At 47.3% G+C, this 72,089-nt stretch overlaps 2 protein-coding genes across 2 annotated transcripts; one reads left to right on the forward strand and one right to left on the reverse strand.

Moving 5' to 3' along the window:
• The first annotated feature begins 20,861 nt into the window (after positions 1 to 20,861).
• Positions 20,862 to 23,270, forward strand: ORG4 (OBP3-responsive protein 4 (ORG4)). Its single transcript, XM_048701670.2, has 4 exons — positions 20,862 to 21,139; positions 21,476 to 21,628; positions 22,686 to 22,861; positions 23,003 to 23,270. Exons 1-4 carry the CDS (start codon positions 20,978 to 20,980, stop codon positions 23,112 to 23,114), a joined length of 603 nt encoding a protein of 200 aa, XP_048557627.1. The 5' UTR covers positions 20,862 to 20,977; the 3' UTR covers positions 23,115 to 23,270.
• Positions 23,271 to 23,606: 336 nt separating this feature from the next.
• LOC125538414 (Microsomal signal peptidase 25 kDa subunit (SPC25)) lies at positions 23,607 to 26,260 on the reverse strand. The gene is made up of 5 exons (XM_048701672.1): positions 26,077 to 26,260; positions 25,806 to 25,957; positions 25,605 to 25,686; positions 24,568 to 24,710; positions 23,607 to 23,874 (listed from the first exon to the last, which is right to left on the reverse strand). Exons 1-5 carry the CDS (start codon positions 26,182 to 26,184, stop codon positions 23,781 to 23,783), a joined length of 579 nt encoding a protein of 192 aa, XP_048557629.1. The 5' UTR covers positions 26,185 to 26,260; the 3' UTR covers positions 23,607 to 23,780.
• Positions 26,261 to 72,089: the final 45,829 nt, after the last annotated feature.

Below are 72,089 nucleotides of genomic sequence, written 5' to 3' on the forward strand. Positions count from 1 at the left end.
TACTGGTAAGGTACACATCAATTACATGTATATCACATATACCTTTAGTGTTGCTGGCCTTCTTGTCCGCTAAGTATTTGGGGCAGTTCCGCTTCCAGTGACCACTTCCCTTGCAATAAAAACACTCAGTCTCGGGCTTGGGTCCATTCTTTGGCTTCTTCCCGGCAGCTTACTTACCGGGCGCGGCAACTCCCTTGCCGTCCTTCTTGAAGTTCTTCTTACCCTTGCCTTTCTTGAACTTAGTGGTTTTATTCACCATCAACACTTGATGTTCCTTTTTGATTTCCACCTCTGCTGATTTCAGCATTGAATACACCTCAGGAATGGTCTTTTCCATCCCCTACATATTGAAGTTCATCACAAAGCTCTTGTAGCTCGGTGGAAGCGACTAAAGTATTCTGTCAATGACCGCGTCATCCGGGAGATTAACTCCCAGCTGAGTCAAGCGGTTATGCAACCCAGACATTCTGAGTATGTGCTCATTGACAGAACTATTTTCCTCCATCTTACAGCTGAAGAACTTGTCGGAGACTTCATATCTCTTGACCCGGGCATGAGCTTGAAAAACCATTTTCAGCTCTTCGAACATCTCATATGCTCTGTGTCTCTCAAAACGCTTTTGGAGCCCCGGTTCTAAGCTGTAAAGCATGCCGCACTGAATGAGGGAGTAATCATCAGCACGTGACTGCCAAGCGTTCATAACGTCTTGGTTCTGTGGGACAGGTGCATCACCTAGCGGTGCTTCTAGGACATAATCTTTCTTGGCAGCTATGAGGATGATCCTCAGGTTCCGGACCCAGTCCATATAGTTGCTGCCATCGTCTTTCAGCTTGGTTTTCTCTAGGAACGCGTTGAAGTTGAGGACAACATGGGCCATTTGATCTACAAGACATATTGTAAAGATTTTAGACTAAGTTCATGATAATTAAGTTCATCTAATCAAATTACTCAATGAACTCCCACTCAGATAGACATCCCTCCAGTCATCTAAGTGAAACATGATCCGAGTTAACTAGGCCGTGTCCGATCATCACGTGAGACGGACTAGCCAACATCGGTGAACATCTTCATGTTGATCATATCTTCTATACGACTCATGCTTGACCTTTCGGTCTTCCGTGTTCCGAGGCCATGTCTGTACATGCTAGGCTCGTCAAGTCAACCTAAGTGTATTGCGTGTGTAAATCTGGCTTACACCCGTTGTATTCGAACGTTAGAATCTATCACACCCGATCATCACGTGGTGCTTCGAAACAACGAACCTTCGCAATGGTGCACAGTTAGGGGGAACACTTTCTTGAAATTATTGCGAGGGATCATCTTATTTAAGCTACCGTCGTTCTAAGCAAATAAGATGTAAAACATGATAAACATCACATGCAATCAAATAGTGACATGATATGGCCAATATCATTTGCTCCTTTTGATCTCCATCTTCGAGGCTCCATGATCATCGTTGTCACCGGCATGACACCATGATCTCCATCATCGTGTCTTCTTGAAGTTGTCTCGTCATCCATTACTTCTACTACTATGGCTAACGCTTTAGCAATAAAGTAAAGTAATTACATGACGTTTATGTTGACACGCAGGTCATAAATAAATAAAGACAACTCCTATGGCTCCTGCCAGTTGTCATACTCATCGACATGCAAGTCGTGATTCCTATTACAAGAACATGATCATCTCATACATCACATATATCATTCATCACATCCTTTGGCCATATCACATCACAAAACACTTGTTGCAAAAACAAGTTAGACATCCTCTAATTGTTGTTGCAAGTTTTTACGTGGCTGCTATAGGTTTCTAGCAAGAACGTTTCTTACCTACGCCAAAACCACAACGTGAATTGCCAATTTCTATTTACCCTTCATAAGGACCCTGTTCATCGAATCTGATCCGACTAAAGTGGGAGAGACAGACACCCGCCAGCCACCTTATGCAACTAGTGCATGTCAGTCGGTGGAACCAGTCTCACGTAAGCGTACATGTAAGGTCGGTCCGGGCCGCTTCATCCCATGATGCCGCCGAATCAAGATAAGACTAGTAACGGCAAGCAAATTGACAATATCAACGCCCACAACTGCTTTGTGTTCTACTTGTGCATAGTAACTACGCATAGACCTAGCTCATGATGCCACTGTTGGGGAACGTAGCAGAATTTTAAAATTTTCTACGCATCACCAAGATCAATCTATGGAGTCATCTAGCAACGAGGGAGAGAGGAGTGCATCTACATACCCTTGTAGATTGCGCACGGAAGCGTTCAAGAGAACGGGGTTGATGGAGTCGTACTCGACATGATTCAAATCACCAATGACCTAGTGCCGAACGGACGGTACCTCCGCGTTCAACACACGTATGGTTAGGAAGACGTCTCCTCCTTCTTGATCCAGCAAGGGGGAAGGAGAGGTTGATGAAGATCCAGCAGCACGATGGCGTGGTGGTGGATGCAGCAGGATCCCGGCAGGGCTTCGCCAAGCGCAAGCGGGGAGGAGAGGTGTTACAGAGGGAGAGGGAGGCGTCAAGAGCAAGGGGTGCAGCTGCCCTCCCTCCCCCCTCTTTATATAGGGGCCTTTGGGGGGGGGCGGCCCTAGGGAGATGGATCTCCAAGGGGGTGGCGGCCAAGGGTGGCTTCCCCCCCCCCAAGCCAAGTGGGGGGCGCCCCCACCCCTAGGGTTTCCCAACCCTAGGCGCAGGGCAGGCCCAATGGGGGGCGCACCAGCCCACTAGGGGCTGGTTCCCCACCCAATTCAGCCCATGGGGGCCTCCGGGATAGGTGGCCCCACCCGGTGGACCCCCGGGACCCTTCCGGTGGTCCCGGTACAATACCGGTAACCCCCGAAACCTTCCCGATGGCCAAAACTTGACTTCCCATATATAAATCTTTACCTCCGGACCATTCCGGAACTCCTCGTGACGTCCGTGATCTCATCCGGGACTCTGAACAACTTTTGGGTTACTGCATACTAATATCTCTACAACCCTAGCGTCACCGAACCTTAAGTGTGTAGACCCTACGGGTTCGGGAGACATGCAGACATGACCGAGACGCCTCTCCGGTCAATAACCAACAGCAGGATCTGGATACCCATGTTGGCTCCCACATGCTCCACGATGATCTCATCGGATGAACCACGATGTCGAGGATTCAATCAATCCATATACAATTCCCTTTGTCAATCGGTACGTTACTTGCCCAAGACTCGATCGTCGATATCCCAATACCTCGTTCAATCTCGTTATTGGCAAGTCACTTTACTCGTGCCGTAATGCATGATCTCGTGATCAACCACTTGGTCACATTGAGCTCATTATGATGATGCATTACCGAGTGGGCCCAGAGATACCTCTCCGTCATACGGAGTGACAAATCCCAGTCTCGATTCGTGCCAACCCAACAGATACTTTCGGAGATACCTGTAATGTACCTTTATAGTCACCCAGTTACGTTGTGACGTTTGGCACACCCAAGGCACTCCTACGGTGTCCGAGAGTTGCACAATCTCATGGTCTAAGGAAATGATACTTGACATTCGGAAAAGCTACAGGAAACGAACTACATGATCTTTGAGCTATGCTTAGGATTGGGTCTTGTCCATCACATCATTCTCCTAATGATGTGATCCCGTTGTCAATGACATCCAATGTCCATAGTCAGGAAACCATGACTATCTTTTGATCAACGAGCTAGTCAACTAGAGGCTCACTAGGGACGTGTTGTGGTCTATGTATTCACACATGTATTACGGTTTCCGGATAACATAATTATAGCATGAACAATAGACAATTATCATGAACAAAGAAATATAATAATAACCATTTTATTATTGCCTCTAGGGCATATTTCCAACAGGCCACACCAAAAAACCTTATCACCGATGGTGAAGATGGCTTTCTCGTGCTGCTCGTACCGAGAAACCTCGTCGCACCCAAAAACCTCATCGGCGAGGCCCTGTCGACAGCAGTCAAGATGGCGTTCTCATGCTGCTCTCGTCGATGGCGGTCACACGACGGAACCTTGTCGCTGCTGGCTGGCGGGGTGGACTCCTCAAAGACCTCATCACCGGGGGCGGCGGTCAAGATGCATCTAGCTACTCTGGCGAACACACGTGAGCTCATTACTAAGTGCCAACTCCAATTGCCCGTGTTGTAGAACTAATGCTATCATCAGAGTTTGGCATAACATATGACTACTAAAATGAACGCCTAGCATATCCGAGTCTGGAACCTACCACTGGACCATGCACGACTTAGCTAGTGATCGGAAGACCTACAACATGGGCATATCACATCATAGTATTCATCTCACACTCATGGTGATCGGAAGGGTGATCTGAAGGGTAACGCTATAGATCGAGCAGCTCGATTGATGCATCATTGCCGAGTGGCCGCACGGTTGCCGACGACAATCATCTGTCGCGCGGTCGCCCTAGATGAAGAGTTCGTCCAGCCACGGGGACGAGGTTTTGCCGTGCCGCCGCCGTAGACGAGGCGTCCGTCTAGCCACCAGCGACCAGGTCTTGTCGCGCGCCCACCATCAACGAAAGTACCACGAGAAAGCCGCAATAAAACAATAAGATGGAAATCATGACTGGGTAGTAGCATGCGTTTGGATTAGGGTTGCTAGGTATTGGTGAGGCGCCATGAAGTCTTGTTGGAGGCAAAGCTCCTTTTACCTAGTGCATCATGTAATCAAATCATATCGTGTCCTGATTTTTCTGGAAAACTTGCCTTACCAGAATACGAGGGACTGCATGCTGATTTTCTTTGTCGGTAGAAAAAAACTCAGTGGGGAGAGGAAGGAATCGATAGATTTTAGGCAAGTAAAAAATCACTAAAACCAGAACGTGGGGTGGAAAGGAATCGATTGGGATAAAAAATCGGTGGGATCGATCGGGGTGAGGTGCTAACAAACGAACGAAACGACGTACGGACTCCTCCTTTAGGAGTAGAGATATTGAGAGATTCGGTTGTGGATCTTTTTATCCAAATTTTCAATTAACTCTACGGTAGCAAGCTTATTTTCAATAATTTCAAGTCTTTGCATTACATGCTCCAAAGTTAATACGGTTCCATTAACCAAAAGAGGGGGTGAGCCAAACAAATCTATCATAGCATTATAAGAATCAAAAGTATGGCTACCCAAGAAGTTCCCTCCGGTAATAGTATCAAGGATATATATGTACCAAGGAGTAATGCCTACATAAAAATTGCGAAGAAGAACAGAAGTAGATTGCTTCCTGATGGATCTATTTTGAGCATTGCAAATTCTATACCAAGCATCTTTTAGATTTTCTCCCTCCCTTCGCTTAAAATTTAAAATTTCACTCTCGGGAGACAACGGAGAAGATAAGCGACTAGCCATAACGACAAGCAAACGAACTAACACACAAGCAAACAAAAAGCAAGCGGGCAAAAAGAGGCAAATAGAGAAAGAGAAGGGGGATAGAGAGAGAGGGCGAATAAAACGGCAAGGGTGAAGTGGGGGAGAGGAAAACAAGAGGCAAATGGCAAATAATGTAATGCGGGAGATAAGGGTATGTGATGGTTACTTGGTATGTTGACTTTTGCGTGGACCTCCCTGGCAAAGGCGCCAGAAATCCTTCTTGCTACCTCTTGAGCACTGCGTTGGTTTTCCCCGAAGAGGAAGGGATGATGCAGTAAAGTAGCGTAAGTATTTCCCTCAGTTTTTGAGAACCAAGGTATCAATCCAGTAGGAGGCTACGCGCGAGTCCCTCGTACCTGCACAAAACAAATAAATCCTCGCAACCAACGCGAATAGGGGTTGTCAATCCCTACACGGCCACTTACGAGAGTGAGATCTGATAGATATGATAAGATAATATTTTTGGTATTTTTATGATAAATATGCAAAGTAAAATAAAGGCAAAGTAAAAAGCAAAGGAAATAACTAAGTAGTAGGAGATTAATATGATAAAGATAGACCCGGGGGCCATAGGTTTCACTAGTGGCTTCTCTCAAGAGCATAAGTATTTTACGGTGGGTGAACGAATTATTGTTGAGAAATTGACAAAATTGAGCATAGTTATGAGAATATCTAGGTATGATCATGTATATAGGCATCACATTCGAGACAAGTAGACCGACTCCTACCTGCATCTACTACTATTACTCCACTCATCGACCACTATCCAGCATGCTTCTAGAGTATTAAGTTCATGAAAACAGAGTAATGCCTTAAGCAAGATGACATGATGTAGAGGGATAAATTCATGCAATATGATAAAAACCCCATCTTGTTATCCTCGATGGCAACAATACAATATGTGCCTTGCTGCCCCTACTGTCAGTGGGAAAGGACACCGCAAGATTGAACCCAAAGCTAAGCACTTCTCCCATTGCAAGAAAGATCAATATGGTAGGCCAAACCAAACTGATAATTCGAAGAGACTTGCAAAGATAACCAATCATACATAAAAGAATTCGGAGAAGATTCAAATATTGTTCATAGATAATCTTGATCATAAACCCACAATTCATCGGTCTCAACAAACACACCGCAAAAAGAAGATTACATCGAATAGTTCTCCACAAGAGAGGGGGAGAACATTGTATTGAGATCCAAAAAGAGAGAAGAAGCCATCTAGCTAATAACTATGGACCCGTAGGTCTGAGGTAAACTACTCACACTTCATCGAAGAGGCTATGGTGTCGACGTAGAAGCCCTCCGTGATCGATGCCCCCTCCGGCGGAGCTCTGGAACAGGCCCCAAGATGGGATCTCGTGGATACAGAAAGTTGCGGCGGTGGAATTAGGTTTTTGGCTCCGTATCTGATCGCTTGGGGGTACGTAGGTATATATAGGAGGAAGGAGTACGTCGGTGGAGCAACAGGGGGCCCACGAGGGTGGAGGGCGCGTTTGGTGGGGGTGGGCGCGCCCCCTACCTCGTGGCCTCCTCTTTTGTGTCTTGACGTAGGGTCCAAGTCTCCCGGGTCTTGTTTGTTGAGAAAATCACGTTCCCGAAGGTTTCATTCCGTTTGGACTCCGTTTGGTATTCCTTTTCTTCAAAAACCTAAAACAGGCAAAAAACAACAATTCTGGGTTGGGCCTCCGGTTAATAGGTTAGTCCCAAAAATAATATAAAAGTGGATAATAAAGCCCAATAATGTCCAAAACAGTAGATAATATAGCATGGAGCAATCAAAAATTATAGATACGTTGGAGACGTATCATCAAGCTACCTATTCTGCACAACTCCAAATGAGCTGAAACTTCACGAGGATTTTTATGGAATATATGAGGAATATTGGAGCCAATAAGTACCAGAGGGGCCCACCAGGTGGGCACAACCCACGTGGGCGCGCCAGGGAGCCCAAGCGCACCCTAGTGGGTTGTGCTCTCCTCGGCCCACCTCTGGTGCCCATCTTCTGGTATATAAGTCATTTTGACCTAGAAATAAGGAGAGGACTTCCGGGACGAAGCGCCACCGCCTCGAGGCGGAACTTGGGCAGGAGCACTTTTGCCCTCCAGCAGAGCGATTCCGCTGGGGGAACTTCCCTCCCCGAGGGGGAAATCATCGTCATCATCATCACCAACAACTCTCCCATCTTGGGGAGGGCAATCTCCATCAACATCTTCAATAGCACCATCTCATCTCAAACCCTAGTTCATCTCTTGTGTTCAATCTTGTTACCGGAACTATAGATTGGTGCTTGTGGGTGACTAGTAGTGTTGATTACATCTTGTAGTTGATTACTATATGGTTTATTCGGTGGAAGATTATATGCTCAGATCCAATATGCCATTTAATACCCCTCTGATCTTGAGCATGTTTATTATTTGTGAGTATTTACTTTTGTTCTTGAGGTCACAGGAGAAATCATGTTGCAAGTAATCATGCGAACTTGATATGTGTTTGATATTCTGATAGTATGTATGTTGTGATTCCCTTAGTGGTGTCATGTGAATGTCGACTACATGACACTTCACCATATTTGGGCCTAAGGGAATGCATTATGGAGTAGAAATTAGATGATGATTTGCGAGAGTGATAGAAGCTTAAACCCTAGTTTATGCGCTATTCCGTAAGGGACCGGTTGGATCCAAAAGCTTAATGCTATGGTTAGAATTTATTCTTAATACTTTTCTCGTAGTTGCGGATGCTTGCGGGAGGGTTAATCATAAGTAGGAGGTTGGTTCAAGTAAGAACAGCACCTAAGCACCGGTCCACCCACATATCAAATTATCAAAGTAGCGAACATGAATTAAGCCAACATGATGAAAGTGGCTAGATGAAATTCCCGTGTACCTTAAAGAACATTTTGTTTATCATAAGAGACCGTTTTGGCATGTCCTTTGCCTCAAAAGGATTGGGATACCTTGCTGCACTTTTATTACTACTATCGTTACTTGCTCGTTACAAATTATCTTGCTATCAAACTACTCTGTTACTTACAATTTTAGCACTTGCAGACATTACATTGCTGAAAACCACTTGTCATTTTCTTCTGCTTCTCATTGGGTTCGACACTCTTACTTATCGAAAAGAGCTACAATTGATCCCCTATAGTTGTGGGTCATCAATGTGCATTACCGAGCGGGCCCAGAGATACCTATCCGATACTCGGAGTGACAAATCCTAATCTTGATCTAGGCCAACCCAACAAACACCTTCGGAGATACATGTAGAGCATCTTTATAATCACCCAGTTACGTTGTGACGTTTGATAATACACAAGGTATTCCTCCGGTATCCGGGAGTTGCATAATCTCATAGTCAAAGTAATATGTATAAGTCATGAAGAAAGCAATAGCAATAAAACTTAACGATCATTATGCTAAGCTAACGGATGGGTCTTGTCCATCACATCATTCTCCTAATGATGTGATCCCATTAATCAAATGACAACACATGTCTATGGTTAGGAAACTTAACCATCTTTGATCAGCGAGCTAGTTTAGTAGAGGCTTACTAGGGACACGGTGTTTTGTCTATGTATCCACACATGTATCAAGTTTTCGGTTAATACAATTCTAGCATGAATAATAAACATTTATCATGATATAAGGAAATATAAAATAACAACTTTATTATTGCCTCTAGGGCATATTTCCTTCATAATTCTTCCCATAGGTTTTTTAATAGTAGAATCCGCCAAGTGCAAATTTCGAGAACACTCTTCAATATCGGTAAGACCAAGCACATCACATAAAGATTTCCGAATTGTAGGAACACTAGCACCCAAGTCACATAAAGCAAAACACTGATAATTTTTAATATTGACCTTGATAGTAGGTTCCATTCATCATGTAATTTTTGTTGGGTTTCGTAGTAATTTCAAAAAATTTCCTACGCACACGCAAGATCATGTGATGCATAGCAACGAGGGGGAGAGTGTTGTCTACGTACCCAACGCAGACCGACTGCGGAAGCGATGACACGACGTAGAGGAAGTAGTCGTACGTCTTCACGATCCAACCGATCAAGCACCGAAACTACGGCACCTCCGAGTTCGAGCACACGTTCAGCTCGATGACGATCCCCGGACTCCGATCCAGCAAAGTGTCGGGGAAGAGTTCCGTCAACACAACGGCGTGGTGACGATCTTGATGTACTACAGCAGCAGGGCTTCGCCTAAACTCCGCTACAGTATTATCGAGGTATATGGTGGCAGGGGGCACCGCACACGGCTAAGGAATAGATCACGTGGATCAACTTGTGTGTCTAGAGGTGCCCCCTGCCTCCGTATATAAAGGAGTAGAGGGGGGAGGCTGGCCGGCCAAGGAGGAGGGCGCAGGAGAGTCCTACTCCCTCTAGGAGTAGGATTCCCCCCCCCCCAATCCTAGTCGGAATAGGATTCGCGGAGGGGGAAAAGAGGAGGAGGGGGCCGGCCACCTCTCCTAGTCCTAATAGGACTAGGAGAAGGGGGAGGCGCACAGCCCATCTAGGGCAGCCTCTTCTCTTTTCCACCAAGGCCCACTATGGCCCATATAGCTCCCGGGGGGTTCCGGTAACCCTCCCGGTATTCCGGTAAAATCCCGATTTCACCCGGAACACATCCGATATCCAAACATAGGCTTCCAATATATCAATCTTTACGTCTCGACCATTTCGAGACTCCTTGTCATGTCCATGATCACATCCGGGACTCCGAACAACCTTCGGTACATCAAAATGCATAAACTCATAATATAACTGTCATCGTAACCTTAAGCGTGCGGACCCTACGGGTTAGAGAACAATGTAGACATGACCGAGACACGTCTCCGGTCAATAACCAATAGCGGGACCTGGATGCCCATATTGGCTCCTACATATTCTACGAAGATCTTTATCGGTCAGACCGCATAACAACATACGTTGTTCCCTTTGTCATCGGTATGTTACTTGCCCGAGATTCGATCGTCGGTATCCAATACCTAGTTCAATCTCGTTACCAGCAAGTCTCTTTACTCGTTCCGTAATACATCATCTCACAACTAACATATTAGTTGTAATGCTTGCAAGGCTTATGTGATGTGTATTACCGAGAGGGCCCAGAGATACCTCTCCGACAATCGGAGTGACAAATCCTAATCTCGATATACGCCAACCCAACATCTACCTTCGGAGACACCTGTAATGCTCCTTTATAATCACCCAGTTACGTTGTGACGTTTGGTAGCACCCAAAGTGTTCCTCCGGCAAACGGGAGTTGCATAATCTCATAGTCATAGGAACATGTATAAGTCATGAAGAAAGCAATAGCAACATACTAAACAATCGTGTGCTAAGCTAATGGAATGGGTCATGTCAATCAGATCATTCAACTAATGATGTGACCTCGTTAATCAAATAACAACTCATTGTTCATGGTTAGGAAACATAACCATCTTTGATTAACGAGCTAGTCAAGTAGAGGCATACTAGTGACACTTTGTTTGTCTATGTATTCACACATGTATTATGTTTCCGGTTAATACAATTCTAGCATGAATAATAAACATTTATCATGATTATAAGGAAATAAATAATAACTTTATTATTGCCTCTAGGGCATATTTCCTTCAGTCTCCCACTTGCACTAGAGTCAATAATCTAGATTACACTGTAATGATTCTAACACCCATGGAGCTTTGGTGCTGATCATGTTTTGCTCGTGGAAGAGGCTTAGTCAACGAGTCTGCAACATTCAGATCCGTATGTATCTTGCAAATCTCTATGTCTCCCACCTGGACTAGATTCCGGATGGAGTTGAAGCGTCTCTTGATGTGTTTGGTCCTTTTGTGAAATCTGGATTCCTTTGCCAAGGCAATTGCACCAGTATTGTCACAAAAGATTTTCATTGGACCCGATGCATTAGGTATGACACCTAGATCGGATATGAACTCCTTCATCCAGACTCCTTCGTTCGCTGCTTCCGAAGCAGCTATGTACTCCGCTTCACATGTAGATCCCGCTACGACGCTTTGTTTAGAACTGCACCAACTGACAGCTCCACCGTTTAATGTAAACACGTATCCGGTTTGCGATTTAGAATCGTCCGGATCAGTGTCAAAGCTTGCATCAACGTAACCTTTTACGGTGAGCTCTTTGTCACCTCCATATACGAGAAACATATCCTTAGTCCTTTTCAGGTATTTCAGGATGTTCTTGACCGCTGTCCAGTGATCCATTCCTGGATTACTTTGGTACCTCCCTGCTAAACTTATAGCAAGGCACACATCAGGTCTGGTACACAGCATTGCATACATGATAGATCCTATGGCTGACGCATAGGGAACATCTTTCATATTCTCTCTACCTTCTGCAGTGGTCGGGCATTGAGTCTTACTCAATTTCACACCTTGTAACACAGGCAAGAACCCTTTCTTTGCTTGATCCATTTTGAACTTCTTCAAAATTTTGTCAAGGTATGTGCTTTGTGAAAGTCCAATTAAGCGTCTTGATCTATCTCTATAGATCTTAATGCCTAATATGTAAGCAGCTTCACCAAGGTCTTTCATTGAAAAACTTTTATTCAAGTATCCCTTTATGCTATCCAGAAATTCTATATCATTTCCAATTAGCAATATGTCATCCACATATAATATCAGAAATGTCTTGCCTTCGGATCTATGATAGAAGGTGTACCCAACAGTCTCCTTTGGGTATCCTATGAAGACACATTTCTCTGATTTGGGTTCGAGCTTATCAGGTTGAAGTTTTTTCACATAAGCATCGCAGCCCCAAACTTTAAGAAACGACAACTTTGGTTTCTTGCCAAACAATAGTTCATAAGGCGTCGTCTCAATGGATTTTGATGGTGCCCTATTTAACGTGAATGCGGCCGTCTCTAAAGCATAACCCCAAAACGATAGCGGTAAATCTGTAAGAGACATCATAGATCGCACCATATCTAATAAAGTACGGTTATGACGTTCGGACACACCATTACGCTGTGGTGTTCCGGGTGGCGTGAGTTGCGAAACTATTCCACACTTTTTCAAATGTACACCAAACTCGTAACTCAAATATTCTCCTCCATGATCAGATCGCAGGAACTTTATTTTCTTGTTACGATGATTTTCAACTTCACTCTGAAATTCTTTGAACTTTTCAAATGTTTCAGACTTATGTTTCATTAAGTAGATATACCCACATCTGCTCAAATCATCTGTGAAGGTGAGAGAATAATGATATCCGCCACGAGCTTCAATATTCATCGGACCACATACATCTGTATGTATGATTTCCAACAAATCTGTTGCTCTCTCCATAGTACCGGAGAACGGCGTTTTGGTCATCTTGCCCATGAGGCACAGTTCGCAAGTACCAAGTGATTCATAATCAAGTGGTTCCAAAAGTCCATCAGTATGGAGTTTCTTCATGCGTTTTACACCGATATGACCTAAACGGTAGTGCCACAAATAAGTTGCTCTATCATTATCAACTTTGCATCTTTTGGCTTCAACATTATGAATATGTGTATTACTACTATCGAGATTCAACAAGAATAGACCACTCTTCAAGGGTGCATGACCATAAAATATATTACTCATATAAATAGAACAACCATTATTCTCTGATTTAAATGAATAACCGTCTCGCATCAAACAAGATCCAGAAATAATGTTCATGCTTAACGCTGGCACCAAATGACAATTATTTAGGTCTAATATTAATCCCGAAGGTAGATGTAGAGGTAGCGTGCCGACCACGATCACATCGACTTTGGAACCGTTTCCCACGCGCATCGTCACCTCGTCCTTTGCCAGTGTTCGCTTAATCTGTAGTCCCTGTTTCGAGTTGCAAATATTAGCTGTTTCGAGTTGCAAATATTAGCAACAGAACTAGTATCAAATACCCAGGTGCTACTGCGAGCTCTAGTAAGGTACACATCAATAACATGTATATCACATATACCTTTGTTCACCTTGCCATCCTTCTTATCCGCCAAATACTTGGGGCAGTTCCGCTTTCAGTGTCCAGTCTGCTTGCAGTAGAAGCACTTAGTTTCAGGCTTAGGTCCAGACTTGGGTTTCTTCTCTTGAGTAGCAACTTGCTTGCCGTTCTTTTGAAGTTCCCCTTCTTCTTCCCTTTGCCCTTTTTCTTGAAACTAGTGGTCTTGTTGACCATCAACACTTGATGCTCCTTCTTGATTTCTACCTCCGCAGCTTTCAGCATTGCGAAGAGCTCGGGAATAGTCTTGTTCATCCCTTGCATATTATAGTTCATCACGAAGCTCTTGTAGCTTGGTGGCAGTGATTGGAGAATTCTGTCAATGACGCAATCATCTGGAAGATTAACTCCCAATTGAATCAAGTGATTATTATACCCAGACATTTTGAGTATATGCTCACTGACATAACTGTTCTCCTCCATCTTGCAGCTATAGAACTTATTGGAGACTTTATATCTCTCAATCCGGGCATTTGCATGAAATATTAACTTCAACTCCTGGAACATCTCATATGCTCCATGACGTTCAAAACATCGTTGAAGTCCCGATTCTAAGCCGTAAAGCATGGCACACTGAACTATCGAGTAGTCATCAGCTTTGCTCTGCCAGACGTTCATAACATCTGGTGTTGCTCCTGCAGCAGGCCTGGCACCCAGCGGTGCTTCCAGGACGTAATTCTTCTGTGCAGCAATGAGGATAAACCTCAAGTTACGGACCCAGTCCGTGTAATTGCTACCATCATCTTTCAACTTTGCTTTCTCAAGGAACGCATTAAAATTCAACGGAACAACAGCACGAGCCATCTATCTACAATCAACATAAACAAGCAAGATACTATCAGGTACTAAGTTCATGATAAATTTAAGTTCAATTAATCATATTACTTAAGAACTCCCACTTAGATAGACATCCCTCTAATCCTCTAAGTGATCACGTGATCCAAATCAACTAAACCATGTCCGATCATCACGTGAGATGGAGTAGTTTCATCGGTGAACATCATTATGTTGATCATATCTACTATATGATTCACGCTCGACCTTTCGGTCTCCGTGTTCCGAGGCCATATCTGTATATGCTTGGCTCGTCAAGTATAACCTGAGTATTCTGCGTGCGCAACTGTTTTGCACCCGTTGTATTTGAACGTAGAGCCTATCACACCCGATCATCACGTGGTGTCTCAGCACGAAGAACTTTCGCAACGGTGCATACTCAGGGAGAACACTTCTTGATAATTTAGTGAGAGATCATCTTATAATGCTACCGTCAATCAAAGCAAGATAAGATGCATAAAAGATAAACATCACATGCAATCAATATAAGTGATATGATATGGCCATCATCATCTTGTGCCTGTGATCTCCATCTCCGAAGCACCGTCATGATCACCATCGTCACCGGCGCGACACCTTGATCTCCATCGTAGCATCGTTGTCGTCTCGCCAATCTTATGCTTCCACGACTATCAGCGTTTAGTAATAAAGTAAAGCATTACATCGCGATTGCATTGCATACAATAAAGCGACAACCATATGGCTCCTGCCAGTTGCCGATAACTCGGTTACAAAACATGATCATCTCATACAATAAAATTCAGCATCATGCCTTGACCATATCACATCACAACATGCCCTGCAAAAACAAGTTAGACGTCCTCTACTTTGTTGTTGCATGTTTTACGTGGCTGCTACGGGCTTAAGTAAGAACCAATCTCACCTACGCATCAAAACTACAACGATAGTTTGTCAAATAGACTCCGTTTTAACCTTCGCAAGGACCGGGCGTAGCCATACTTGGTTCAACTAAAGTTGGAGAGACAGTCGCCCGCAAGCCATCTCTGTGCAAAGCACGTCGAGGGAACCGGTCTCGCGTAAGCGTACGCGTAAGGTTGGTCTCGTCTAGTCCAACAATACCGCCGAACCAAAGTATGACATGCTGGTAGGCAGTATGACTTGTATCGTCCACAACTCACTTGTGTTCTACTCGTGCATATAACATCAACATAATTAACCTAGGCTCTGATGCCACTGTTGGGTTTCGTAGTAATTTCAAAAAATTTCCTACGCACACGCAAGATCATGTGATGCATAGCAACAAGGGGGAGAGTGTTGTCTATGTACCCAACGCAGACCGACTGCGGAAGCGATGGCACGACGTAGAGGAAGTAGTCGTACGTCTTCACGATCCAACCGATCAAGCACCGAAACTACGGCACCTCCGAGTTCGAGCACACGTTCAGCTCGATGACGATCCCCAGACTCCGATCCAGCAAAGTGTCGGGGAAGAGTTCCGTCAGCACAACGGCGTGGTGACGATCTTGATGTACTATAGCAGCAGGGCTTCGCCTAAACTCCGCTACAGTATTATCGAGGTATATGGTGGCAGGGGGCACAGCACACGGCTAAGGAATAGATCACGTGGATCAACTTGTGTGTCTAGAGGTGCCCCCTGCCTCCGTATATAAAGGAGTAGAGGGGGGAGGCTGGCCGGCCAAGGAGGAGGGCGCAGGAGAGTCCTACTCCCTCTAGGAGTAGGATCCCCCCCCCAATCCTAGTCGGAATAGGATTCGCGGAGGGGGAAAAGAGGAGGAGGGGGCCGGCCACCTCTCCTAGTCCTAATAGGACTAGGAGAAGGGGGAGGCGCACAGCCCATCTAGGGCAGCCTCTTCTCTTTTCCACCAAGGCCCACTATGGCCCATATAGCTCCCGGGGGGTTCCGGTAACCCTCCCGGTATTCCGGTAAAATCCCGATTTCACCCGGAACACATCCGATATCCAAACATAGGCTTCCAATATATCAATCTTTACGTCTCGACCATTTCGAGACTCCTCGTCATGTCCATGATCACATCCGGGACTCCGAACAACCTTCGGTACATCAAAATGCATAAACTCATAATATAACTGTCATCGTAACCTTAAGCGTGCGGACCCTACGGGTTAGAGAACAATGTAGACATGACCGAGACACGCCTCCGGTCAATAACCAATAGCGGGACCTGGATGCCCATATTGGCTCCTACATATTCTACGAAGATCTTTATCGGTCAGACCGCATAACAACATACGTTGTTCCCTTTGTCATCGGTATGTTACTTGCCCGAGATTCGATCGTCGGTATCCAATACCTAGTTCAATCTCGTTACCAGCAAGTCTCTTTACTCGTTCCGTAATACATCATCTCACAACTAACATATTAGTTGTAATGCTTGCAAGGCTTATGTGATGTGTATTACCGAGAGGGCCCAGAGATACCTCTCCGACAATCGGAGTGACAAATCCTAATCTCGATATACGCCAACCCAACATCTACCTCTGGAGACACCTGTAATGCTCCTTTATAATCACCCAGTTACGTTGTGACGTTTGGTAGCACCCAAAGTGTTCCTCCGGCAAACGGGAGTTGCATAATCTCATAGTCATAGGAACATGTATAAGTCATGAAGAAAGCAATAGCAACATACTAAACAATCGTGTGCTAAGCTAATGGAATGGGTCATGTCAATCAGATCATTCAACTAATGATGTGACCTCGTTAATCAAATAACAACTCATTGTTCATGGTTAGGAAACATAACCATCTTTGATTAACGAGCTAGTCAAGTAGAGGCATACTAGTGACACTTTGTTTGTCTATGTATTCACACATGTATTATGTTTCCGGTTAATACAATTCTAGCATGAATAATAAACATTTATCATGATTATAAGGAAATAAATAATAACTTTATTATTGCCTCTAGGGCATATTTCCTTCAATTTTATAGGAATTAAAATCTCTAATTCCAACTTTTCTTCCAAAGCTTTCATCATAGCATCAAAAATATGTTTAGAAAAAGCCTTATTTTGTTCATAAGCATGGGGTGAATTTATCATGGATTGCAACAAAGAAATACAATCAATCAAAGAGAAACTATCATAATTAAAGTCTTTGTAATCCAAAAGAGTGGTCACATCACTAGTTAAAGTTTTGACCTCTTCAAATCCACTTTTATCAATTTTATCAACAAGATTTTCACCCTCCGAATTACTAGGACGCCTTCTAGCTAAAGTTGACTCTTCTTCAGTCCCTTTATTATCAATCTTAATTTTCCTAAACAAGGAATCAATAAAGGAAACACCAATCATTTTTAGATCTTCATCACTTTTATCTTCTAACGAGATTGGTTTAGCGGCCATTTGATTTACTAGGGTAGCTTGTGCATCGGATATTTTACCTAGCAAACTTTTAGCAAAAGCATACTTTGATTGGAGATTGCAAACTTCTCTACTAATGTCATCAAGTTGTTTAGTTATAGCTTCCGCATAAGGTTTAGTCCTATTAAGAATAGGAGCATCATCAAGACTTAAATTTCCAACACAATTAAAAAAATCTTGGATACGTTCTTTTCCTATAACATTCCCTTGCCCCAAAATAAAATTTTTAGCATCCAGATTGCCATATCGTCCAATTTTAGGAGTTAGGCCATCATTTGTTTCTGCCATACTGAAATCACTCATGATTGCAAGCGAAAAGATAGATCTGGCAAGAAAATGGCGAATGAAAAGGCGAACGAATAAAATGGCAATTTTTTGTGAAGTGGGGGAGAGGAAATCGAGAGGCAAATGGTAAATAATCTAAATTGCAAGGAGATGAGATTTGTGATTAGGAACCTGGTAGATGTTGATGATGTCTCCCCGGCAACGGTGCTAGAAATTCCTTTTGATGCGGCTTGAACTACGTCGGTATTTCCCCAAGAGGAAGGGATGATGCAGCACAACTATGGTAGGTATTTCCCTCAGTGATGAGACCAAGATTATCGAACCAGTAGGAGAACCACGCAACACCACGTAAACAGCTCCTGCATAGAAAGAGCAAATACTTGCAACCCGACGTAAGAGAGGGATTGCCAATCCCTCACGGGTAAAAAGATAGATAAAATTGTAGTAGATTGGATAAATAGATCTCGCGGGAACGCGAGATAAAAAAAATAAAGAAAAATTGCAGCAAGGTGTTTTTGGGTTCTTGGATTAATAGATCTGAAAATAAAAGCAAATAAAAATAGATCGCGAAGGCAAATATAATAAAGAAGAGACCCGGGGGCCATAGATTTTAATAGTGGCTTCTCTCGAGAAAGATAGCAATGATGGGTAAACAAATTACTGTTGGGCAATCGATAGAACTTCAAATAATCATGACGATATCCAGGTAATGATCATTATATAGGCATCACGTCCAAGATTAGTAGACCGACTCCTGCCTGCATCTACTACTATTACTCCATACATCGACTGTTATCCAGCATGCATCTAGCGTATTAAGTTCATGGAGAAACGGAGTAATGCAATAAGAATGATGACATGATGTAGACAAGATATATTTATGTGGAAATAGACCCCATCTTGTTATCCTTAATAGCAACGATACATACGTGTCGGTTCCCCTTCTGTCACTGGGATCAAGCACCGTAAGATCGAACCCATCACAAAGCACCTCTTCCCATGGCAATAAAAATCGATCTAGTTGGCCTAACTAAACCAAAGATTCGAAGAATAAATACGAGGCTATAAGTAATCATGCATATAAGAGATCAAAAGACTCAAATAACTTCCATGGATAAAAACGTAGATCTGATCATAAACTCAAAGTTCATCGGATCCCAACAAACACACTGCAAAAAGAGTTACATCAAATAGATCTCCAAGAGACCATTGTATTGAGAATCAAGAAAGAGAGAGAGAGAGAGAGAGAGAGAGAGGAAGCCATCCAGCTACTAACTACGGACCCGAAGGTCTACAAAAGACTACTCACGCATCATCGGAGAGGCACCAATGAGGATGATGAACCCCTCTGTGATGGTGTTTAGATTGGATCTGGTGTTTTTGGAACTTGCGGTGGCTGGAATTGATTTTCGTCGACTCCCCTAGGGTTTCTGGAATATTGGGGTATTTATAGAGCAAAGAGGCGGTGCGGGAGGCCACCGAGGTGGGCATAACCCACTTGGGCGCACCTGGGGGTCCAGGCGCGCCCTGTTGGGTTGTGCCCCCCTCAGGGCACCCCCTAGGTGCTTCTTCGGCCCATTGGGTGTCTTCTGGTCCATAAAAATTCCACAAAAAGTTCTGCTGCAGTTGGACTTCGTTTGATATTGATTTTCTACGATGTAAACAACAAGCAAAAAACAACAGCTGGCACGGGGCACTATGTCAATAGGTTAGTCCCAAAAAATGATATAAAATGATTGTAAAACATCCAAGAATAATAATATAACAGCATGAAATAATAAAAAATTATAGATACATTGGAGACGTATCACGGTCACATTTTTCTGACCCAGACGCCCCCTCAAATGGGTTTCAAACGCCCGGGCTGACCGGCACCCCTCATATCCAATCCAAACATGGGACCTGTATGGGGGCGCCCGGGCACGCCCGCCACGTAGGACCGATGAAGGGGTCCCACGCGGACTCATCCAGAAACGTGGCAGTCCGACGGACGCCTCCTCCATCGTCGCGGTGTGAACGGCGCGTGGCGTCGCTCTGGCTCACCGCCCGAGAGCAAATCTGCCTATTTAACCCAGCTGGAGTACCGCAGCCCTACTCCATCCACCTCCCCATCTCCGTGCCGCCAGTCCGAACCCATCCACCTCCTCCCTCTCCCGCTCTGGCGCTCTGCCCACGCTCCAGTGGTCCGTCATGGTCCTAAGGAAGATCACCTACTACGCAATGCTCACGTCGGAGCGCCTCACCGAGATCCAGCAAGTGATCCGGGCAAGACAAGCCGCGCACGCAGCCCGCATCGCTGCCGGGCTGCCTCCGGACTCGACGAAGTCGGAGGAGGAGAAGGATCAGTCGGGGGAAGAGGAGGAGGAGTTGGCTCCGATGTAGGCAGAGGAGGCGGAGCAACCAGAGCAGCAGCTGGCGGGCTTCAACATGGAGCAGACGGAGGCGGAGTTTTCCATCGTCAAGTCCGACGAGATAGCGTAGTAGTAGGCCATCCCGGAGTCCATTCAGAATGAGGCCTATGTGGAGGCCAACCGGGCGTTCCTCCGGCAGGAGCAGGAGGCGCCCGACGCGCTATTCGCCGAACTCGACGCAGAGATAGAGGCAGAGGAGGCCGGAGCGGAGGAGCAGGAGGAGCCAGAGCTGCAGCTGCCGCCAATACTGTCGGAGCCGGGCACGGAGATCGTCGACATCTCCGACGATAAGTAGTTAGGTGATCGACGTAGTACACACGTTATTTCGTTTGCATGTTTTTGTATGGATTTAAGAATCTAGTATGAGATGTCTGGATGCAACAAGTGAAATTTAAGGCGTGTCTGGTCACTGCACGCGAACGCGTCCGTCGAGCGGGCGTTTGAGGGGCCATATTTGACATATCCGGCTATAGATGTTCTTAACACACGGGGAAGGCAAAGGGGAAAAAGACCTTTTTGTCCTCGTCCGCTGTATACAGAAACGCGAGGGTGCGACGTGCAAAAGCACTGCTCTAGTAGATGCGGCCGGGGTGGGCCGGCCGATCGCTCATTCGGCCTTTCCAGCCTCGCTGCCGCCACCCAAAATCCACCTGGGAAGAAGAAAAGAGGGGCCTCTTCTCCTCTCTCGCGTCCGATGGCCTCGAGCCCGGGCGTCGGCGGCGGAGGGGCGGACGGGGGCGTCGGTGATGGACCGACGACGCTGGACGAGCTGTACCACATCAACGTCGTGCCGGCCGAGCTGCACTTCAAGTTCCGCAAGGAGCTCCAGGGCCTCCGCGTCGGCCTCAACTTCGAGGTCGGTAACCCTGCTTAAACCCTAATTCCCGAGTGTTGGGCTGCCCGTAGATTTGTCCCCCAATTATTTCTCTCCAGTAGTCCAATGTATCTCGCAAGATTCCGTTAGGCCAAACGTTGGTGGTATGCGCGTACTGGAAATAATTTACTCTGCTGGTGTTGCTGCCTCCTTGCCCCTGGTGTACACTGGGACAGTATACGCCTGCTCACAATCTTGCCAATTTTAGTTATAGAGTTATATGTTGCCAATTTGCGATAGTGGTCGTTGGTACTCTCTGTGCTGTGCGTAACCAGTTCACCTGTGATCTGAGTGTCTAATGCCATATACCATTTTCAGTTCTACAACCTAGAGGTGAACGATTTTGAGGCAAAGGTAGTTCTGAAGCCCCTGGACTTCGACCGGAAGTGGAAGTTCCAGTACAAGCCCATCAGTGGTGACATACAGCTGCTCTCCAAGAAGATACCAGTCACAAAATATCTCAACCTCCAGGTTCCATGCTTAATTCAATCTTTCTATTCACATATCGTTTATGTGAGACCAAGAAGTGATTACATATTTGGCACGTCTCTCTGGTGAGACAACTGACAGCTAGTCCGCACTACTTGCAATATCACATGTTATGGCGCAATTAGATATGTTAAATTGCCTGCCCATGTACTAATTATGCATTTTGATGATTGGTATTAGTTTTTCTGACGGAAGAGATGCCAGTTTATGCATGTACTAGGTATCTGCTTGCTTGATGTGAATGTAGGCATAATTTAGAAATGAGAATAGAAGTGGATCAGTTCATATATCAGTTTTGGAATGCTAAAAGACTATTATCTTTTATGTACTTCTGTGACGGTTCTGATAACGGAATGTTAAGGACCAATATTTTGTTACAACACTATTAAACCTACTTGTTTTCTATAGAAAGTGTCGCTTGTATGCGTGACTGCTTTGATCTGAGTATTTTTCAGAAATTGCTCCTTGGTATACATCAACTTTATTACAAGAAACTAGAAGTGCATATGTTGCCCTCTCTTGTGATATAGAGATGTTCTTGGGCAGTTGGGATATTTAAGGATACATTTTCACTGCCGTATGCATTAGTTTGCAACAGCCATGTCGAAATATGACGCTTAGCCACACATGCCAAATTTTGGGCCGCTAAATTGAAAGCGTTTCTGGGGTTTTAACAGTATTCTTTGGTGATTAAGTATTGCTATTTGTCAGTTTTCAATCACAGCAGCAAATTGGTCATTCAAAATGGTACATGGAAGACTGTGCTGCATTTCTTCACATGTATATATACATCAGGATAAAACTTCAACACCATTTGCCTTGGCAAGGATGTCAGCTTTACCGTTACTTGATTACAAATGACATGTAATCCCCATCCGCATCTATCAAATATACGCGGTTAGCATCCCTGGTACACCAGTTTAGGTAGCCGCAACACATGGTCAAATTTGTAAAAGCTATGCTTAAGAGGCAATATGCCCTTTTTCTAGAGTTCATTCACTTTGATTACATGAGATTTCTAATAACATTGGTAATACAGGTCGGCATTGGTCACAATTTCCAACTGAAGGCAACTGGATGGAAGTGGAAGCTCTCTACTTGCTTGGGGGGAGATGGTGTTTCTCAGATAAGAAACAAATCAAAACTCAACCTGTTTCCAGGGTTTGATCTGAGGCTCGGGTGGAAAGCTGAATATGTGCTTCCTGAGATTCATGGGTATGTCTGAGTCAACACCAAAATATTCTTGTGAGACATCGTTGCAAGCAGGATAGCACTATGTATCAAAAGCCTGCTAACAGGGCGTTTTCAACTTGTGGACACTACAATTCAACTTGTTTTTATATTTGCTCTATGCAGGGCTGTTGGCACAGGAGAACCTGCCTTCAGTATGAACTATGGACGATTGCAAGCATCCATAGACCGTGTTGAGGCTATTGTGACCCAATCAGATCGGTGCTCAACCTCCTAGGATGAGAAGCACACCTGGACAGTGATGCTGTTATGGTCACGAAGCAAGGCAGTAATCCCATGGTTGTTTACTCATGTCTTTTGAGGCTTTGCATCTGATGTACAGAAATGAGCAAACTTTATTTTAACAACATAAAGGAGTATTTTTTTGAGTTTCTCTGGACCGTTTTGCAGCATTCTTGTTTCTAAGAGCATAATGAACGGTGCTCTTTGCTGCTTGTGGTTGGCACATAAAACCCCCTATTTCAGAGTTCATGCTCTGAACCTCATCTTGCTCATTAGATTTCACATTCATAGCAACCTAAAAGTTACATTCAACATACAGTGGCAGTAACCTGGGCTACATCTGATGGGAGGCTGGTACTCCCTCCGTTCCATATTACTTGTCGCTGATGGAGTACATGCCTCGCATAGAAGGATATGATAGAAAGGAAACGAGGTGAGATGTAAGGTGTAACAGCAGAACAAGATCAGGCAAGTCAAAACGCTGGGATACACGGTGATATAACCATTATAGATAGACCTGTATACCAAGAAAAAAAGACTGCAATGATGTATTATCTTAACGGTGCTTCATTCACCAGTTCAAACAGTACTGCTATCAAAAACACTGTCTATTTCGATTAGGCTAAGCTTCATCCTGATAATGATGACAATGGCCAGTAATTCATTTGCTCTTGCGCTCGTTGTTGTAGTCATCAATGAGTCTCTCAACATCCTTCCAGAACAGGCCCTCCACAAGAACACCTTCCTTTGTAAACCTGCCCAATAAGGCAAGAACAGTGTTAGTAATGGAGATAAAAAAAAGAATGTTATGATACAAGCATGCCCTTATACACCATATACATCAACAAAGACAAACATTGAACATACTATGTACACACCCTTAAGCTTGTATATTTTGCCAACTCAATTGCAATTTGCATCTAGTATCTGCAGACTGTGATATCGAAACATACAGAGGTTCTATTGCGCGCAATGAAGCTCGTACGTTTTTAAGGGCACCTGTGTAAGCTTTTCTAGTGTACTCCCTCTGTTCCTAAATATAAGTCTTTTTAGAGATTTCAATAAAGACTACATACGGATGTATATAGACATATTTTAGAGTGTAGATTCACTCATATTGCTCCGTATGTAGTCTGCATTGAAATCTCTAGAAAGACTTATATTTAGGAACGGAGGGTAATATTAAACCATAGAAAGATACACCAAGTATATTTGGAGCAGATATGAGTTGATAATTGATTATACAAGTAATCTGAATAGCATGGTAGAAGCATCAATCGGTTGCATGCTTTAAGGTTAGAATAACAGTCAGAACTACATAAACTTGAAATGTGTGAACAATGCTAAGTAAAAGAAGGTGCCTTCGGTATCGCTCAGATGTAATCATTTAAACAAGATAATGCATATTGATGGCTTATATTAGCCCAATAAACATAGGGCAAACATACCATTTTGTAACACTCTTAGTGAAGTGGACGGGCTTGTGAGCAGAGATAGACTCTGGATCTGCGCTGGCTATTGAAAGATTGTACATGTCCGAGAATCTTGGTAACTTTGAAGATATAACAAGGCCAGTGTTATTGAAAGAACCCTGTGGAAAGTATTTACAATCATAAGTTAACAAAGCTATTCAAATCATGACAGCAAATGTAATGAACATGAGCGTGAATCACAAAGAACATTTGTTCACCATTAGGTATATTCTAATATAAAATGTGCTCATAGCCTCATAGTCCAATGAGTAAGGCAACAAAACCGCATCCATCTTAATAAGAAAGGCACTGGCAAAAGAAGCTTTTTCTGGAACAACACAAGTACTTGGTGAAATATATGCTTCAGCGACTACAAATAACTCAACAGCCAGGTGCATTTGTCATTATAGTCAAGAAGCAAAATGGTCGAACACCTTGCCATTTCAGTTATTTCAAATGATGTCTTTATTTCTTCTGTTATTGACCACATATACAGTTTGTGAATTGTAACATCATACACTAGTGCTTGAGCATTCAATAAAAAATGGCAGCAAGTACAAAACAATGCAACTACTCAGCAGAGTGTATCGCAGTAAACTGCAACTAAACAGGTTAACATGATGCATCAGGGAGAATTGAATGGCACAGTTTAGAATGCATTACAGCGCATGCAATACAATATACAAAGTGGAGAAACTGCTCCCTGAGACGAGGGGGGATGAGTAAAACGGGCTTCATTTGCAACAAAAAATGGTGTGGCTCTTCAGAAACTGCAACATCTTTAGCGGAGATGGGAGGGGATCATATTTATCAAATTGCAATGTACAGAGTCATAATTCATTATACATCACATGTAACTATAATTTTCATTTAACTCGGTCTCAAAACTGCTTCCTAATCGTCGTACACAAGCTGACATGTATTAGTTCGATTTTTATTAGAAACGCAGAAATCATGATGGTATCTACAATTAGAATTCAGGACCAAAAAATCGAGATGAATGTAGAACTCACAGCAGGAGGGTGGGTGAAGATGATGGCATCCTTCTCCTTGGTGTAGCTAAGGATCAGCAGCACCACATTCATCACCACATACGTATCCACCATGAAGTCAAGGACCAACAGTAACAAACAACAAATTCCAAACAATTCCCAACAAAAAATCAGATCTAAAACCAATTCATCAGAACGAGAAATAATCACTGCAAAGGATATAGCGCGATGCAACCGAGAAGGAACTCGCGGTTCTGCGGGAACTTCTTCGGGTAGAACTGCGCGAGGAGCGCGATGGCTATCACGGCCGTCCCGATCAGGAGCTTCCAGTTGCCCAGCCGCGTGTTCTCCACATAGCCCTTGCCCTTCACGACCTGATCGCACCAAGGGACTGAATCATGGGTGACCAAATCTAGAGGAACCAAATGGGGGAGATGGATATAGATCTCGAACAGGAGATGGGGGGTAGGGTTTAGTGTGTATCTTGCAGTACCTCGGCGACGGTCTCGTCGAGGAGGTGTTTGATGGAGTGGGGGTCGAGGAGGTTGGCCTTCTTCGGGGTCACCTTCGCCGGCGTGGCCACCGCGCCGTCGCTCGCCATCTGCGCCGTCGTCGAGGGGGAGGAGATGGGCCGGTGCGGATCAATACGGATGAGCGGGATGCGGAGGCGCGGGCCTGTCAGTATATGCGGGATGTGTCGATGACGGGTGGGCGCGCTTTGTACCGGGACCCGCTTGTCAGTGGCGTGCTTATTTTGCTGATAGGTGGACCTGGTTTGCCACGTAGATCGTGGTGGGCTGGACCAATGGGAGAGATGGAGCGGCGTCACCAGAGCGCCATGTCATCACTGAAAGAACCGCAAAAGGTTACCATTTTTAAGCGGTGCAAAAGTCTACCAAGAGCATCTAAAACCGAGCTCCTCAAACACCCTATACATTTGGAATTTGGGACAGATGGTCCGGTCTGTCCACTCACAAAAAATGACCAAGACGAGCACCTCAAACTTCATATATGTTCGAGTTGAACGGCACCTCACATATCTCAATCAAATTTGGAATGAAGAGTCCCGGACGCGCCCGGTCCATCCTTCACGTCGAATCCGCCCCATGCTGGCCCACCCCAGCCCCATATTTACTCGTCTCCATCCGCATCACGGGCCAAACCCTAGCCACTCCACTCCGCTCTCAAGCTCCATTCCGATAATCTCCTGTTGGGGAACGTAGTAATTTCAAAAAAAAAATCCTAAGCACACGCAAGATCATGGTGATGCATAGCAACGAGAGGGGAGAGTGTTGTCCACGTACCCTCGTAGACCGTTAAGCGGAAGCGTTATAACAACGCGGTTGATGTAGTGTACGTCTTCACAATCGACCGATCCTCAGCACCGAACGTACGCCACCTCCGCGTTCAGCACACGTTCAGCTCGGTGACGTCCCGCGAACTCACGATCCAGTAGAGCCCGGGGAAGAGTTTCGTCAGCATGACGACGTGATGACGATGTTGATGAAGCTACCGACGCAGGGCTTCGCCTAAGCACCGCTATGATATAATCGAGGTGGATTATGGTGGAGGGGGGCACCGCACACGGCTAAGAGATCAACAGATCAATTGTTGTGTCCATGGGGTGCCCCCTGCCCCCGTATATAAAGGAGCTAGGGGGAGGCGGCCGGCCAAGGAGGAGTGCGCGCCAAGGGGGGAGTCCTACTCCCACCGGGAATAGGACTCCATCTTTTCCTAGTTGGAGTAGGAGAGGAGAAGGAAGGAAGAGAGGAAGAGAAGGAAAGGGGGGGGCGCCCCCCCTCCTTGTCCAATTCGGACTAGAGGGGGAGGGGGCGCACGGCTGCCCTTGGCCACCCCTCCTCTTCTCCCACTAAGGCCCATTAGGCCCAATATACTTCCCGGGGGGTTCCGGTAACCCCCCGTACTCCGATAAATGTCCGAAACCTCCCGAAACACTTCCGGTGTCTGAACATAGTCATCCAATATATCGATCTTTACGTCTCGACCATTTCGAGACTCCTCGTCATGTCCGTGATCATATCTGGGACTCCAAACTACCTTCGGTACATCAAAACACAAAAACTCATAATACCGATCGTCACAGAACTTTAAGCGTGCGGACCCTACGGGTTCGAGAACTATGTAGACATGACCGAGACATGTCTCCGGTCAATAACCAATAGCGGAACCTGGATGCTCATATTGGTTCCTACATATTTTACGAAGATCTTTATCGGTCAAACCGCATAACAACATATGTTGTTCCCTTTGTCATCGGTATGTTACTTGCCCGAGATTCGATCGTCGGTATCTCAATACCTAGTTCAATCTCGTTACCGGCAAGTCTCTTTACTCGTTCCGTAATGCAACATCCCGCAACTAACTCATTAGTCACATTGCTTGCAAGGCTTATAGTGATGTGCATTACCGAGAGGGCCCAGAGATACCTCTCTGACAATCAGAGTGACAAATCCTAATCTTGATCTATGCCAACTCAACAAGTACCATCGGAGACACCTGTAGAGCACCTTTATAATCACCCAGTTACGTTGTGACATTTGGTAGCACACAAAGTGTTCCTCTGGTAATCGGGAGTTGCATAATCTCATAGTCATAGGAACATGTATAAGTCATGAAGAAAGCAATAGCAGTAAACTAAAACGATCAAGTGCTAAGCTAACGGAATGGGTCAAGTCAATCACATCATTCTTCTAATGATGTGATCCCGTTTATCAAATGATAACTCATGTCTATGGTTAGGAAACATAACCATCTTTGATCAACGAGCTAGTCAAGCAGAGGCATACTAGTGACACTATGTTTGTCTATGTATTCACACATGTATTATGTTTCCGGTTTAATACAATTCTAGCATGAATAATAAACATTTATCATGAAATAAGGAAATAAATAATAACTTTATTATTGCCTCTAGGGCATATTTCCTTCAGTCTCCCACTTGCACTAGAGTCAATAATCTAGATTACACAGTAATGATTCTAACACCCATGGAGCCTTGGTGTTGATCATGTTTTGCTCATGAGAGAGGCTTAGTCAACGGGTCTGCAACATTTAGATTCGTATGTATCTTGCAAATCTCTATGTCTCCCACCTGGACTTGATCCCTGATGGAATTGAAGCGTCTCTTGATGTGCCTGGTTCTCTTGTGAAATCTGGATTCCTTTGCCAAGGCAATTGCACCAGTATTGTCACAAAAGATTTTCATTGGACCCGATGCACTAGGTATGACACCTAGATCGGATATGAACTCCTTCATCCAGACTCCTTCATTTGCTGCTTCCGAAGCAGCTATGTACTCCGCTTCACACGTAGATCCCGCCACGACGCTTTGTTTAGAAATGCACCAACTGACAGCTCCATCGTTCAATATAAACATGTATCCAGTTTGTGATTTAGAATCATCTGGATCAGTGTCAAAGCTTGCATCGACGTAACCACTTACGACGAGCTCTTTGTCACCTCCATAAATGAGAAACATATCCTTAGTCCTCTTTAGGTACTTCAGGATGTTCTTGACTACTGTCCAGTGATCCACCCCTGGATTACCTTGGTACCTCCCTGCCAAACTAATAGCATGGCACACATCAGGTCTGGTACATAGCATTGCATACATGATAGAGCCTATGGCTGAATCATAGGGAACACTTTTCATTTTCTCTATCTTCTGCAGTGGTCGGGCATTGAGTCTTACTCAACTTCACACCTTGTAACACAGGCAAGAACCCTTTCTTAGCTTGATCCATTTTGAACTTCTTCAAAACGTTATCAAGCTATGTGCTTTGTGAAAGTCCAATTAAGCGTCTTGATCTATCTCTATAGATCTTGATGCCCAATATATAAGCAGCTTCACCGAGGTCTTTCATTGAAAAACTCTTATCCAAGTATCCTTTTATGCTATCCAGAAATTCTATATCATTTCCAATCAACAATGTGTCATCTACATATAATATTAGAAATGCTACAGAGCTCCCACTCACTTTCTTGTAAATACAGGCTTCTCCAAAAGTCTGTATAAAACCATATTGTTTGATCACACTATCAAAACGTTTATTCCAACTCCAAGAGGCTTGCACCAGTCCATAAATGGATCGCTGGAGCTTGCACACTTTGTTAGTACCCTTTGGATCGATAAAACCTTCAGGTTGAATCATATACAACTCTTCTTCGAGAAACCATTCAGGAATGCAGTCTTTACATCCATTTGCCAAATTTCATAATCATAAATGCGGCAATTGCTAACATGATTCAGATGGATTTAAGCATCGCTACGGGTCAGAAGGTCTCATCGTAGTCAACTCCTTGAACTTGTCGAAAACCTTTCGCGACAAGTCGAGCTTTGTAGACAGTAATGTTACCGCCAGCGTCAGTCTTCTTCTTGAAGATCCATTTATTCTCGATGGCTTGTCGATCATCGGGCAAGTCAACCAAAGTCCATACTTTGTTCTCATACATGGATCCCATCTCAGATTTCATGGCTTCAAGCCATTTTGCAGAATCTGGGCTCATCATCGCTTCCTCATAGTTCGTAGGCTCGTCATGTTCAAGTAACATGACCTCCAGAATAGGATTACCGTACCACTCTGGTGCGGATCTTACTCTGGTTGACCTACGAGGTTCGGTAGTAACTTGATCTGAATTTTCATGATCATCATCATTAGCTTCCTCACTAATTGGTGTAGGTGTCACAGGAACCGGTTTCTGTGATGAACTACTCTCCAATAAGGGAGCAGGTACAGTTACCTCATCAAGTTCTACTATCCTCCCACTCAGTTCTTTCGAGAGAAACTCCTTCTCTAGAAAGGATCCATTCTTAGCAACAAATGTCTTGCCTTCGGATCTGTGATAGAAGGTGTACCCAACAGTCTCTTTTCGGTATCCTATGAAGACACATTTCTCCGGTTTGGGTTCGAGCTTATCAGGTTGAAGTTTTTTCACATAAGCATCGCAGCCCCAAACTTTAAGAAACGACAACTTTGGTTTCTTGCCAAACCACAGTTCATAAGGCGTCGTTTCAACGGATTTTGATGGTGCCCTATTTAACGTGAATGCAACCGTCTCTAAAGCATAACCCCAAAACAATAGCGGTAAATCAGTAAGAGACATCATAGATCGCACCATATCTAGTAAAGTACGATTACGACATTCGGACACACCATTACGCTGTGGTGTTCCGGGTGACGTGAGTTGCGAAACTATTCCACATTGTTTCAAATGTAGACCAAACTCGTAACTCAAATATTCTCCTCCACGATCAGATCGTAGAAACTTTCTTTTCTTGTTATGATGATTTTCCACTTCACTCTGAAATTCTTTGAACTTTTCAAATGTTTCAGACTTATGTTTCATTAAGTAGATATACCCATATCTGCTCAAATCATCTGTGAAGGTGAGAAAATAACGATACCCGCCGCGAGCCTCAATATTCATTGGACCACATACATCAGTATGTATGATTTCCAACAAATCCGTTGCTCGCTACATTGTCCCGGAGAACGGCATTTTAGTTATCTTGCCCATGAGGCATGGTTCGCAAGTACCAAGTGATTCATAATCAAGTGATTCCAGAAGTCCATCAGTATGGAGTTTCTTCATGCGCTTTACACCAATATGACCCAAACGGCAGTGCCACAAATAAGTTGCACTATCATTATCAACTCTACATCTTTTGGCTTCAACATTATGAATATGTGTATCACTACTACCGAGATTCAATACAAATAGACCACTCTTCAAGGGTGCATGACCATAAAAGATATTACTCATATAAATAGAACAACCATTATTCTCGGATTTAAATGAATAACCATCTCGCATCAAACAAGATCCAGATATAATGTTCATGCTTAATGCTAGCACCAAATAATAATTATTTAGGTCTAAAACTAATCCCGAAGGTAGATGTAGAGGTAGCGTGTCGACGGCGATCACATCGACTTTGGAACCATTTCCCACGTGCATCGTCACCTCGTCCTTAGTCAGTCTTCATTTAATCCGTAGTCCCCGTTTCGAGTTGCAAATATTAGCAACAGAACCAGTATCAAATACCCAGGTGCTACTACGAGCTCTAGTAAGGTACACATCAATAATATGTATATCACATATGTTGGGGAACGTAGCAGAAATTTAAAATTTTCTACGCATCACCAAGATCAATCTATGGAGTCATCTAGCAACGAGGGGAGAGGAGTGCATCTACATACCCTTGCAGATCGCGAGCGGAAGCGTTCAAGAGAACGGGGTTGATGGAGTCGTACTCGTCGTGATCCAAATCACCGAAGATCCTAGCGCCGAACGGACGGCACCTCCGCATTCAACACACGTACGGAGCGAGGATGTCTCCCGCACCTTGATCCAGCAAGGAGGAGGGAGAGGTTGAGGAAGAGGGCTCCAACAGCAGCACGACGCGCGTGGTGGTGGTGGAGCTGCAGTACTCTGGCAGGGCTTCGCCAAGCTCTTGCGGAGGAGGAGAGGTGTTGGGGAGGGGAGGGGCTGCGCCTTGGATGGTGTATGCAGCCCTCCCCTTGCCCCTCTATATATAGGGGAAGGAGGAAGGGGCCCGGCCCCCTCTAGATGAGATCTAGAGGGGGGGCGGCCAAGGGGAGGGGGCTTGCCCCCCAAGCAAGGGGGGCGCCCCCCTTAGGGTTTTCCCCCCAACCCTAGGCGCATGGGCCCAAGGGGGGGATGCGCCCATCCCATGTAGGGCTGGTTCCCTTTCCTCTACAGCCCATTAGGCCCTTCGAGAGAGGTGGCCCCTCTCGGTGGACCCCTGGAACCCCTCCGGTGGCCCCGGTACAATACCGATATGCCCCCGAACCTTTCCGATGACCGTATGACAACTTCCTACATATAAATCTTCACCTCCGGACCATTCCGGAACTCCTCGTGCCATCCGGGACTCCGAAAAACATTCGGTAATCACATACAAGTCTTCCTAATAACCCTAGCGTCATCGAACCTTAAGTGTGTAGACCCTACGGGTTCGGGAACCATGCAGACATGACCGAGACAACTCTTCGGCCAATAACCAACAACGGGATCTGGATACCCATGTTGGCTCCCACATGTTCCACGATGATCTCATTGGATGAACCACGATGTCGAGGATTCAAGCAATCCCGTATACAATTCCCTTTGTCAATCGGTACGTTACTTGCCCGAGATTCGATCGTCGGTATCCCAATACCTCGTTCAATCTCGTTACCGGCAAGTCACTTTACTCATTCCATAATGCATAATCCCGTGACCAACTACTTAGTCACACTGAGCTCATTATGATGATGCATTACCGAGTGGGCCCAGAGATACCTCTCCATCATACGGAGTGACAAATCCTAGTCTCGATTCATGCCAACCCAACAGACACTTTCGGAGATACCTGTAGTGTAACTTTATATCCACCCAGTTACGTTGTGACGTTTGGTACACCCAAAGCACTCCTACGGTATCCGGGAGTTGCACAATCTCATGGTCTAAGGAAATGATACTTGACACTTAGAAAAGCTCTAACAGACGAACTACACGATCTTGTGCTATGCTTAGGATTGGGTCTTGTCCATCACTCATCTTTTCTCTATCTTCTGCCATGGTCAGGCATTGAGCCGTGCTCAATCTCGTACCTTGCAACACAGGCAAGAACCCCTTCTTTGACTGATCCATATTGAACTTCTTCAATATCTTGTCAAGGTACGTACTCTGTGAAAGACCAATGAGGCGTCTCGATCTATCTCTATAGATCTTGATGCCTAATATATAAGCAGCTTCTCCAAGATCCTTCATTGAAAAACACTTGTTCAAGTAGGCCTTTATGCTTTCCAAGAATTCTATATCATTTCCCATCAATAGTATGTCATCCACATATAATATGAGAAATGCTACAGAGCTCCCACCCACTTTCTTGTAAACACATGCTTCTCCATAAGTCTGCGTAAACCCAAACGCTTTGATCATCTCATCAAATCAAATGTTCCAACTCTGAGATGCTTGCACCAGCCCATAGATTGAGCGTTGGAGCTTGCACACCTTGTCAGCATTCTTAGGATCGACAAAACCTTCCGGCTGCATCATATACAATTCTTCCTTAAGGAAACCATTAAGGAATGCCGTTTTGACGTCCATTTGCCATATCTCATAATCATAGAATGCAGCAATTGCTAACATGATTCGGACAGACTTCAGCTTCGCTACGGGTGAGAAAGTCTCATCGTAGTCAACCCCTTGAACTTGTCGATAACCCTTAGCGACAAGCCGAGCCTTATAGATGGTCACATTACCATCCGCGTCTGTCTTATTCTTAAAGATCCACTTATTTTCTATGGCTCGCCGATCATCGGGCAAGTCAGTCAAAGTCCATACTTCATTTTCATACATGGATCCTATCTTGGATTTCATGGCTTCCAGCCATTTGTCAGAATCTGGGCCCGCCATCGCTTCTTCATAGTTCGAAGGTTCACCATTGTCCAACAACATGATTTCCAGGACAGGGTTGTCGTACCACTCTGGTGCGGAACATGTCCTTGTGGACCTACGAAGTTCAGTAGCAACTTGATCTGAAGTTTCATGATCATCATCATTAACTTCCTCTCTAGTCGGTGCAGGCACCTCAGGAACATTTTCCTGAGCTATGCCACTCTCCGGTTCAAGAGGCAATACTTCATGAAGTTCTACTTTCCTCCCACTTACTTCTTTCGAGAGAAACTCTTTCTCTAGAAAGTATCCATTCTTGGCAACAAAGATCTTGCCTTCGGATCTAAGGTAGAAGGTATACCCAATAGTTTCTTTAGGGTATCCTATGAAGACGCATTTTTCCGATTTGGGTTCGAGCTTTTCAGGTTGAAGTTTCTTCACGTAAGCATCGCATCCCCCAACTTTTAGAAACGACAGCTTAGGTTTTTCCCAAACCATAATTCATACGGTGTCGTCTCAACGGATTTTGATGGAGCCCTATTTAAAGTGAATGCGGCAGTCTCTAAAGCATAGCCCCAAAATGACAGCGGTAGATCGGTAAGAGACATCATAGATCGCACCATATCCAATAGAGTGCAATTACAATGTTCGTACACACCATTACGCTGAGGTGTTCCAGGCGGCGTGAGTTGTGAAACTATTCCACATTTCCTTAAGTGCGTGCCAAATTCATGACTCAAATATTCTCCCCCACGATCTGATCGTAAGAACTTGATTTTTCTGTCACGTTGATTCTCAACCTCACTCTGAAATTCCTTGAACTTTTCAAAGGTCTCAGACTTGTGTTTCATTAAGTAGACATACCCATATCTACTCAAGTCATCAGTGAGGGAGAGAACATAACGATAGCCACCGCGAGCCTCAACACTCATTGAACTGCACACATCAGTATGTATGATTTCCAATAAGTTGGTTGCTCGCTCCATTGTTCCGGAGAACGGAGTCTTGGTCATTTTGCCCATGAGGCATGGTTCGCACGTGTCAAATGATTCATAATCAAGAGACTCCAAAAGTCCATCTGCATGGAGTTTCTTCATGCGTTTGACACCAATGTGACCAAGGCGGCAGTGCCACAAGTATGTGGGGCTATCATTATCAACCTTACATCTTTTGGTATTCACACTATGAATATGTGTAACATCACGTTCGAGATTAAATAAAAATAAACTATTGACCAGCGGGGCATGACCATAAAACATATCTCTCATATAAATAGAACAACCATTATTCTCGGATTTAAATGAGTAGCCATCTCGTATTAAACGAGATCCTGATACAATGTTCATGCTCAAAGCTGGCACTAAATAACAATTATTGAGGTTTAAAACTAATCCCGTAGGTAAATGTAGAGGTAGTGTGCCGACAGCGATCACATCGACCTTGGAACTATTCCCGACGCGCATCGTCACCTCGTCCTTCGCCAGTCTCTGCTTATTCCGCAGCTCCAGTTTTGAGTTACAAATATGAGCAACCGCACCGGTATCAAATACCCAGGAGCTACTACGAGTACTAGTAAGGTACACATCAATAACATGTATCACATATACCTTTGGTGTTGCCGGCCTTCTTGTCTGCTAAGTACTTGGGGCAGTTCCGCTTCCAGTGACCACTTCCCTTGCAATAATAACACTCAGTCTCGGGCTTGGGTCCATTCTTTGGCTTCTTCCCGACAGCTTGCTTACCGGGCGCGGCAACTCCCTTGCCATCCTTCTTGAAGTTCTTTTTACCCTTGCCCTTCTTAAACTTAGTGGTTTTATTCACCATCAACACTTGATGTTCCTTTTTGATTTCCACCTCCGCTGATTTCAACATTGAATATACCTCAGGAATGGTATTTTCCATCCCCTGCATATTGAAGTTCATCACAAAGCTTTTGTAGCTAGGTGGGAGCGACTGAAGGATTCTGTCAACGACCGCATCATCCGGGAGATTAACTCCCACCTGAGACAAGCGGTTGTGCAACCCAGACATTTTGAGTATGTGCTCGCTGACGGAACTATTCTCCTCCATCTTACAACTGTAGAAATTGTCGGAGACTTCATATCTCTCGACCCGGGCATGAGCTTGGAAAACCATTTTCAGCTCTTGGAACATCTCATATGCTCCGTGTTGCTCAAAACGCTTCTGGAGCCCCGGTTCTAAGCTCTAAAGCATGCCGCACTAAACCAGGGAGTAATCATCAGCACGGGACTGCCAAGCGTTCATAACGTCTTGGTTTGCTGGGGGTGGTGCTTCACCTAGCGGTGCTTCAAGGACATATGCTTTCTTGGCAGCTATGAGGATGATCCTCAAGTTCCGGACCCAGTCCGTATAGTTGCTACCATCGTCTTTCAGCTTGGTTTTCTCTAGGAACGCGTTGAAGTTGAGGACAACATTAGCGTGGGCCATTTGATCTACAAGACATATTGTAAATATTATAGACTAAGTTCATGATAATTAAGTTCATCTAATCAAATTATTTAATGAACTCCCACTCAGATAGACATCCCTCTTGTAAGTGCATCTAGTGCCACCCCTAGTTGGTTTTGGAGTATTGACGACAAACCTAGTTGAGGGACTAATGTGTTCGTGAGAATTGCAGGATAACACAGGTAGAAGTCCCTCATTGATTCGGTTTTCCTACCAGAGATGACCCCTAAAAATGTATGAAGACATTGAAGTCAAAGGTGGTATATGAAGATATTCACATTGAAGACTATGACAAGAGAAGACATCGCATGAAGCCTATGGAGCTCGAAGACTTAGATCTTTCGTAGTTCTTTTTCTTCCTCTTTGTTGAGTCATAGGAACCACCGTACTGTTAAGTGGGGTCCAAGAGAACCAGTCAGAATGACTGAAGTGATGCTTAAACAAAACCTATGTCTTCGAGTGAAGACTTTGAGAGCGAATCTTGTCCAGAGTCGGACAAGTCAGCTTTGCTTGTAGCCCAAGTAAAGTTGCCGTGTGAGTTTGAAATCTGACCGTTCGAACACGTGTCAGTTCCTTAGTGACCAAGGGTCATTTCGGATAAATTAGGTCGGGTTGCCAAGTGGCTATAAATAGCCCACCCCCTACAACCATAAACGGTTGGCTGCTCAGATTCAGAGTACGGCTTTTGTCGTTTGAGAGCAACCCACCTCGAAGCCTTTGAGAGAGAATTCCTTGTGAGGATAAAGCCCTAACCACCCAGAGCCAAATAGAATTAGGCATCACTTAAGTCTTCTTGTCTGTGTGATCTGAAGACCTGTTACACTTGAGGATTGTGCATCCTCCAGCCGGTTAGGCGTCGCGCTCTGAGCATCCAAGAGACATTGTGGATTGCCGGTGAACGAAGTCTGTGAAGGTTTGGGAGTCTACCTTGAGGACTTACCAGAGTGATTGGGCGAGGTCTGTGTGACCTTAGCTCAAGGGGAATACGGTGAGGACTGGGTGTCCTGAGCTGCGTGTTCAGGACTGGGTGTCCGGGACTGTCTGTCCTAAGGTTTAAATACCTAGCCGCCCTAACCAGACATACAGTTGTCACAGCAACTGGAACTGGTCCAACAAATCATTGTCTTCAACGAGTCACTGGTTTCATCTTCCCTTCCCTTTACTTACTGTTACTCCTTGTGAAGTCATTGTATGATTGCACTATCTTTTATCTTCACTGAGTGACTGCGTTTTCTGTTTGGCTTCATAATATCTTCCTACCTGATCCTTACTACATTGCTGCTATTAGTCATTGTGCTTTCACTCCATTGAATACTTGACTATGGCTTGCCTAGTGTAGTCTACCTTCCGCTGCAGGGTAATAGGTTTATTTCTATCGTTTGTCTTCATAACTTCCATGTTTTGAAGACTTTCATAAAAATCGCCTATTCACCCCCCTCTAGTCGATATAACGCACTTTCAATTGGTATCAGAGCGAGGTGCTCCCTTGTTCTGTGTGATTCGGTTTAACCACCTGGAGTTTTAGCTATGTCGACTGCAGGGATAATTAAAGTCTCTGCTGCATGCCCCGTCTTCGATGGAACTGAATATCCCTACTGGAAGAATAAGATGCGCATGCATCTTGAAGCCATTGATGTCGACCTATGGTATGTCGTCAAGAACGGCGTTCCCAAGGCTGGAGAAGGTGTCACTGCTGCTGATGTCAAGAAGTTCGTTCAACTGGACTCTACTGCCAAGAATATCATCTGTGGTCATCTGACCAAAGGACAGTATGGCCGTGTGAGTGCTTTGGAAACATCTAAGCTGGTCTGGGACTGGCTCTCCAAGGTCAATGAAGGCGTCTCAACCCAAAGAGATCAGAGAATTAGTGTCCTTCGCAACCTCTTCAACCGCTTCAAGCGAAATGACAATGAGAATGTCCAGCTCACATTTGACCGACTCACTGACATCACAAATGAGCTTCAAGCCCTCGGCGCTACTGAGACCACCAAGCATGAAGTCGTCAAGACACTACTGAGATCACTTGATAGTTCGTTTGACACCCTAGCCCTGATGATTCAAGAACGTCCTGATTTCAAGACACTCGATCCGTCTGACATACTTGAGAGGCTCAACACACATGAGTTTCAGCTTTCTGAGAAAAGAGATATCTACGGTCCAAACTATGGGCGAACTCGTGCCTTTAAGGCAAAAGCTGTCTCCTCATCTGAAGAAGAATCTGACAGCAGTTCGGATGATCCTGAAGACATTGGAAGGGAACTTGCTATGCTTGTGAAGAAGTTCCAAAAATTCACCAAGAAGAAAGGTTTCAGAAAGTCTTCCCGATCAAGCTCAAGGAATGATGAAGCTTCTGCTCATGACTACAAGAAGAAAACATGTCACAAGTGCAAGAAACCTGGCCACTTCATCTCTGAGTGTCCGCAGTGGGACAATGAGAACAAAAATAAGAAGAAGAGCAAGGAATATGACTCTGACGACAAGAAGAAGAAGAAGAAATACTCAAAGTCTTCTTCCAAGTCTTCCTCAAAGTCTTCATCACACAAGAAGAGCTCATCTGGCAAGGCACGTGCGTTTGTTGGCAAGGAAATGGATTCAGAGGAGGAGTCCGATTCAGGCGTCGCAAGTTTGGCTACAACATACGTTGCCAAGTCCATCTTCAACACTGAAGACAATGACTTCATCACCGACACCGATGCAAATGACAAGGACTACTCTGCTTCTACCTACTGCTTCATGGCACGCGGTGCCAAGGTAAACACACGCACTACTCACTATCAAACATCTAGTGACGATGACTCTGATTGTGGTTCAAAACCCAGCTACAAAACACTTGCTAAAATTGCAACTGAACACCAGAAAGCTATGGAACATATTCAAAAACTGTTAGACAGAAGCGATGATCTGTTAGGTGCTGAAATGACTCGATCTGAGTCCTTAATTGAAGACATAAAAAATCTTCACGTTAAGTATGAGGAACTTGAAAGTCGTCATGAAACGCTCTCAACAACTCATGAAAGCTTTCCTATGATTATCTTCAAAGGAAGCAAGATCTTGAGAAATTGAGAGCGGCTCATGAAGATCTTCAAAAGGAAAATGAGTCACTTCGCGCCGAACAGATCAGCTCCGCTCAGGAAGGATTTGAACCACCATGTCTTAAATGCATTGAGCGTGATAATGCTACTACTGTTGCTGAATGTTCTACTGCTGCTACTGTTGTAATATCTTCAACTGTTGATGTGGGAACTAACCCCTCTGCTGAGGATTCCACTGCTATTGCTGATGAGAATGCTAGGTTGAAGACATTGCTTGAAACAGGGATGTACAAAAGTCTTAAAGGGCATCAGACACTATGTGATGTCCTCAAAAAGCAGATCTTGAAACGAAACCCGAGGAAAGAGAGTGTTGGGTTCGTAAGGAAAATGAACGCTGATGGCTCTTACTGGAAACCTGAGCAGTACCCCAAAACCACATGGGTTGCCGCAAAGGAATTTTCAGCAGATCCATCCACTCTATCTGGGTTCACTTGTGCAAACCCCATTGTCATTGATGAATCCTTTGATGCAAACTATAAACTGTTTAAGAATCAGAATGGTGAAGTGTTTGCCAGGTATATTGGTACTAACTGCAAGAATGGACCGCCTATGGAGAAGATCTGGGTTCCGAAAAAGTGTCTGGAGAATCTTCCTGTGAATGTCATCATGACACCTCACGTGAAGAAGACAAACCTCAGACCAAAGGCTTCATACGGTCCAAAGGCTTCATACAGACAGAGGACTCACCTGAGTCGCACTAACGCAAATGTTTTGCAGGGAAACCATACTCAGGCCTATGAATATGAGAGCGGTTCATCAAACTGCCATGTTCATAAGACCAAGAACTATTCTGCTTATTCTTATGTGTACTATTGTCCGCCTGCAAGACTGTTTGCTAGGGCTCCAAAGCCAAAGTTCTCAGATGCTGCACTTAGACTTATTGCTTCTAAGCCACCCTTGAAGATGTGGGTGGCTAAGAAAGCTTAACTCTCTTTTGCAGGGAAAGGTCTCTAGCAGAAAACCAAAATCGTCTGACGCTATTGCTGGGGACCTTAAACATCTTGTAGGGCGCAAGATCAAATGCCCGAATGGTCTTACTATGTACTTCGTTCCTGAATCGCTTGCTACTCTCGCTATTAGTCCTAATCTGGATCTAAGCTTTCATAACCCACTAGTTCGTCAAATGTTTTTGCTTCACAATTCTCTTCGTGAAGTCTATCCCCCTAACTGCACTGTAGGGTACGACACCAGCGTCTTCAGAATGGATTATTGATAGTGGGTGTACAAATCACATTACTGGCAAAAGAAGCCTTCTTATGGACTCAACCTTACGTCCATCCGACAAGAGCCACATCACATTTGCTGACACTGGTAAAAGTAAGGTATTGGGTCTAGGTAGAGTTGCAATCTCAAGGGATCAACACATGGATAAAGTCATGCTTGTTGAATCCCTTGGCTTCAACTTAATGTCTGTCTCAATGCTTTGCACTTTAAACATGATCGTAATATTTAGAAAATATCGTTGCCTTGTTCTAATGGAATCTGACAAGTCTCTAGTATTTGAAGGGTATCGAAAAGATGATTTGTACGTGGTAGATTTCTCAGCAGGACCACAGCTTGCCATATGTCTTCTAGCAAAAGCTTCAGAATGCTGGCTCTGGCATCGGAGGCTTGGGCATGCTGGCATGAGGAACCTCCACACCCTGGCAAAGAAGAAGCATGTCATAGGCATCGAGGGCGTCAAGTTAAAGAAAGATCACTTATGCGGTGCCTGTGAGGCAGGAAAGATGACGAGGGCCAAACATCCCTCGAAGACAATCATGACTACTACTCGACCCTTCGAACTGCTTCACATGGATCTTTTCGGTCCCACTCATTACTCAACTCTTACTACTACTGCTTGTCTCTATGGCTTTGCCATTGTTGATGATTATTCTAGATATACTTGGGTGCACATAATCCTTTACAAGACTGAAGTGCAGGATGTCTTCAGACGCTTCGCCAATCGAGCAATGAACAACTATGGCGCCAAGATAAAGCATATCAGAAGTGACAATGGCACTGAATTCAAGAACACTGGCCTTGATACATATCTTGATACCTTGGGCATCACACATGAATTCTCAGCCCCGTACACGCCACAGCAGAATGGCGTCGTCGAACGCAAGAACAGAACACTCATTGAGATGGCCAGAACGATGCTAGATGAATACAAGACTCCAAGAAAATTCTGGCCTGAAGCCATTGATACTGCATGCCATACAATCAATCGTGTTTATCTTCACAAGCTTCTGAACAAGACATCTTATGAGCTCCTTACTGGCAAGAAGCCAAATGTCAGTTACTTCAGAGTATTTGGCGCCAGGTGCTGGATCAAGGACCCACATCACACCTCAAAGTTTGCACCAAAAGCACATGAGGGTTTTATGCTTGGATATGGAAAAGATTCGCACTCCTACAGAGTCTTCAATCTCTTTCATTATAAAGTGGTTGAAACAGTGAATGTGCGGTTCGATGAGACAAACGGTTCACAAAGAGAGCACCTGCCAAATGTGCTAGATGAAGTTCCATCCAGTGAATCAATCAAGCTAATGGGAACTGGAGAAATTATACCTTCTGAAGCTCATCCTGAAGAAGAACTTATCATCTCAGCACCTGATCAATCTGAAGACAATGCTCAGCCTGAAGACATTCCCTCTAACAACGACAATGATCAGCAAGAGCAAAATCTTCGCCCTGTACATCCTCGTGTTGCCAATGAAGTGCAGATTGAAAGAATAATTGATAACATCAATGCACCCGGTCCACTCACTCGTTCAAGGGAAACTCAGCTAGCAAATTTCTGCGGGCACTTCGCATTCGTCTCAATAACAGAACCCAAGAAAGTTGAAGAAGCCTTCATGGAACCTGAATGGATTCAAGCTATGCAAGAAGAGCTTCAACAGTTTGAGCTGAATAATGTATGGGAACTGGTTAAGCGTCCCGATCCTCGGAAGCACAACATAATAGGCACAAAATGGATATACCGCAACAAACAAGATGAGCACGGTCAAGTTGTCAGAAACAAAGCTCGTCTCGTTGCTCAAGGATATACTCAAGTGGAAGGTATTGACTTCGATGAAACATTTGCTCCTGTGGCTAGACTTGAAGCCATACGCATACTGCTGGCCTATGCAAATCATCACAACATACTCCTTTATCAAATGGATGTGAAGAGTGCCTTTCTCAATGGCAAGATTGAAGAAGTGTATGTTGCACAACCACCTGGCTTTGAAGATCCAAAACATCCTGACATGGTATACAAGCTCAACAAGGCACTGTATGGCCTCAAACAAGCCCCTCGGGCCTGGTATGACACACTCAAATACTTCCTGAAGAGCAAAGGCTTCATACCTGGTTCCCTCGACCCCACTCTCTTCACGAAGACATATGATGGTGAACTGTTTGTGTGCCAAATATATGTGGATGACATTATCTTCGGGTGCACCAATCAGAAGTACAGTGAAGAGTTTGGATTTATGATGCAAGAGCAATATCAAATGTCTATGATGGGAGAGCTGAAGTTCTTTCTCGGTCTTCAAATACGACAGCAACGCAACGACATCTTCATATCTCAAGAGAAGTATCTCAAAGATTGCCTGAAGAAGTTCGGTATGCAAGACTGCAAAGGCTTCACGACGCCAATGCCAGCCAAGCATCATCTGGGTCCTGACAACAATGGTAAAGAGTTCGATCAAAAGGTATACCGCTCCATGATTGATTCTTTACTTTATCTATGTGCATCTAGGCCAGATATTATGCTTAGTGTTTGCATGTGTGCTCGATTCCAAGCGACACCAAAGGAGTCGCATCACTTAGCTGTGAAGCGAATTCTTCGATATTTGGCTCACACCCCAACTCTAGGATTATGGTATCCAAAGGGCTCAAAGTTTGATCTGGTTGGATTCTCGGATGCTGATTATGCTGGTGACAAAGTGGATCGCAAGTCTACATCAGGCACATGTCATTTTCTGGGACGATCACTTGTATGTTGGTCTTCAAAGAAGCAGAACTGTGTATCTCTCTCCACTGCTGAATCTGAATACATTGCTGCTGGATCTTGCTGCGCTCAGCTTTTGTGGATGAAGCAAACACTTAAGGACTATGGCATTCATCTGAAGCAAGTGCCACTCTACTGCGACAACGAAAGCACCATCAAGATTGCCAACAACCCAGTTCAGCACTCGAAGACAAAGCACATTGAAATTCGTCATCACTTTCTCAGAGATCATGTTGTGAAGGAAGATATTGATATCATACACGTCAACACTGAAGAGCAATTGGCAGATATCTTCACCAAGCCCTTGGATGAGAAGAGATTTTGCAAGTTACGGTGTGAGCTAAATATCCTGGAATCCTCAAATGTTCTGTGATCAGGCACACATCCTAACCCTTATGCATATTGATGACTTAGATGTGCAACACACGAAGTAAAGTATATCTTCAATCAATGAAGACAACATTCTAAGTGTGAATACATTAATGTGGAATTTGACTTAGGAGCGCCACGATAATTGTGCGCCGTGTCTGGGTCCAATACTTCCCATACGGTGGGTAATGCCACCACAAAATGTTCTATTTGAAGTGTTTCACTCATGGCGTTACCTTGCTATGTCTTCACATTTGGTTTGGCTTCAATCTCAACATGTTTTCATGATTATCTTCACTATGTTGATTATATATATATATATACTAGTGTTCTGTCCTCTACAGCATTCACTTATAGCTATGTCTTCTTGTTGAATCTTTTGAACTAAGTGAATGTGATCGGACCCTAACCTCTCTGTGCTTTCTATCTCAAACTCTATCTCTCCAAATCATATGCATTCTATTGAAACTGTCGAATGTCTTCTCTGCGTCCTTGTCAGCAGAAGATACAGAGACAAACCTTAAGTCCGCTTTCAATGCTCATTCCTCCACATGAAACCCGGAGAAGTAGGAACGACCACCCGACAATCCAGGCGTGCGTGGGACGTGGAACAAACCCCAAAATTCTGCATGATGGCCACGTGTTCCTCATATGCGAATCGCCAGGGGCACCTGTGTAATAACGCAGTGCCGCCCCTGTACCTATAAATACACACTTAACAGCGGTCATTATCTCTTCTTCCACTCTCGCACGAACCCTAGCGCCATCGCTAGCCCTCGACGACGCCGGTGACGAAGCGCTTCGCTGCCGCAACCTCTCCGACGCCGTCTTCACGCCGACCGCAGACATTGTCCTCTCTGCCGTCGCCGTAGGTGTCCTCCGTCGCCAAGTTAGGGCACGGAAGATCGAACTGCTCGGCCTCCTCTTCCACTCCGTCTAGCAGTTCTTAGTGTGGTAAATAAAACTTCCTTTTTACGGCACCGTTGATCCTATGGCTTTGTCACTTTCTACCACAAGAAGTTTCTATTCACACAAGTTAGATCTCTCTCATACTGCATCTGATAACATGCCTAGTATATTCACTTATGCTTCAAAAAGTAGTTAGATTCCTCACTTGTACTGATCTCTGGATTCGTACAAATCTGGAACCAACTCCTTATCTATGAGTGAATGTCTTCGCACGATGAGGTCATTGTCTTCTAAACTGATTTATATTCAAAATCTTCTGAGAATGCATATGACCTCTTCCCCTTCCCTCGCACCTTAATGCTGTCACAGGTACATGTCCGTGGGAGAATCCCTTGGTTCTCATAGTCTGCATTCATTTGCAGAATTCTTACAGCATCATATCAATTCTCCCGAAGCCAGTTCCTGTCTGTCCAGCAAGCGAAAGCCCTTGAAGCCTTTGAACGTATTGAAGCCTTTCAGTTTAAAGTTCATGGCTTCAGAGAAATCAACAAGGAAGGGTGGCAGAAAGCGTCGTGGAGAAACATCAAGAGATCTGCCAGATGACCTCTCAGAACTGTACAAGACAGATCCTGAAGAGGATTACAATCAGCGCAAAACACGAATCCAATGGATTCGACGCTATTGGGCAGAACAGTGGTTCAAGTACAGATTTGTGACAAAGGAATATGCTGAAAAGAATGCCATCAAGCGACCATGGGGAGATATCCTCTACAAAAATTTTCAACCCAGGACCAGAGATGAAGCCATTGAACAAGGCTTCCATCCCTGCATGGTCCGTGGACCACAGCCTGCGGATGCTGACCCATCGTCACTGCTATGGTGTCGTGACGACATTCTGTTCAAGCGCAACTTTCAGTTTGCCCAGAACTCAGCGAAGCAGAACAAGAAGACATTGGGACTAGACTTCAACCCTGGTCCTTCTGCTCCAAGGGCTGACGGCACCCGTGATGCAGAACCCAATGTCGTCGGTCCTTTCTACAACCTTGAAGGTCTCATCACCCATATCTTGGTTTAAGGGACAGCCGTGAATGAGCCTGCAGCTGACGCTGAATCAGATGAAGCGCCTGCAGCGCCGAAGCCAAAGAAGTTGAAGAAGCCTAAAGCTTCAAAGCTTGCCCCTTCACCAAAAATCTCACGGGCGAAGCCACTGGCAACTGCACCTCCTGAAGACAGTGTGCAGTCTGAAGATTTGTCACGCATCTCCAAGCCCCAGAAGGTCAAGATGCCTCTGCCACACACCGGCCAAGAGCTAACTACTGCTGCCATTCTGCGCAATGATGCCATTGATCTATCAAGTGATGAAGATCTTGCAGATGATGCTCTTGAGCAACTCATCAAGAGCAAAGAAGAAGCAGAAATCTTCAATGATCTGCCGCTCTTTGATGTAACAATCATCCACAACTTCATTGATGAGTGGTTTGACACGCCAAACATCAGCTTCGACGATCCCCAACTACCCATTGGCCTCAGTGTCGCCTTCCATGGCGCCATTGCTTCAGAGTTAGCCATAGCCCAGCGCATTGTTGAACTGAAGCAGAAGATTGACTTCGAGAAATCTCAGTTCAAGAAGCATATGGCCAAGCTCAGCGTGCAAGACGTGAAGAACTTCAAGATTATGCTACACGAGCTCAAGGAAGCCTTTCTAAAGAAACGTGCAGAAGCTCAGGGTTCTCGTGAGCACATGAAGGTCCTGGCTGATAGGTGTGTGCAAGCCTACAATGAGGCTGAGAAGCGCAAGGCCCTTGGGCGTCCTGGCATCGACCCCAGGATGGCTGCCAAGAAGACGAAGAAGCCCGCTATGGCTGAACCCGAAGCACCAAGGCAGGAAGCAGATCCCCTTGTCTTCCCAACTAGCATGACTGGCCCGAAGCCAAAGGCCAGGTCAACCACTTCAGAACTGAAGAAGACCAGGAATGCTGAGGCTGAAGCAAGGAAGAGAAAACATCCTGAAGCCTCTGCTACTGCCCCCGCCAAGAAGAAAAGAAAGACCAAGAAGGAACGGGCTGCTCCCACAGAGCCCTTGATTGTTGAACCCATTTCCATGGTTCACCTCGACGCCGATCCACAAGAACGTCAACTGACTGTCCATGAGCCTGCTTTCACAGAGGCTCATGAAGCTGAAGACTTTCCAGGAGCTGATCCCATCGCTGCTGAAGACATTGGTCACCATGACCATGTTGAAGATGATGCAGCCCTTCCTCAGCTAGAGCACCAACAGGTATCATCGCCTGTGCTCACGCACAGCAAACTCATCAGCATTGGTCGTCCACTGACGCCAATTGCACAGGATGCTTCATGGGCGGATCGCCCACAAGAGGAAGAAGACTTTGAGGCCCATCCAACAGCAACTCCACAGGCATCACCCGCGTTGCGCAAGCTTCGCAAAGGTCCAAGGCCTCAAGTCTCTGCTGAAGACAATCCGGCTGCATCAGCCGCTGAAGAAGAAGTCCCAAAAGTTGCCACTCCCCTGTCCCACCAAGAAGCGGTTCTCGAGGAGAACGTGATCGTGACCGACCCTCCTGCTCGTCAAGTGGAGGTTGAACATCTTGAGGCTGCCACCACCAACACCACTGAAGCCACTGACGCTGTCATGGCTGAAGCTAATGTGGAGCCCTCACCAACAACAGCACCAGAAGTCAGCGAAGCCACTAATCCCGCCGATTCTGTTCCTGTGTCTGCTGCCGGTCCCCAGTTCGACTATCATGTTGAGCACAGGCCTCAGGTACAGAAGCCAATCCCAAGATTGCCAAGGTTCCCAGGTCCTGCATCAGCACCTGGCTCCTTCAATATCAATGGCTTCAGAGCAGACAACACATTCTTCAATAGCTCCAGGAACCCCTACTCAAGGGAAAGAATATCATCTGATCGGTTCTGGAGTTATCCGCAGCGAAGCTACTACTCATGTGTTCTTTACCACCAAGGTCGCATCTTCCCACACAAGCGCCTTGACATTGAAGCAATAGCTGGTCTGCCCTGTCTGGAAGAAGCTCTGGATTGCTTCAAAGAGGTTGGACTGCTGCCGTTCGTCACTGACCAAGAGCATTGGAATGAAGAGTTGCTGCTCCAATTCTATGCCACACTTCACATCCGCGGGTATAGCAGAGATCTGAAGACTTGGGTCCTGGAGTGGATGACAGGAAACGTTCATCACGAAGCCAAAGCCTTTGACATCATTGAGCTCACTGGTTTGCCCACTCCTGGCGATCTCTACGAGCATGGCTGTCAGCTTCATAGTGAAGCTATTGAGAGCATCTTTCAGAAGACTGAACCTAATATGAGTCAGATGCTCAGTATGATGAAGCCATTGCCCCAAGATGCTGCTTATCCCACGGAGTTCTTCGTTGAAGACCTTGAGTATCTGCCAAGAACTATTTATCACATCATAAGGCGAACTCTCTGGCCAATCAAAGGACATTCTCCCCATGCCAAGCTGGAAGGTGCAATGAAGACTTTGGTCTTCTATATTCTTCATGGAAAATGCTTCAATACACAGGATTTCTTCATTCGCCAACTTGCTGCATCTGGCTCTGATTTGTTTGGTTTGAAGTTCTACGCCCCTTGGGTGATGCGGCTGATCAAACTTCACTCCGCTATCTCATATCAGCCCTCTGCCCGCAATCATCGGATCTTTTTGCCTGATGTGGATATGTCTATTGAAGCCATCTATCCCGAGCCTGCCAAGGAACCTCTAAGTCTTCAGAATGCAGAGCATCAAAGTTTTTCTCAGAACGTTGAAGGCGTTGAAGCCGTAACTCGTGTGTATCCTTTGGCTGGCACTACACGTGCACCGCATCCTGCTCTCACTGAAGCCACTGATAGCACCATTGCCCAACGACCCAAGAAGCGCACTCGTGTTCTCAATGACCGAGAGCTTCTGTTGGCTCTTCATCAGAAACATGATAGGCATCATGACTGGCTGAAGCGTCAAATGCAAAGCCTCTTGGTGGATGTTAATCGCATTCGCAATCTTGCCACCAAGAATGCCTTTGTTGCTCATGAAACCTCTCGATGCACATGGAAAGGGCTGACGCTTCTGTGTTCTGAAAATGATCTTCAAGAGGATGGCTTCTCTGAGCGATTCAAGTTTGACTCCACACCTCCTCGAAGGGCAGTGCTGCGACGAACTCCATCTCTTGAAGACTCTGAGTTCTCTTCCTCTGCTGCAACTGTGAATGCCAGAGTGATCGAGGATGAAGACGATGCTACTTCACCGCCACCTCCTTCAGCACGCTTCGACTCTGCTCCAAGCTCTTCTACACCGCCAAACACCACCAACGACCCTGTTGCTTCACCTACTCTTCATGGGAACGAGTAGATGCTCTATGTCTTCAAACCTTTTTGGTCCTTCCTGACAAAAGGGGGAGAAGCATATGAGTTTGATAGTCTTCAAGCGGGTCCATATGGCGGGCGCTTTATATTTTGCTTCGTGCTTACAACTCTCGTTTTGCTACATTTGGTTCTTTGAGTTGTAACACTTAAACTCGATGGTCGTCTGCTACTTATTTGCCACCTTGTCTTGCGATGGTAAATTCCGCATGTGCGACGATAAATTCCACACTTAGATCATTCTGCAGACGTCCATTTTCCATTATGCATGTCATTATCTTCGCATACTTTCTCATGCATAGTGGATTGTCATCATAAGTTGAAGTGGATCTCCACAAGTACAACCTGCCATGTGCATTTGCATTCCAAAAGCAAATTACTTATATGCACATCTTCAGGGGGAGCCCTTGCAACTTATGAAGACAATTCCTTATCCTTTACAATTTCACAGACTATATTCCCCGTTGAAAACTTCAACTAGTTTGTCATCGATCACCAAAAAGGGGGAGATTGTAAGTGCATCTAGTGCCACCCCTAGTTGGTTTTGGAGTATTGACGACAAACCTAGTTGAGGGACTAATGTGTTTGTGAGAATTGCAGGATAACACAGGTAGAAGTCCCTCATTGATTCGGTTTTCCTACTAGAGATGACCCCTAAAAATGTATGAAGACATTGAAGTCAATGGTGGTATATGAAGATATTCACATTAAAGACTATGACAAGAGAAGACATCACATGAAGCCTATGGAGCTCGAAGACTTAGATCTTTCGTAGTTATTTTTCTTCCTCTTTGTTGAGTCATAGGAACCACTGTACTGTTAAGTGGGGTCCAAGAGAACCAGTCAGAATGACTGAAGTGATGCTTAAACAAAACCTATGTCTTCGAGTGAAGACTTTGAGAGCGAATCTTGTCCAGAGTCGGACAAGTCAGCTTTGCTTGTAGCCCAAGTAAAGTTGCCGTGTGAGTTTGAAATCTGACCGTTGGAACACATGTCAGTTCCTTAGTAACCAAGGGTCATTTTGGACAAATCAGGTCAGGTTGCCAAGTGGCTATAAATAGCCCACCCCCTACAACCATAAACGGTTGGCTACTCAGATTCAGAGTATGGCTTTTGTCGTTTGAGAGCAACCCACCTCGAAGCCTTTGAGAGAGAATTCCTTGCGAGGATAAAGCCCTAACCACCCAGAGCCAAAGAGAATTAGGCATCACTTAAGTCTTCTTGTCTGTGTGATCTGAAGACCTATTACACTTGAGGATTGTGCATCCTCCAGCCGGTTAGGCGTCGCGCTCTGAGCATCCAAGAGACATTGTGGTTTGCCGGTGAACGAAGTCTGTGAAGGTTTGGGAGTCTACCTTGAGGACTTACCAGAGTGATTGGGCGAGGTCTGTGTGACCTTAGCTCAAGGGGAATACGGTGAGGACTGGGTGTCCTGAGCTGCGTGTTCAGGACTGGGTGTCCGGGACTGTGTGTCCTAAGGTTTAAATACCTAGCCGCCCTAACCAGACGTACAATTGTCACAGCAACTAGAACTGGTCCAACAAATCATTGTCTTCAACGAGTCACTTGTTTCATCTTCCCTTCCCTTTACTTACTGTTACTCCTTGTGAAGTCATTGTATGATTGCACTATCTTTTATCTTCACTGAGTGACTGCGTTTTCTGTTTGGCTTTATAATATCTTCCTACCCGATCCTTACTACATTGTGTTGGGTTTCGTAATAATTTCAAAATTTTCCTACGCACACGCAAGATCATGGTGATGCATAGCAACGAGAGGGGGGAGTGTGATCTACATACCTAGTAGATCGACAACGAAAGCGTTTGGTTGATGTAGTCGTACATCTTCACGATCCGACCGATCAAGCATCGAAACTACGGCACCTCCAAGTTCTAGCACACGTTCAGCTCGATGACGATCCCCGGACTCCGATCCAGCAAAGTGTCGGGGAAGAGTTCCGTCAGCACGACGGCGTGGTGACGATCTTGATGTACTACTGCTGTAGGGCTTCACCTAAGCACCGCTACAATATTATCGAGGACTATGGTGGCTGGGGGCGCTGCACACGGCTAAGGAATAGATCACGTGGATCAACTTGTGTCTCTGGGGTGCCTCTGCCTCTGTATATAAAGGACTAAAGGGGGGGAGGCTGGCCGGCCAAGGAGGGCGCGCCAGGAGAGTCCTACTCCCTCTGGGAGTAGGATTCCCCCCCCCCCCCAATCCTAGTTGGAATAGGATTCGTGGAGGGGGAAAAGAGAGAGAGGGGGCCAGCCCCCTCTCCTTGTCCTATTCGGACCAAGGGAGGGGAGGGGCGCGCGGCCCATGTAGGGCTGCCTCTTCTCTTTTCCACTAAGGCCCATCATGGCCCATTTAGCTCCTCGGGGGGTTCCGGTAACCTCCCGGTACTCCGGTAAAATCCCGATTTCACCCGGAACACTTCCGATATCCAAACATAGGCTTCCAATATATCAATCTTTATGTCTCGACCATTTCGAGACTCCTCGTCATGTCCTTGATCACATCCGGGACTCCGAACAAACTTCGGTACATCAAAATGCATAAACTCATAATATAACTGTCATCGTAACCTTAAGCGTGCGGACCCTACGGGTTCGAGAACAATGTAGACATGACCGAGACACGTCTCCGGTCAATAACCAATAGCGGGACCTGGATGCCCATATTGGCTCCTACATATTCTACGAAGATCTTTATCGGTCAGACCGCATAACAACATACGTCGTTCCCTTTGTCATCGGTATGTTACTTGCCCGAGATTCGATCATCGGTATTCCAATACCTAGTTCAATCTAGTTGCTGGCAAGTCTCTTTACTCGTTCTGTAATACATCATCCCGCAACTAACTCATTTAGTTGCAATGCTTGCAAGGCTTAAGTGATGTGCATTACCGAGAGGGCCCAGAGATACCTCTCCGACAATTGGAGTGACAAAACCTAATCTCGAAATACGCCAACCCAACATTTACCTTTGGAGACACTTGTAGTACTCCTTTATAATCACCCAGTTATGTTGTGACGTTTGGTAGTACCCAAAGTGTTCCTCCGGTAAACGGGAGTTGCATAATCTCATAGTTATAGGAACATGTATAAGTCATGAAGAAAGCAATAGCAACATACTAAGCGATCGGGTGCTAAGCTAATGAAATGGGTCATGTCAATCAGATCATTCACTTAATGATGTGATCTCGTTAATCAAATAACAACTCATTGTTCATGGTTAGGAAACATAACCATCTTTGATTAACGAGCTAGTCAAGTAGAGGCATACTAGTGACACTTTGTTTGTCTATGTATTCACACATGTATTATGTTTCCGGTTAATACAATTCTAGCATGAATAATAAACATTTATCATGATATAAGGAAATAAATAATGACTTTATTATTGCCTCTAGGGCATATTTCCTTCAGTCTCCCACTTGCACTAGAGTCAATAATCTAGATTACACAGTAATGATTCTCACACCCATGGAGCCTTGGTGCTGATCATGTTTTGCTCGTGGAAGAGGCTTAGTCAATGGGTCTGCAACATTCAGATCCGTATGTATCTTGCAAATCTCTATGTCTCCCACCTGGACTAGATCCTGGATGGAATTGAAGCGTCTCTTGATGTGCTTGGTTCTCTTGTGAAATCTGGATTCCTTTGCCAAGGCAATTGCACCAGTATTGTCACAAAAGATTTTCATTGGACCCGATGCACTAGGTATGACAACTAGATCGGATATGAACTCCTTCATCTAGACTCCTTCATTTGCTGCTTCTGAAGCAGCTATGTACTCCGCTTCACATGTAGATCCCACTACAACGCTTTGTTTAGAACTGCACCAACTCACAGCCCCACCGTTTAATGTAAACACGTATCCGGTTTGCGATTTAGAATCGTCCGGATCAGTGTCAAAGCTTGCATCAACGTAACCTTTTACGATGAGCTCTTTGTCACCTCCATATACGAGAAACATATCCTTAGTCCTTTTCAGGTATTTCAGGATGTTCTTGACCGCTGTCCAGTGATCCACTCCTGGATTACTTTGGTACCTCCCTGCTAGACTTATAGCAAGGCACACATCAGGTCTGGTACACAGCATTGCATACATGATAGATCCTATGGCTGATGCATAGGGAACATCTTTCATATTCTCTCTATCTTCTGCAGTGGTCGGGCATTGAGTCTTACTCAACTTCACACCTTGTAACACAGGCAAGAACCCTTTCTTTGCTTGATCCATTTTGAACTTCTTCAAAACTTTGTCAAGGTATGTGCTTTGTGAAAGTCCAATTAAGCGTCTTGATCTATCTCTATAGATCTTAATGCCTAATATGTAAGTAGCTTCACCGAGGTCTTTCATTGAAAAATCTTTATTCAAGTATCCCTTTATGCTATCCAGAAATTCCATATCATTCCCAATCAGTAATATGTCATCCACATATAATATCAAAAATGCTACAGAGCTCCCACTCACTTTCTTGTAAATACAGGCTTTTCCAAAAGTCTATATAAAACCAAATGCTTTGATCACACTATCAAAGCATTTATTCCAACTCCGAGAGGCTTGCACCAGTCCATAAATGGATCGCTGGAGCTTGCACACTTTGTTAGCTCCCTTTGGATCGACAAAACCTTCCGGTTGCATCATATACAACTCTTCTTCCAAAAATCCATTCAGGAATGCAGTTTTGACATCCATCTGCCAAATTTCATAATCATAAAATGCGGCAATGCTAACATGATTCGGACAGACTTAAGCATCGCTATGGGTGAGAAGGTCTCATCGTAGTCAGTCCCTTGAACTTGCCGAAAACCTTTTGTGACAAGTCGAGCTTTGTAGACAGTAATATTACCGTCAGCGTCAGTCTTCTTCTTGAAGATCCATTTATTCTCAATTGCTTGCCGATCAGCGGGCAAGTCAACCAAAGTCCATACTTTGTTCTCATACATGGATCCCATCTCAGATTTCATGGCTTCAAGCCATTTTGCGGAATCTGGGCTCACCATCGCTTCTTCATAGTTCGTAGGTTCATCATGATCTAGTAGCATGACTTCCAGAACAGGACTACCGTACCACTCTGGTGCGGATCTCACTCTGGTTGATCTACGAGGTTCAGTAGTATCTTGATCTAAAGTTTCATGATCATCATCATTAGCTTCCTCACTAACTGGTGTAGGTGTCACTGAAACAGTTTTCTGTGATGTACTACTTTCCAATAAGGGAGCAGGTACAGTTACCTCGTCAAGTTCTACTTTCCTCCCACTCACTTCTTTCGAGAGAAACTCCTTCTCTAGAAAGGATCCATTCTTAGCAACGAATGTCTTGCCTTCGGATCTATGATAGAAGGTGTACCCAACAGTCTCCTTTGGGTATCCTATGAAGACACATTTCTCCGATTTGGGTTCGAGCTTATCAGGTTGAAGTTTTTTCACATAAGCATCGCAGCCCCAAACTTTAAGAAACGACAACTTTGGTTTCTTGCCAAACCATAGTTCATAAGGCGTCGTCTCAATGGATTTTGATGGTGCCCTATTTAACGTGAATGCGGCCGTCTCTAAAGCATAACCCCAAAATGATAGCGGTAAATCTGTAAGAGACATCATAGATCGCACCATATCTAATAAAGTACGATTATGACGTTCGGACACACCATTACGCTGTGGTGTTCCGGGTGGCGTGAGTTGCGAAACTATTCCACACTTTTTCAAATGTACACCAAACTCGTAACTCAAATATTCTCCTCCATGATCAGATCGCAGGAACTTTATTTTCTTGTTACGATGATTTTCAACTTCACTCTGAAATTCTTTGAACTTTTCAAATGTTTCAGACTTATGTTTCATTAAGTAGATATACCCACATCTGCTCAAATCATCTGTGAAGGTGAGAGAATAATGATATCCGCCACGAGCTTCAATATTCATCGGACCACATACATCTATATGTATGATTTCCAACAAATCTGTTGCTCTCTCCATAGTACCGGAGAACGGCGTTTTGGTCATCTTGCCCATGAGGCACAGTTCGCAAGTACCAAGTGATTCATAATCAAGTGGTTCCAAAAGTCCATCAGTATGGAGTTTCTTCATGCGTTTTACACCGATATGACCTAAACGGTAGTGCCACAAATAAGTTGCTCTATCATTATCAACTTTGCATCTTTTGGCTTCAACATTATGAATATGTGTATTACTACTATCGAGATTCAACAAGAATAGACCACTCTTCAAGGGTGCATGACCATAAAATATATTACTCATATAAATAGAACAACCATTATTCTCTGATTTAAATGAATAACCGTCTCGCATCAAACAAGATCCAGAAATAATGTTCATGCTTAACGCTGGCACCAAATAACAATTATTTAGGTCTAATATTAATCCCGAAGGCAGATGTAGAGGTAGCGTGCCGACCACGATCACATCGACTTTGGAACCGTTTCCCACGCGCATCGTCACCTTGTCCTTTGCCAGTGTTCGCTTAATCTGTAGTCCCTGTTTCGAGTTGCAAATATTAGCAACAGAACTAGTATCAAATACCCAGGTGCTACTGCGAGCTCTAGTAAGGTACACATCAATAACATGTATATCACATATACCTTTGTTCACCTTGCCATCCTTCTTATCCGCCAAATACTTGGGGCAGTTCCGCTTTCAGTGTCCAGTCTGCTTGCAGTAGAAGCACTTAGTTTCAGGCTTAGGTCCAGACTTGGGTTTCTTCTCTTGAGTAGCAACTTGCTTGCCGTTCTTTTGAAGTTCCCCTTCTTCTTCCCTTTGCCCTTTTTCTTGAAACTAGTGGTCTTGTTGACCATCAACACTTGATGCTCCTTCTTGATTTCTACCTCCGTAGCTTTCAGCATTGCGAAGAGCTCGGGAATAGTATTGTTCATCCCTTGCATATTATAGTTCATCACGAAGCTCTTGTAGCTTGGTGGCAGTGATTGGAGAATTCTGTCAATGACGCAATCATCTGGAAGATTAACTCCCAATTGAATCAAGTGATTATTATACCCAGACATTTTGAGTATATGCTCACTGACATAACTGTTCTCCTCCATCTTGCAGCTATAGAACTTATTGGAGACTTCATATCTCTCAATCCGGGCATTTGCATGAAATATTAACTTCAACTCCTGGAACATCTCATATGCTCCATGACGTTCAAAACATCGTTGAAGTCCCGATTCTAAGCCGTAAAGCATGGCACACTGAACTATCGAGTAGTCATCAGCTTTGCTCTGCCAGACGTTCATAACATCTGGTGTTGCTCCTGCAGCAGGCCTGGCACCCAGCGGTGCTTCCAGGACGTAATTCTTCTGTGCAGCAATGAGGATAAACCTCAAGTTACGGACCCAGTCCGTGTAATTGCTACCATCATCTTTCAACTTTGCTTTCTCAAGGAACGCATTAAAATTCAACGGAACAACAGCACGAGCCATCTATCTACAATCAACATAAACAAGAAAGATACTATCAGGGACTAAGTTCATGATAAATTTAAGTTCAATTAATCATATTACTTAAGAACTCCCACTTAGATAGACATCCCTCTAATCTTCTAAGTGATCACGTGATCCAAATGAACTAAACCATAACCGATCATCACGTGAAATGGATTAGTCTTCAATGGTGAACATCATTATGTTGATCATATCTACTATATGATTCACGCTCGACCTTTCGGTCTCCGTGTTCCGAGGCCATATCTGCATATGCTAGGCTCGTCAAGTTTAACCTGAGTATTCTGCGTGTGCAAAAACTGGCTTGCACCCGTTGTAGATGGACGTAGAGCTTATCACACCCGATCATCACGTGGTGTCTGGGCACGACGAACTTTGGCAACGGTGCATACTCAGGGAGAACACTTCTTAATAATTAGTGAGAGATCATCTTATAATGCTACCGTCAATCAAAGCAAGATAAGATGCATAAAAGGATAAACATCACATGCAATCAATATAAGTGATATGATATGGCCATCATCATCTTGTGCTTGTGATCTCCATTTCCGAAGCACCGTCGTGATCACCATCGTCACCGGCGTGACACCTTGATCTCCATCGTAGCATCGTTGTCGTCTCGCCAAGCTTGTGCTTCTATGACTATCGCTACCGCTTAGTGATAAAGTAAAGCATTACATCGCGATTGCATTGCATACAATAAAACGACAACCATAAGGCTCCTGCCAGTTGCCGATAACTCGGTTACAAAACATGATCATCTCATACAATAAAATCAGCATCATGTCTTGACCATATCACATCACAACATGCCCTGCAAAAACAAGTTAGACGTCCTCTACTTTGTTGTTGCAAGTTTTACGTGGCTGCTACGGGCTTAAGCAAGAACTAATCTTACCTACGCATCAAAACCACAACGGTAGTTTGTCAATTTGACTCCGTTTTAACCTTCGCAAGGACCGGGCGTAGCCACACTTGGTTCAACTAAAGTTGGAGAGACAGTCGCCCGCAAGCCACCTATGTGCAAAGCATGTCGGGAGAACCGGTCTCGCGTAAGCGTACGCGTAATGTTGGTCTGGGTCGTCTCGTCCAACAATACCGCCGAACCAAAGTATGACATGCTGGTAGGCAGTATGACTTATATCGCCCACAACTCACTTGTGTTCTACTCGTGCATATAACATCAAACCATAAAACCTAGGCTCGGATGCCACTGTTGGGTTTCGTAGTAATTTCAAAATTTTCCTACGCACACGCAAGATCATGGTGATGCATAGAAACGAGAGGGGGAGTGTGATCTACATACCTAGTAGATCGACAACGGATCTACAATCCTGGATAATCCTCAAAATGCATAAACTCATAATATAACTGTCATCGTAACCTTAAGCGTGCGGACCCTACGGGTTCGAGAACAATGTAGACATGACCAAGACACGTCTCCGGTCAATAACCAATAGCGGGACCATTGCTACTAACATTTTTCAACATAATTTTTCTCTAGGAACACAATAAACTGGGAGCAACATCGCGAGCTATTGATCTACAACATAGATATGCTAATACTACCAGGACCAAGTTCATGATAAATTAAAGTTCAATTAATCATATTACTTAAGAACTCCCACTTAGACAGACATCCCTCTAATCTTCTAAGTGATCACGTGATCCATATCAACTAAACCATGTCCGATCATCACGTGAGATGGAGTAGTTTCAATGGTGAACATCACTATGTTGATCATATCTACTATATGATTCACGCTCGACCTTTCGGTCTCCGTGTTCCGAGGCCGTATCTGTTATATGCTAGGCTCGTCAAGTTTAACCTGAGTATTCCGCGTGTGCAACTGTTTTGCACCCGTTGTATTTGAACGTAGAGCCTATCACACCCGATCATCATGTGGTGTCTCAGTACGAAGAACTTCCGCAACGGTGCATACTCAGGGAGAACACTTATACCTTGATAATTTAGTGAGAGATTATCTTATAAAGCTACCGCCGAACTAAGCAAAATAAGATGTATAAAAGATAAACATCACATGCAATCACAATATGTGACATGATATGGCCATCATCATCTTGTGCCTTTGATCTCCATCTCCAAAGCATCGTCATGATCTCCATCGTCACCGGCATGACACCATGATCTCCATCATCTTGATCTATATCAATATGTCGTCACATGGTTATCTCGCCAACAATTGCACTTGCAACTATTGCTATCGCATAGCGATAAAGTAAAGCAATTATTTGGCGCTTGCATGTTATGCAATAGAGAGATAACCATAAGGCTTTTGCCGGTTGCCGGTAACTTCAACAAAACATGATCATCTCATATAACAACTTATATCTCATCACGTCTTGACCATATCACATCACAACATGCCCTGCAAAAACAAGTTAGACGTCCTCTACTTTGTTGTTGCAAGTTTTACGTGGTTGCTATGGGCTGAGCAAGAACCGTTCTTACCTACGCATCAAAACCACAACGATAGTTTGTCAAGTTGGTGCTGTTTTAACCTTCGCAAGGACCGGGCGTAGCCACACTCGGTTCAACTAAAGTTGGAGAAACTGACACCCGCTAGTCACCTGTGTGCATAGCAGGGTGGTAAAACCAGTCTCGCGTAAGCGTACGCGTAATGTCGGTCCGGGCCGCTTCATCCAACAATACCGCCGAACCAAAGTATGACATGCTGGTAAGCAGCATGACTTATATCGCCCACAACTCACTTGTGTTCCACTCGTGCATATTACATCAACGCATAAAACCTAGGCTCAGATGCCACTGTTGGGGAACGTAGTAATTTCAAAAATTTCCTACGCACATGAAGATCATGGTGATGCATAGCAACGAGAGGGGAGAGTGTTGTCCACGTACCCTCATAGACCGAAAAGCGGAAGCGTTAGCACAACGCGGTTGATGTAGTCGTATGTCTTCACGATTCGACCGATCAAGTACCGAACGCACGGCACCTCCGAGTTCTGCACACGTTCAACTCGATGACATCCCTCGAACTCCGATCCAGCCGAGTGTTGAGGGAGAGTTTCGTGAGCACGACGGCGTGGTGACGATGATGATGTTCTACCAATGCAAGGCTTCGCCTAAGCACCGCTACAATATGACCGAGGTGGATTATGGTGGAGGGGGGCACCGCACACGGCTAAGAGATCAAGATATCAATTGTTGTGTCTATGGGGTGCCCCCTTGTCGGATTTCGGGTTCCGGCAGACCCTTGAGGTTCGAACACTGGGGTGCGCGCGGAGATTTCGCCTCCTCCCTACCTGCACTCCTCCGCCTTGCTAGGATCTAAACTAAGGAAAGGATAACACAAGAGACGCAGGGTTTATACTGGTTCGGGCCACCGTTGTGGTGTAATACCCTACTCCAGTGCGTGGTGTGGTGGATTGCCTCTTGGGCTGATGATGATGAACAATACAAGGAAGAACAGCCTTGCGAGGCTCTGTTCTTGGCTGGGGCGATGAACTGCTGGGAGGAGTTCAGTCGCCTTTCTCTCTCTCTTTTTGATCGAAAACCCCTCTCTTTCCTTCCAACCTCTCAGCCCCCTTTGCTCTGTGGGTGGATGGTCCTATTTATAGAGGCCCTGGTCCTCTTCCCAAATATCGAGCGGGAAGGGAGCCAACAATGGCGGGCTAATTTGAAGGGGGACAGCTAGTATCAACTATCCTGACAAAAGTAGTCTTCGCCTGCGCAAAGCCCTGGTGATGATGCCGTCTTGGGCTCCGCGGTGACCTCCGTCTCGTAGTCCTCCTGGTCTTGGTCTCGTTGCACCGAAATGGCAACCTTTGCCTAATGCCTCGGTACTCCGCGGCTGCGCTTGCCCCCTTTGCACCAAAGAGGAAGGGAGGACACTGCGCGGGCTGGCACCCGCCTGGCGCCCCCGGTCGTCTTGGCTTGCGTCACGGGCACCTCGTGAGGTACCCCGCGTTTATCTCTCCGCCTCCTCGTGAGCCAGACTGACGAGGCCGCGCCTGAGGAAGCTCCGCGTCGTCCGCCCCGCGAGGCTTGGCCCCTCGCGAGGGTCTTGGGTTTCTGTTGGTGAAGATGGGCCGCGCTGGGCCCCCCTTTGAGCCACGCTGCAGGCCACAGGCAGGCAAGTCTAGGGACCCCCGTTCCCAGAACACCGACAGTAGCCCCCGGGCCCAAGGCGTGCCCAGACTTGGCCGTGCAGGGAGGCGGATGGGCAAGAATGAAGCGCCGCGGGCCCTAATAGCCTACGGCCTTGGGCGCCGCGTGGCGGTTGATTGGACGTGGGCGCCCTAGCAACTGCGCGAGTTGATAAAGGAGCGGCATCCACCTAGGCTTTGCTTCTTGCTTTCCCCGGTTGCTGCTCAGATCCCCTTTCTTGCGCCTCTCCTTCCTTCCTCCAAAATTTCCAGATCCACTCCGACCGTGTGACCTAGGAAGCCATGGCACCTCGTCAGCCCCCGGCCGTGGCTTGGTACTCGTCTGCCCTGGACCCGCCGAACGTGTCGGAGGCGAGCCTCGCCCGGTTGCGCCGGATGGCGACGGCGCGGGGCATCAACGGGGCGAAGGTGTTTAAAGCCGGCTCCGCCACCCCTGAGGGTCAAGGGAGCACCTTCTATCCGCTCTTCGTAAGTGCCATTGCTGCTGGCCTGGTGCCTCCCTTCTCCGAGTTCTTCTTCTCTGTCCTCGGCCACTATAAGCTACAAGCCCTGCATCTCCACCCCAACTTCGTCCTTCTCCTGGCAATCTTCTCCTATTACTGCGAGGCTCACGTAGGGGTGCAACCCTCAGTGGCCTTGCTGTGCCACTACTTCTACCTCCGGACCTCTCGTGGTACTGCTTCCGCGTGCGTGAGCTTCGTCGCGTACGGTGGTGCCATTGCCATTTCGAACCCCGGGAAAAGGATTGAGGGCTTCAGGAGCAAGTGGGTCTTGGTGGATGCTGGGCGCATCCACCCTCGGCTGATCTTGCCCACGGAGCAGCCCACGAGCTCCAGCGATTGGGGTCGAGCGGAGCTCACGGACCCCCGCGCGAAGCTGATGTTGGAGAAGATGGACGCGGATCTAAGGCCGGCCAACATGGCGGCAGCGAAGCTGACCGGCGCATCGCTGCTGAGGGAATTCCTGGAGCACCAGCTGGCTCCGCTTCGGCAGTACTCACTCCCGATGTGGAGGCCCCGCCCGAGCCCCGCGGCCTTAGCCGACGGAGATCTGGCTGCTGTCCTCCAATCTCTGGTCGGGGGCGATGTGGCGAGGTTGGCGGGCGCTCCCACGCCCTTGTTCCTCCGCGACGACTGGGAGCAGGTAGTGGAGTCCATGCCCGTCTTCAACGGGGATGGGCCCGTGCCCATGGAAACTCCCGAGGAACCGGTGGACGTGCCCTCCGACGACTCCAGCGAAGAGGAGGAAGGAGGGGAGCGGGGGAAAGGGCCTGACTCCGAGGCGACTGACGGAGAGTCGAGGGCTCCCCTCCCCCAGCGCAGGTCACGCGTTCTCCGCATCTCTCCGAGCGATGACGACGAGGATGACGACGAAGACGACGATGAGGACAACGACGAGCAGGACGGCGGGAGCTCGCCCTTGATCCCGAAGAAGGACAGGACCGGGCTGATCTCCCGCGGGTCTGCCCTGGCCCCGGGGCGGACCGCAGACGCACCTTCCGCCTCCAAGCTTCCCGAGGTTGACCCTTCCAGCCGGCTTTCAGGCTTCAAATTTGGCCGGAGGCCGCTTGAGCTCAGTGGCGACGACCCGTAAGTATTCGATTCTTGTCTTTATTTCTTGCTCTGCTTCTGAGGCTTGACGTCCGCATTTCTTGGATAGGCTGGCGCCCGCAGCAAAGAAGCCGAAGGGGGCTCCCGAGGTTCCACCCATGGCAGCGCCTCTGCCTGCGAACGAGGGTGACCGCGACGCACAGGCTTCTCCTGCCCGGTCATCCTCGCGAGGCCTGGCTGAGCCGGCTGGGGTGAGCTCAGCCCCCACGGCCCAAGTGGCTCCCGAGGTGCTCTTGCCTACCGCCGCCACTTCAGCTGTCGGGGCGCGGCAGACTCCGCCTTAGGATGCTGTGGCCGCGCTGCCGTCTTCTCCTCCTACTCCACCAGCTGCTGTCTCTCCGACTCCTTCTGCCGTTCTGGATCATGCTGTTGCTGAGCTGGACCGACTGCGTCAGGATCTTCTTGGCGCCGACCCCCGCTTGGTGGCCGGGCGCTTGGAGCTGGCTTCAGGATGGGTTCGCTCCGACGCTTCGATTCGGGCGGCGCTGGTCCAGGCCTCGATGGCATGCAACGAGGAGAAGCAGGCTGTCCTTGAGGCAAAGGCTGCTCGGGACGCAGCCCTGGGGGAGGTGGTCGACGTCCGTGGACATTGCAAGGCGCTGGAGGGCGAACTGCAAGATTTGCGGGACCAGCTCGCGAATGAGGTCCGCCTTCGCCAAGAGCAGGAAGAAGGCGTGAAGGCTCGCGAGGCGGGTCTCAAGGAGAGGGAGGTCAAGCTCAAGAAATGCCGCGCCCGCCTAGGCGCGCTGGAGCAGGAGTTGGGGGCGAGGAAGGCCAAGCTGGACGACGAGGCCTTGGTTCTTGCCAAGGACTGTGTGGCCTTCACGGAGATGGAGGCGAGGGCTCGCTCCTCACTGAGGACGCTTTACGACAGCGGCCTGGAGAGCCCACTGGCTGGTGCCGAGGACGGCCCCACCAAGCTGCTTCCCTTCCTGGTTCACGCTCTTGAAGATGTCGCCCTTGGCCTTGGCCCCGCGGCCGAGGCCGAGGCGCGTGTCTTGTCTTCTACAGCAATGACGCGGGTCCTCACCCACATCTACCTTCGCGATCCCGGTGTCGACCTCGATAGCCTGCTGGAGCCAGTGAGCGGCGAGCGTGCCGCTGCCGCTGCCGAGGCCGTGAAGGGTCGCGCAGAGGCCCTATTGGGGAAGTTCCGGGCCTTCAGCACCAAGCCGAAGCAAGGCGCTGCCGACCCCACCGCTCCGTGAGGCGTACTCAATCTGCGCTGCTCCATCTCCGACAAGTGACTCCGTCGCGGCTCCTGTCCTGCCTTTAATTCCTGCACATGTATCATGCCTTGGGGAGGCATTTAAACTTGCATTTGGCATCGAGATAACAGTGTGGATTGTAATATTTGCTTTTGAACTTCTTGAAATTTATGCCTTTCCTTCCTACTTGCTTATGTTCTACGCCGGCAGAGCCCGGCCCCGCGCATGCCTCACCCAGCGTTGGTCCCGACCGGAAACCAGGACGGGGCCAAGGAGTGAGGGGCCACGTGACAAGTTAGGCTCCTGAGTCGCGATGCTCAGGAGTCCCCCTTGGCGCACGAACAGCAAGTAGGGAGGTGTGATGCGGGTGGATCTACCGTTCTACGTCTGCAGAGCCCGGCCACGCGCGTACCTCACCCAGCGTTGGTCCCGACCGGAAACCAGGACGGGGCCACGGAGTGTGGGGCTACGTGACCAGTTAGGCTCCTGAGTCGCGATGCTCAGGAGTCCCCCTTGATGCTCAAACGGCCTTCGTACCTTTGCTCCGCTCGGGGAGAGACGCGTGACGAACCAGGCCTGGGAGGACCTGGCTAGGCGGCGTGCGTTTGGGTGTGACCCAGGCGCAGCCCCCGTGCCCATCCCCCTCGTGCGGCACTCCCGAGGGGAGGCGTTACGATGAGGCTAGACACTGAGCTCTGGGCTCCCCGAGGTTGGTGCGGCCCGGGGGCCACCCTCAGTTGTTTATCACCAGCGCGGAGCATAGCGCTACCGTATGTGTACGGGCATAGCCGCTCCTCGGCAGTGTCGTCAGCCAGCGCGGAGCATGGTGCTTCCACTGGTACATGGGAGGGGGCCCCCCTCCGGGAGGAGCCCCCGGGGCATGTACAGCCCCGCCCTGACACGTGGCTGGCACGGTAGGGCCTGGCGAGGTGTATCTGGGCACCCGTGAGCCAGCGCGGGACTCATGGGGCCCTACCTCTAGGCGGGTTGCGCCTGGCACTGGGCCTTATCTTGTGACGTGTCCCTGCAAATTTGGTTAGATGTCGGCACTCTACGTCCTCGGGTCCCGGCCCTCGAGCTGGTCTCAGCCGTCGCTGGTATGCCAGGTCGCGATGCCATGGACAAGGCCAAAGGGTGAGGGCTGGAGAGCCAGTAAGAGCCCTGAGTCGCGATGCTCAGGTACCCCCCCTTTAATGTGCAAGTGGTCGGCATGGAGAAGAAGAGGTGCCGTGGACCGGCATCAAATAATCAAGCATGGTGGGTCTAACGCATGATCGGAAATAAACGCAGATGGGATACATGCCGCTGGGCCTGGCCCGAGCGGCTTGGGGATCATGCAGCCCGAGGGGCGCCCCCAACTGGGTAAGCTAACAACATGGAATAAAAAGGGATACACGCCGCAGGGACGGACCCACGCGGCCTGGGAATAATGCAGCCCTAGGGAGGCGCTCCCAGCTGGAAATAAAACCCGAAAGATGTCACCTGATGATGTTGAGGACGAAGGAGCGTTGGTGTAGTAGGCTCGGTGGGCTGCGGGAGCCAATCCTCACGTGCCCCTAGGCCCAGGGGCCTCGGGAGGCTCCGGAGGCGCTGGCGGCTCCTCACGGGCCATCTCCATCCCTGCCAGGGCTGCGAAACGCCTGGCCTCTCGTGCCCCCGTGATGCCCCTCATGAGGCACTGGTACGTGTCAGCCGCGTTCGGCGAGCCGTAAGGCATGCGAACGTAGCTGTGGGGTGGGCCTCCGCAGCGCCCCACTCGCGAGGGCCAGAGGCGCTCCAGAGAGGCGACTCGGTTGAGCCCTGGTATGTCGATGCAGACGCGCAGCCCACCATCCTCGCCTGGATGGGGAGCCACTGCTGGTAGGCGGCGGCCGCCTTTCATGACTCTTGACTCCTGTAGCTCCTGAATGGCCTTGCTGACGAACTCCTGAGGGTCTGGGTCTCCTTGCCTTGCTCCTTCTTGAGGGAAACATGCTTCAAAACACGCCTCCATGTGGTGCCCAAGCGCCTCCCTCGTGGCCCTGGCTAGGTCGATGGCCCTCCAGGGGAGAGCCCCCGAGCCCTGCCTGAGGAGGGCGTCGGGCGCGCTTTCCTATGCGATGGAAGGAGGTTCCCCCTGGGCAGGCGCGGGCCCAGAGGGGCCTGCCTCCTGAGTGGTCGGGCCGGACGATGTCTTCTTCTTTTTAGGGGCGGTCTCGGGAGGCCTCCTGCTTCCACGATCCGGGTCTTCCAGTGACGCGGCCTGAAAGGCTCGTTCCAGGGAACACACCGCGTCCTTCTCTTCACATGCCACCGTGATGACCCCGCCGCTTCCTGGCATCTTGAGGACGTTGTAGCCGTGGTGAGTTACGGCCATGAACTTGGCCAGCACTGGGTACCCAAGGATGGCATTGTACGGCAGGCGAATGTGAGCGACGTCGAAGTCGATAAGCTCGGTGCGGTAGTTGTCGCGTGCCCCGAAGGTGACAGGGAGGCGGACCTGCCCAATCGGGACCGTGGAGCCGTCGGTGATACCGGAGAAAGGCTTGGTTGGCTGAAGCTGGCTGTAGGGCACTTGGAGGTTGTTGAATGTTTCCACGGACAGGACGTTGAGCCCTGCCCCGCCATCGATGAGGGTCTTGGTGACCACCACGTTGCTGATGATTGGGGAACAAAGCATCGGGAGAACTCCGGCTATAGCCACACACTTGAGCTGATCTGCTGAGCTGAACGTGATGGCACACGCCGACCACCTTAGAGGGCGCGTGGCTTCGAGCCTGGGGAGGACTGCGTTCACTTTGTGGGCGAACTGCTTGAAGATGTGCTGAGAGGCTGGGGCTTGTGCCCCGCCCAAGATGCAGGCGATCGCGCGCGGCTCCTGGAAGCCCCCAGCCCCCTCGTCCTAGTGGTGGTCCTCGTTTCTCCTTGGCTGCGGCGGCAGCGGTGGGAGGCCTGTGTTGCCTTGCGGGCGATCCTCGTGAGGCTGATCCCTCCAGCCTCCCTCGCGAGGCGGGTCTTGCCAGCGATCCTCGTGAGGTTGATCGCGCCACCCTTGGTGCGGGCCACGGTCTTCCCAGCGTCCTGCGTTCCTTCCTCCTCCTCGGCCGTAGCCCCGGTCACTGCGTTCAGGGCGACGGCCGATCCTTCCTTCTCGCACGGCTCGGAGCTCTTGACATTCGTTGGTGTTGTGGGTGTGGAGGTCGTGGTACACACAGTACCGGCTGCCCTTGGAAGGTTCGGGCTGATCTCTGCCCCGCTTGGTGTCTGGTTCTGTCGCAAGCATGACAGCCCCCTTGCGCTTCACATCCTTGGCCTTGGGCTTCTTCTCTTCTGGGTCCGCGGCAGGCAGCTCGAGGAGGGAGAGACGCCCTTCCTCGGCCCTGGCGCACTTGGTTGCCAGGTTGAACAGTTCCAAGGAAGTGCACAGGTCTTCATGCATCGCCAGCTCCTCCTTCATCTTGACGTCGCGCACGCCGTCGGAGAAGGCCGAGATGATGGCCTCCTCAGTCACCTTGGGAATCTTGAGGCGCGTGTTGTTGAAGCGCTGGATGTACTTCTGCAGGGTCTCCCCGGGCTGTTGCTTGATGCGGCGCATGTCGCTCACGGCGGGTGGCCGGTCGCGAGTGCCTTGGAAGTTGGCGATGAAGCGGGTGCGCATCTCGTCCCAGGAGAAGATTGTGCCTGGAGCCAGGTTCAGGAGCCAGGTGCGGGCCCCGTCCTTGAGTGCCATGGGGAACCAGTTTTCCATGATCTTCTCGTCTCCGTTGGCAGCTTCGATGCCCAGCTCGTAGAGCTGGAGGAACTCCGCAGGGTCAGCCGTGCCGTCGTAGCGAGGAGGCAAGTCTGGCTTGAACTTGCCGGGCCACGTGACGTTGCGTAGCTCGGCGGTGAAGGCGCGGCAGCCTGCTGTGGCCACGGGAGGCCTTGGATGACGGGGAACTTGGTCTTGCATGTCCCCACGCGCTGCAGCTGGGAGCATCGCGGGGTCTTGACGCGCGGGAGCAGGAGCATGGTCGCGACGTGCTGGAGCAGGGAGCGCCCAGGCAGCTTCCTGCGGGCGAGGGACTTCTTGACAGCTCTGCTCTTGCTGCGCTGGCGCCTGACGGAGTGGGTTCCGCCCAGGGGCCATGCGCCTTGGAGCCATGGCGCCTTCCTGAGGAGGAGGCGGCCGGGGCGCCGCCGGAGCTTCATTGCCCGCGCGGGGCGGGGTGCGGTGCAGCGGAACGGACGGCGCCGGAGAGCCCCCTGCGGCGCGGACGAGCTCGGCGACGAGGTCGAGCCATTCTTCGTAGACGTCGTCGATGGGACGGTAGCGCAGGAGCTCGTTGGCCGCGATGAGTGCAGCCCGAGCCTCCATGGGCGCGCGGAGCACTCGGGACAAAGAACCAGCTGGGGTGAGCGAGGGAGTTGCGGTGCGGCCGTCTTGCCGCACGAACGGATGCTGGGACGATGCTTGCTGCTCGTCCCCCGCCGGGCTGGTGGCGGCGTTGACGGCAGGTGACGGGGAACGGCGAGGACGCCCGCCGACAGGGGCCGTCTGGGCGACGATGGAAGCGAGCGCGGCCCGGCGCTCAGCGGGGGCCCGACGAGCGTCAGACATGGGCGTGATGGTCGGAGGAGAACGGGGTGGTGGAAGACGAATCCCGACGCACCCCTACCTGGCGCGCCAAATGTCGGATTTCAGGTTCCGGCAGACCCTTGAGGTTCAAACACTGGGGTGCGCGCGGAGATTTCGCCTCCTGCCTACCTGCACTCCTCCGCCTTGCTAGGATCTAAACTAAGGAATGGACAACACAAGAGGCGCAGGGTTTATACTGGTTCGGGCCACTGTTGTGGTGTAATACCCTACTCTAGTGGGTGGTGTGGTGGATTGCCTCTTGGGCTGATGATGATGAACAATACAAGGAAGAACAGCCTCGCGAGGGTCTGTTCTTGGCTGGGGCGATGAACTGCTGGGAGGAGTTCAGTCGCCTTTCTCTCTCTCTCTTTCTGATCGAAAACCCCTCTCTTTCCTTCCAACCTCTCAGCCCCCTTTGCTCTGTGGGTGGATGGTCCTATTTATAGAGGCCCTGGTCCTCTTCCCAAATATCGAGCGGGAAGGGAACCAACAATGGCGGGCTAATTTGAAGGGGGACAGCTAGTATCAACTATCCTGACAAAAGTAGTCTTCGCCTGCGCAAAGCTCTGGTGATGACGCCGTCTTGGGCTCCATGGTGACCTCCGTCTCGTAGTCCTCCTGGTCTTGGTCTCGTTGCACCGAAATGGCAACCTTTGCCTGATGCCTCGCTACTCCGCGGCTGCGCTTGCCCCCTTTGCACCAAAGAGGAAGGGAGGACACTGCGCGGGCTGGCACCCGCCTGGCGCCCCCGGTCGTCTTGGCTTGCGTCACGGGCACCTCGTGAGGTACCCCGCCTTGATCTCTCCGCCTCCTCGTGAGCCAGCCGGACGAGGCCACGCCTGAGGAAGCTTCGCGTCGTCCGCCCCGCGAGGCTTGGCCCCTCGCGAGGGTCTTGGGTTTGTGTTGGTGAAGATGGGCCGCGCTAGGTCCCCCTTTGAGCCACGCCGCAGGCCGCAGGCAGGCAAGTCTGGGGACCCCCGTTCCCAAAACGCCGACACCCCTGGCCACGTATATAAAGGAGTGGAGGAGGGGAGGGGCCGACCCTCTCTGTGGCGCGCCCTAGGGGAGTCCTACTCCCACCGGGAGTAGGATTCCCCCTTTCTTAGTAGAACTAGGAACCCTTCCAAGTAGTAGGAGTAGGAGGGAAGGAAAGGGAAGGGAAAAGGAGAAGGAAGGAAGGAGGTGCCCCCCTCCCTAGTCCAATTCGGACCAGCCCATGGGGAGGGGTGCGGCCACCCTTTGAGGCCTTTCTCTCCTTTCCCGTATGGCCCATTAAGGTCCAATACGAATTCCCGTAACTCCCCGGTACTCCTGAAAATACCCGAATCACTCGGAACCTTTCCGATGTCCGAATATAGTCATCCAATATATCGATCTTTACGTATCGACCATTTTGAGACTCCTCGTCATGTCCCCGATCTCATCCGGGACTCTGAACTCCTTCGGTACATCAAAACACATAAACTCATAATATAACCGTCATCGAACTTTAAGCATGCGGACCCTACGGGTTCGAGAACTATGTAGACATGACCGAGACACGTCTCCGGTCAATAACCAATAGCGGAACCTAGATGCTCATATTGGCTCCCACATATTTACGAAGATCTTTATCGGTCAGACAGCATAACAACATACGTTGTTCCCTTTGTCATCGGTATGTTACTTGCCCGAGATTCGATCGTTGGTATCTCAATACCTAGTTCAATCTCGTTACCGGAAAGTCTCTTTACTCATTCTGTAATACATCATCCTGAACTAACTCATTAGTTGCAATGCTTGCAAGGCTTATAGTGATGTGCATTACCGAGTGGGCCCAGAGATACCTCTCCGACAATCGGAGTGACAAATCCCAATCTCGAAATACGCCAACCCAACAAATACCTTTGGAGACACCTGTAGAGCATCTTTATAATCACCCAATTACGTTGTGATGTTTGGTAGCACATAAAGTGTTCCTCTGGTAAACGAGAGTTGCATAATCTCATAGTCATAGGAACATGTATAAGTAATGAAGAAAGCAATAGCAACAAACTAAACGATCAAGTGCTATGCTAATGGAATGGGTCAAGTCAATCACATCATTCTTCTAATGATGTGATCACGTTTATCAAATGACAATTCATGTCTATGGTTAGGAAACATAACCATCTTTGATCAACGAGCTAGTCAAGTAGAGGCATACTAGTGACACTCTATTTGTCTATGTATTCACACATGTATTATGTTTCCGGTTAATACAATTCTAGCATGAATAATAAACATTTATCATGGTATAAATAATAACTTTATTATTGCCTCTAGGGCATATTTCCTTCAATCATCATCTTGTGCCTTTGATCTCCATCTCCAAAGCACCGTCATGATCACCATCGTCACCGGCGCGACACCTTGATCTCCATCGTAGTATCGTTGTCGTCTCGCCAACTATTGCTTCTACGACTATCGCTACCGCTTAGTGATAAAGTAAAGAAATTATAGGGCGATTGCATTGCATACAACAAAGCGACAACCATATGGCTCCTGCCAGTTGCCGATAACTCCGTTACAAAACATGATCATCTCATAAAATAAAGTATAGCATCATGCCTTGACCATATCACATCACAACATGCCCTGCAAAAACAAGTTAGACCTCCTCTACTTTGTTGTTGCAAGTTTTACGTGGCTGCTACGGGCTGAGCAAGAACCGTTCTTACCTACGCATCAAAACCACAACGATAGTTTGTCAAGTTAGTGATGTTTTAACCTTCTCAAGGACCGGGCGTAGCCACACTCGGTTCAACTAAAGTTGGAGAAACTGACACCCGCCTGTTGGGGAACGTAGCAGAATTTTAAAATTTTCTACGCATCACCAAGATCAATCTATGGAGTCATCTAGCAACGAGAGAGAGGAGTGCATCTACATACCCTTGTAGATCGTGAGCGGAAGCGTTCAAGAGAACGGGGTTGATGGAGTCGTACTCGTCGTGATCCAAATCACCGATGACCGAGCGCCGAACGGACGGCACCTCCACGTTCAACACACGTAAGGTTGGGGAAGATGTCTCCTCCTTCTTGATCCAGCAAGGGGGAAGGAGAGGTTGATGGAGATCCAGCAGCATGACGGCGTGGTGGTGGAAGCAGCGGGGATCTCGGCAGGGCTTCGCCAAGCTCAGCGAGAGGGGGAGGTGTTACGAGGGGAGAGGGAGGCGCCAGGGGCTAGGGTGCGGCTCCCATGCGCCTCCCCACTATATATAGGGGTGGAGGGGGCTGGTTTCTTGCCCTCCAAGTCCATTGGGGCGTTGGCAAAGGTGGGGGAAAGAAATCCCATCATTTCCCTTCCCCACCGATTGTTATCCCTCCTTTTTAGGGATCTTGATCTTATCCCTTCAGGATATGATCTTATTCCTTCTAAGGGGGGATCTTGGTGCGCCTTGACCAGGGGTGTGGGGCCTTTCCCCCACTACCCACGTTCATGTGGGTCCCCCCATGCAGGTGGGCCCCACTTTGGAACCTTCTAGAACCTTCCCGGTACAATACCGAAAAATCCCGAACATTTTCCGGTGGCCAAAATAGGACTTCCTATATATAAATCTTTATCTCCGGACCATTCCGGAACTCCTCGTGACGTCCGGGATCTCATCCGAGACTCCGAACAACTTTTGGGTTACCGCATACTAATATCTCTATAAGCCTAGCGTCACCGAACCTTAAGTGTGTAGACCCTACGGGTTCGGGAGACATGCAGACATGACCGAGACGACTCTCCGGTCAATAACCAACAGCAGGATCTGGATACCCATGTTGGCTCCCACATGTTCCACGATGATCTCATCGGATGAACCATGATGTCGAGGATTCAA

Source organism: Triticum urartu, chromosome 2A (assembly GCF_056163025.1).
Source record: "Triticum urartu cultivar PI428250 chromosome 2A, HENAU_Tu73, whole genome shotgun sequence".
NCBI classification, from domain to species: Eukaryota; Viridiplantae; Streptophyta; class Magnoliopsida; order Poales; family Poaceae; genus Triticum; species Triticum urartu.

Bases quoted from the DNA above. Each gene is read 5' to 3' on its own strand.
- ORG4 (XM_048701670.2), top strand. From the start codon at position 20,978: ATGGCCTCGAGCCCGGGCGTCGGCGGCGGAGGGGCGGACGGGGGCGTC. The intron at 21,629-22,685 runs GTTCCATGCTTA...TTGGTAATACAG, and splicing joins CAAAATATCTCAACCTCCAG to GTCGGCATTGGTCACAATTT. The intron at 22,862-23,002 runs GTATGTCTGAGT...TGCTCTATGCAG, and splicing joins GTGCTTCCTGAGATTCATGG to GGCTGTTGGCACAGGAGAAC.
- LOC125538414 (XM_048701672.1), bottom strand. From the start codon at position 26,184: ATGGCGAGCGACGGCGCGGTGGCCACGCCGGCGAAGGTGACCCCGAAG. The intron at 25,958-26,076 runs GTACTGCAAGAT...TGGTGCGATCAG, and splicing joins TCGACGAGACCGTCGCCGAG to GTCGTGAAGGGCAAGGGCTA. The intron at 23,875-24,567 runs GTATGTTTGCCC...CTTATTGGGCAG, and splicing joins ACTAAGAGTGTTACAAAATG to GTTTACAAAGGAAGGTGTTC.